At 46.0% G+C, this 72,089-nt stretch overlaps 2 protein-coding genes and 1 pseudogene across 3 annotated transcripts; 2 read left to right on the forward strand and 1 right to left on the reverse strand.

Moving 5' to 3' along the window:
• Positions 1-4,329: 4,329 nt before the first annotated feature.
• Positions 4,330-7,607, forward strand: gdf15 (Growth differentiation factor-15). Its single transcript, XM_072243856.1, has 2 exons — positions 4,330-4,637; positions 6,503-7,607. Exons 1-2 carry the CDS (start codon positions 4,337-4,339, stop codon positions 7,321-7,323), a joined length of 1,122 nt encoding a protein of 373 aa, XP_072099957.1. The 5' UTR covers positions 4,330-4,336; the 3' UTR covers positions 7,324-7,607.
• Positions 7,608-44,672: 37,065 nt separating this feature from the next.
• LOC140188423 (uncharacterized) lies at positions 44,673-56,858 on the reverse strand. Of its 2 annotated transcripts, none has more exons than XM_072244687.1 (3): positions 56,661-56,858; positions 54,170-54,958; positions 44,673-47,824 (listed from the first exon to the last, which is right to left on the reverse strand). In XM_072244687.1, exons 2-3 carry the CDS (start codon positions 54,955-54,957, stop codon positions 47,680-47,682), a joined length of 933 nt encoding a protein of 310 aa, XP_072100788.1. In that variant the 5' UTR covers position 54,958; positions 56,661-56,858; the 3' UTR covers positions 44,673-47,679. The 2 variants fall into 2 exon arrangements, with proteins under 2 accessions (XP_072100788.1, XP_072100787.1); XM_072244686.1 differs by having other exon boundaries at positions 54,170-54,963.
• A 14,296-nt stretch (positions 56,859-71,154) lies between these two features.
• LOC140188245 (sin3 histone deacetylase corepressor complex component SDS3-like) overlaps positions 71,155-72,089 on the forward strand; it is a 2,785-nt pseudogene continuing 1,850 nt past the window's right edge.

Genomic DNA, 72,089 nt, shown 5'->3' on the forward strand with positions numbered 1-72,089 from the left:
CCCATTCCCTTTATACTGCCCCTCCTGCAGCTTGTCCCATGTACTCAGTTCAATACTGAGAACTTCAGCCTGGAGTTTGTGAGCCGGACTGAGATGTGAATCAAAATTCAAATCAGTAACACCGATGGCATCCACTAAACTCCTTCACTGATGTCTGATTCTCCAACCATTTAGAAAATTGAACCAAATTAGAGGATCTAACATTGAACTCCATTTGCCCACCCACTGAATCTATCCATTCCCCTCTGCATCCTGCCATGCATACCAAGCCCCATTCACTCATTTTCCTACTTGTACAATGGTCCGGTGTTTAATATTAACTGAGGTTTGGGCCGGTCAATGGCCTCATTCCCTGCTCCCAGATTTAGTGGCAGGCCGTTCTACCATTTAGCAAACCATGGTGCTCAGGCTTCAAGTCTCAGCTTCTCTCTGTGTGACTTACAATGCCCTGTGGTGAAATACTCTGACCCCTAACCTCCAATGTACTGCATTGGAACACTCTGACCCCTGAACCCCAAAGCCCTGACCTATGACAGTATGACCTCTGGCTTCCAGAGCTTAACCCTTTCAAAACCAGCTGTCGCACCCCCTCAGCTTCCTCCAGCTGCACCCGGACCCCCGACCCACAGAGGCCTGACTCCTGACCTGTAGCTATGATTTATTCCCTGACCTACAGTGACCTTCCCTACGATAGCCCATCCCTGACGTGCAGCTGTGTACCAAATCAGCACGTGTGTTGTCTTTGCCTGCAGTTGCCTGACCCCTGACCTTGGCCCTTCATTGTCCTGTCGGCCAGTAACCTGACATCTGACCCGAAGCTGCACTCTGACCCCCCCCCCGACTATTAACTGTATGGGAACACCTCCATAGATGAACTGGAAGTACAAGTTTCTAAGCATTTATTTTGCTTACATGGAAGCATGCGTTGTGCTTACACCTGGTGATAGCTGATGCCACATCAATACACAATCCAAATCCTTCCTTGCTCACTTTAATCTTGCTCCAATTTGTGGGCCCTCGGAGCCTCTGAGTTTGGGTGACTGAGTGATCCTGAACTGTCCCCAGTTGCAGCAATCTGGACATGCTTTCTTGCTATTGAGTGTTTTGTTTGGGAAGATTAGTCAGGACTGGGTGGATCCATTGCTGGAGGGCTTCCCACCTCCTCCTCATTGGAACCAAGAATGTTTCTCTGAGGGAAACATTCTCGGCTGATGTGAGTTGCAAGTCGATTGCTGAATAATTGTCAGTCCCATAGCAACAAATTCTATATAAGGAAACTGTAGTCAGGAAGAATGATAAAGGAGAGAGGGAGAGAACGATGGAATGAGCAGTGTGATGAAAAGGGTAGTCACACATGTACAGCCACAGACAGACATTCATACCTATGTACCACTGACAGATACTCATTTCACACATTTGAGTCAGAACCAAGGTCAGATTATCACCATCTCATATGACGTGAACTTTGCTGTTCTGCTGCAGCAGCACAGTGTAAAGACCATAAAAATTACTATAAATCACAAAATAGTGCAAATCAAAGGAATAATAAGCCTGTTTAATAGTAAGGATTCACAGTCCCGTTCTGATGTCCATGGTCCTCCTGTGCTGAGATGAGGCCACCCTCAGGGTGGAGGAACAACACCTTGTATTCCATCTCATTAGCCTCCAGCCTGACTGCATGAATATCGATTTCTCCTTCTAGTAAACAAATTTCCCTTCTTCCCGTTCCCTTTATTCCCCACCCTGACCTTTTACTTCTTCTCACCTGCCTAATACTTCCTTCCTGGGTCCCCTCCTACTTCCCTTTCTCCTGTGGTCCACTCCCTTCTCCTATCAGATTCCTTCTTCTGCAGCCCATGACCTTCCCGACCCACACGGTTTCACCTACCGCCTTCCATCTAGCCCCTTTCCCCTCCCCTCAGCTTTTCTATTCTGGCATCTCCCTTCTTCCCTCTCAGTCCAGAAGAAGGTTCTTGACTCGAAAGTCGACCATCTATTCACTTCCATAGGTGCTGTCTGACCTTCTGAGGTCGTCCAACATTTTGTGTGAGTCGCTTTGGATTTCCGGCATCTGCAGTCTTCCTTGTGTCTATAATAAGATAGTTAGTGTCCTTGGACCATTCAGAATCTGATGGTAGAGGGAAGAAGCTGTTCCTGAATCATTGAGTGTGGGCTTTCATAGAAACATAGAAAATAGGTGCAGGAGTAGGCCATTCGGCCCTTCGAGCCTGCACCGCCATTCAGTATGATCATGGCTGATCATCCAACTCAGAACCCTGTACCAGTCTTCCCTCCATACCCCCTGATCCCTTTAGCCACAAGGGCCATATCTAACTCCCTCTTAAATATAGCCAGTGAACTGGCCTCAACTGTTTCCTGTGGCAGAGAATTCCAGATTCAGGCTTCTGCACCTCCTCCCTGATGGAGAAGAAGGCCCTTTCCAGTCCTGGTGAAGGGTCTCGGCCCAAATCTTTGACTGTTTATTCCCCTCCATAGATGCTGCCTGACCTGCACTGCGTGTGTGTCCTGGACGGTGAGGGTCTTTAGTGGTAGACGCCACCTTCCTGAGGGACCGCCTCTGGAAGATGTTCTCAGCAGTGGGGAGGATTGTACCTATGACAGAACTGGCTAAATCTGTGACCCTCCACAGTCTCTCGTGACCCTGTGCACTGGAGATTCCATACCAGGCTGTGAAATAACCAGTCGGAATGGTCTGTACTGTTCTTCTATAGAAATTTTCAAGTGTCTTTGGTGACTTACCAAACCTCCACAAGCTCCGAATCAAGTAGGGCCGCTAGCTTCATGATCGCATCAATGTGTCGAATCCACTAAATCACATCGACTCAACACCCACACTCACAAATACTCTCCTCTTGCATTCACACACAGCCAGTCACACCGACAACTGCATACTCACACACACACACTCATTTGTATTCAGGTACACAATCACAGTTCCACAGGACCCACGTATGTCCCCAGCACACAGAAACATTAATGCACACCTGGCCTTATTTACAGCTACGTGCTTCACCCTTGTGTACACAGATATGTACTACAACAAATGTACATAAATTCATTTCCAAAGACATGGTTTTGCATTGATTAGCATTATGCTGCACAAACTGCAAACATCTATTTATATATGAACAAAAAAAGGGGCAGCATCTGATCCTTCGCCTTGACATCACTCTCATTTTCTGGTTCTACATCACCGTGTCTCGGCATCAATGTATCTGACTCATATCTCTCAGCCTCTGTCTGGCTCTTCCCCCTCCCTTTCTCTGGCTTTTTGTCATAGTCTTTCTAAGCCCAGTCCCCCCTCTCTCTCTCTCTTTCTCTCTCTCTCCCTCTGTCTCTCTCTCTCTGTCTGTCTGCCCCCCTCTCTCTCTTTCTCTCTCCCTCACTCTGTCTCTCTCTCTGTCTGTCTGCCTCTCTCTCGCTTGTTCGGTCTCTCTCTCCCCTCCTCTCTCTCTATCTCCTCTCTCTCCCCCTCACCTTTTCTTTCTCCTCTTTTTCTCTTTACCTCTTCCCTCTCCTTTCCCTCTTCTCTTAATCTCCCCCTTCTTTACCACCTTCTTCTTTTTCTCTCTCCCTTCCCCTCCTTGTTCTCCCCCCCTCTCTCTGTCACTCTGTCTTTGTTCCTTTCTTTCTGTCTCTCTCTTTTTCTGTTTCTGTCTGTCTGTCTCTCTTTCTCTCCCCTCCTCTTGTTTCTTTCTTTTTCTCTCTACCTCTTCTCTCTCTCTTTCCTCTTTTCTCTTAATCTCCCTCTTTTTTTCTCTCCCAGCTCTTTCTCCTCTCTCCCTCCTTCCCCCTTCCTGTTCTCCCTCTCTCTCATTTACTGTTTCTGTCTGTCTGTCTCTTCTCTCCTACCGACCCCCCGCCCCCATCTTTCTGCATCTCAGTAAGGAGACTTCCGGATACAGGTACTATAGGAAGGCAAAGTAACTTTAAAAGAAGCGAGGTCAGAGTTGGAAGTCCAAGAAACAATGAAGAGCAGGAGTATCCCGTCCAAAAACGAGTTGCAGACTGACGATTCGCAGGCAGGCTGGGACCCCAGCCGCTCCCATTGGGCAAAGCCGTGCTAGACTCCACCTGCCCTTTCCTAGATTAAAACCTTCCCCTCCCACAGGTATTGAGAGGGCGAAGCTGTCAGTGTCCTAATCTTTTGTTTAAATCGTAATAATGTGGTAAAATGTGACTGATTGGGGAGGGGGATGGGGGTGGGAAATTGTGCCCTGTACTTCCACCCCACTCTGATCACATAAAGCCCTGCCCGAAACATTCGTCTGTGAGAGTGAGAGCCGATAAACTGGAGCCTTGCTCAGGGAGCAGAATGTTTATGCACACCCCGCACACGCTCAGGTATGCTGCTACCTGCCTCCTCTTATTCTCCACCACATGCGTCGACCTGAGACCTCACGAAAGGCACCGAAAATGGTTGCAGCTTGAAGCTGTGAAGAGAGGGATCCTGGATTACCTGGGACTGGAGCAACCCCCCGTGATCAGCAAGAGTGTGAGTAGGGAGGAGGAGGAGAGGATGTACCAGGTCTTCCTGCGGAACAGCAGCAGCAGCAGCGGCCAACTGGGGCGTTCGACCGAACCTGTCACAACACTTCACGTCGTTCCTGTGCTGGGTGAGTACTCCACCTGCCCCCCGCGCACGGACGCGGGACCACTCCCCGAACCCACAGGGAGCGACTTGGCCAGCGACGGCGGGGAGCCACCACACCAGGAGCGAATGAAATGGGGTGAATTTGGAGAGCGGAGAGTGAGCCTGAGGGAGTAACTCAGAATAAGGCGGGGAGACGGGATGTGACAAACTCACAGAGAGGGAGAAAGACTCCGAGAATGAGGGAATAATGCAAAGAAAGCGACAGAGAAACAAATAGAAAATGCTGGAGGAAGTCGGCAGGCCGGGTAGCATCCATGGAGAGGAACAAACAGTCTTGGCCCGAACCATCGAGTCCTGATGGAGGGCCTCGGCCTGACTCGCCGAGTTCCTCCTGCATTTTGTGTATGTCACTCTGAATGTGCAGTATCACTTGTGTAAACAGGTATCTGAATAGTTGAGCGTGTGCGTGTGATGGATGGGCTGAGAGCGAGCGTAAAAGTGAAGGAGAGCTTGGCTCGGAGAGCGAGTGCGGCGGGACTCACCTCTACCGGCTTTGACAGCGTAACTCATGGAGTGAGAGTCAGAGGTTAACTCGGGAAGAGGGTGAAGGAATAACGCAGGGACGGAGAGTGAGAGAATAAGTTCGGCGATTGGGAGTGGGGGAGTAGAAAGTGATCTTTGCAGGCGAACTCAGAGTGAGAGTAGCCGAGAAGGTGAATGTGTGGAGGGCGAGTGTAAAGATGGCAACTCAGAGAGTGAGAGTGAAAGAACAGGTCAGAGGGTCAGGGTAAATGAGTAACTCAGAGAGTGACACCGGCAGGTAACTCAGAGTGACGAGGAGAAACTAAGTTAAAGGATCACAAAGGGAAAGCCTCAGGAGGGTCAGCGGAAGGTGAGAGGGACTAACAGAACAAGACTGAGACGGTAACTGAGAATGTGTGAGGCAGTGAGAGTGAGAGAGCGGCCTGGGGAGCCTGGGTAAAGTAGTAAGCCAGAAGCCGAGGATGAGGGAATAAATGAGGGCGATTCAGAGCGAGTGTGAAGGTAACGTTGAGACTGAGTTGAGTAACCCTGCTCACATCACTGGTGGAGAATGGGGCCTCATTGGGTGCTTGGGACCGAAAGCCCTCTACCTCACGAGGATGTTCTGGGGGGTGGGGGGGCCACAACTCTGAGGAGGTGGGGTTATCAGTCACTCCCCTGGGATGCCTGTGGTGAAGGGGCTGAAGTGATTGATGGCTGTATCACGCTGTCAGCCATTTAGTGCTGCCCCTCGGCGGTGCTGGCTCCATGGTAGAGAACTATCTGCTGGGCTCTGCCCCTGCTGGTCAGTTACACCAGGATGCTGAAGTTGAGCTGCTCCCCTGTGAAGTTTAGACCATAAGACCACAAGACAGAGGAGCAGAATTAGGCCATTCAGCCCATCTGTTCCGCCATTCTATAATGGCTGACCCCGGATCCCACTCAACCCCATAAACCTGCCTTCTCGCCATAACCTTTGATGCCCTGACTGATCAGGAAACGATCAACTTCTGCCATAAACATGCCCACGGACTTGGCCTCCTCCACAGTCTGCGGCAGAGCGTTCCACAAATTCACTACTCCCTGGTTAAAAAAAATCCTCCTTCTCTCTGTTCTGAAAGGTTTCCCCTCAATTCCGAGGCTTTGCCCTCTAGTTCTGGATACCTCCACCACAGGAAACGTCCTCTCCTCATCAACCTTATCTAGATGTTTAACCCTGAATGTCCCAAGCCAGTGGTCTGCCTAAGACTGGTTGTTAACGTAGCCCAGTGAATGATGATAGTGCAATTGCTTGATAAGACTGGATACTTGTGTAATATTATTCATCCCCCCCCTTCCAAACCCCCCCCAACCCCTCCCCCACAGTTGAAGGAACTGGAGAGAGCGGAGTGGCAGCTTCGAAGGAGGGAGACTTTGATCAGAGACTCACTTTCTGCTTCTCCAACAGTTCGGACATTTATCCAGGTCTGAGGGTTGTCCGGGCTGAATTAAAGCTCTTCAAACGTCTCCTCATCAGCAAGTCCCTCAGGAGGTTAAGTTCCAGCTCCAGGAGATGGGTCAAGGTGTACGAGATATTGGAGCCCACCAGGCCAGGTGGAGAATTTACTTATCAGCTGCTGGATTCCAAGGCCCTGGGCCCTTGGCCCATCGCCAACGTCAGCCTCAATGTCCGGCCACTGATTGAGCGCTGGATGGGCAGTGGTCAGCAACAGGTCCGAGTGCAGCTAGAGTTCCAGCCGCCCCATCCTGATAATCAGGTGCTTGATCCGGGCTCCGACACCAGGGATTACCTCAGCTTGGAGATTGAGACCCAGGAGGTGCCGAGTGTCCCAAGGGAGCGGCGCGCTACTAGCTCTGGGGAGGACTGCCGGAGGAGGCAGAAGAATTGCTGCCGCAAACCTCTAAGGGTGTCGTTTAAGGAGATCGGATGGAGTGACTGGATCAGGGCGCCCGAGTCCTATAACATGTACAACTGCGGAGGCACCTGTCCAGCAAACTACAAGCCAGCCAACATGCACGCCATGATTAAATCTGCCATGCACCAGCTGTCTGGAGGAGCCAGTCCCGCACTCTGCTGCATTCCCGCAGCCTACGAACCCATGACCCTGCTGCATTATAGCAGCGAGGGGACACTCACACTCACTGCATTCGAGGGGATGATCGTCACCAATTGTCACTGCTCTTAATCTCCTGCCGGAGTCTACCAGCTTCCCATCTCTCCAACTCACCCTTCAATGTCTGTCAGATCACCGTTAAGTGGCTGTCAAAGTCCCGCTCACTGCCAAGTTCATGACTGGACAGTTCAATATCCAATGTCCAGCTTACTGCCCAGTTCATCACTGGACAGCTCACAGCCCAACGTCCAGCTCGAAAGTTTATCACTGGACAACTCACTGCCCAGTCCATCACTGGACAGTTCAATATCCAGTGCCCAGCGTACTGCCCAGTGCCTAGCTCACTGCTAGACCACCCCTAAAGGCTCACTGTACAAGGTCCAGAATCCATCAGCTCACTGTTAAGCAACCCACATCAAAGTTGCTGGTGAACGCAGCAGGCCAGGCAGCATCTCTAGGAAGAGGTACAGTCGACATTTTGGGCTGAGACCCTTCGTCAGTTAGTCCTGTCGAAGGGTCTCGGCCCGAAACGTTGACTGTACCTCTTCCTAGAGATGCTGCCTGGCCTGCTGTGTTCACCAGCAACTTTGATGCGTGTCGCTTGAATTTCCAGCATCTGCAGAATTCCTTGTGTTTACGTTTTTAAGCTCACTGTTAAGCTGAGTGTCCACTGTCCTTTCAAAGAGATTAAAGGTTAGCTTTATTTGGCACATGTGTATCGAAACACAGTGAAAAGGATCATTTGTGCCAATGACCAATATATCTGAGGATGTGTTAGGGGCAGCCCACAAGGATCGCCCCTTCGTAACATGCCCACAGTGTGCTAACCCTAACCTGTATGTAACATGCCCACAATGTACTAACCCTAACCTGCACGTAACATGCCCACAGCGTGCTAACCGTAACCTGTATGTATTTGGACTGTGGAAGGATATCAGAACACCTGGATGAAACCCACACGGCCACGGGGAGAGCGTGCAAACGCCTTACAGACAGCAGTGGGATTTGAATCCCGATCGATTTTACAGCTGGCACTGTAAAGCATTGTGCCAGCTGTACATTACCACACCACCTAACGTCCAGTGCCCAACTCACTGTCCTGGACCGTCAGCATCCAGTCCCGAACATTCGACTCCGTCTCAGCTAACTAGCTACCTGCTTAAGGAAAAAGGAGGGCAATGTGGGAGGGAAGGATTGGATTGATCTTGGTGGAGGTTACAAGGTCAGCACAAGACCATGGGCCAAAGAGCCTGTACAGTGCTGTACTGGCGGTGGGAGGTGTCTCGAACATGTATCCAGCTCTAATGACCCCATTGGACTAACATATTTAAAGCACACAGCTGATTTTCTCTGAGTCCAAACTGTGGGCAAAGGGACCGATTGGGGTCAGTCATAGACTCATCGAGCCATATAACTAGTGACAGGCCCTTTGGCCCCCACACCCATGCTAACCCTTTTGCCCATCTATACTGTTTTCCTTTGCCCACTTTAGGGCCTTGTCTTTCTATGCCTTCCCCATAGTGGTGTCTTAAATTCTGTAATTGCATCTAATTCCACTACCTCCTTTGGCAATCCCTTCCCGACATCAGCCACCCTATGTGAAATAAAACCTTCTCCCAGATCCCCTTTAAAACTCCTTCCTCCTGTCTCCTCTTGAGTTTGAAACCAAACTTCAGCCATGGGGGCGAATAATGGCGGCCATCCACGCTATCGGCGTCTTTGTTTGCTACGTGTACATTGAAACATGCAGTGAAATGGCTGGCCTGCGTCAGCGACCAATCAGTCCGAGGGTGTGCTTGGGGCTGCCCGAAAGTGTTGCCACACTTCAAAGATCGAAGCCCAGTTAGTGTCAATGTATACTGTGTACAACCTTGAGATCTGTCTCCCTACCATCAGTCAGAAAAAAAGAGACCCAAAAGAACCCAGAGAAAAAGATGTTTCCGGTGCTGACACAGCACGCCCAAAACTTAGTAACCTGTTGCTGGGTGTGAAGACACTTGAGCATCCACGTGGTCACAGGGAGAAGGTACAAACTTTGGGCCAGCGGTGGGAATTGAACCCAAATGAATCTGCAGATGCTGTAAACCATTATGCTAACCACTATGCTACTGTGTCACCCCTCATTAATTTACATACTGCTAATAGGTCACCCCCCACCCCGCACCCCTACCTTTGCTCCAGCCTATCCAATCTCTCCTGATAACTTCACTAAACCCAGTAATATCTCCTTGGGACACTTAAACCGCCCAATAACAACCCATTTGATTGGTCTTTCAATCATCTTATGGCGAGATGATTGGTTGCAAGGTTTTACCACATAACACATAACACCCTGTTTTATTTGATATTTATTTAAGATGATTATTTATTGTTAATCTTTAATTTATTGAGTGTTTTTCTATCTGATCTGTCAGGCATCTAGTGGTGGGAATTTCTGAAATTACACATATTTAGAAAATATTTTTTACATTTATACAAGAAAATATTTAAATAAATTGGAAAATTGTCTCCATGTTGCTCTTTCTTTATCAAACAGAAGGGAAGAGAAGGAGGTGGGTAAAAGAGGAGGCTGTGGTAGGTGGTGAAGAAAGAGGAGGAAGAGGAGAGAGAGAGGGAGAGAGAGAAGTAAAAGGGGAGGGCCAAGAAGCAAGAACAGCAAGGTGAGGAGATGGAGAGAAAGGGAAGAGAGTGGAGAGAGAGTAAGAGATGATGGGAGAGAAGAGAGGAAGTGAGAGGAAAAAGGGAAGGATGGGGCGCTGGATGACAGGCGAGGGAAAAGGGAAAGGCAGAGGAGAAAGGGAAGAAGAGGGATAGACGGGCTAAAGAGAGAAGAGCAAGGATGAGGGGAAGGGCTTATGAAAGGTTTGCTCCAGACCTCAGTCACTCATCGGAAAGCCATGCAACGTGAGTGTGACCGATAGTGCTCGGAGTAAATGGAAGCAACCAGGTGGGGGATGAGGAAACACACAGTGCAATGCAAATCAACGATCACTGCCAGGCAGACAGGCACCTTCCAGTCTCCACCCTGCTAACTGGAGTCACCTACGACCTGTCTCCAACACATCACCTGCAGCCTATTTAAACCCAGCTCTCATCCGTGGTCCTTGTTCACCCATCGAACCGGCCAGCTTCAACCATTTGCTCCTAGCCTTCAATTACCTTATTGCCTTGTGTTAAGTGTCTGTTCTCTCTTGTTTGGTGGCCCCTTGTGGCTTGTTATTTTGCAGTTTATAATTAAATGGATCACTCACCATGAACTTGCCTCCACTGCTCTGCGTTTGCGTCAAGCCTCCTCTACATTTCCTGACCGGATGGGTGAACCCACAACTGGCCCAGCAGAGCATGCTCGCCCAAAGGAAGTCGTCCATCAACACGAGTACACAATCCAGAAGCAACAGGAAGCCAGTCGCCATCTTCTCACCACTCTCGACTGCTCTCTGTCTCATTACAGCAGCTCCACGCCGGTTAACATCCTCCCTCCGAGCCCCAGATCCCGGCGCCTGAACACTTCGCTGCGACGTCCTGTCCCGGCTGTGGCCACCTCTGCATTCTATGGACCAAGACAAGGTTCACTTCGGCATCCCTCTCCCGACTGGACGAGCTCTGACCTGGGCCGCCACTAACTGGGACAATGAGACCGCCGCTGAGGTGTGCCAGGTTTTCGACCATCCAGGAAGCAGGAGGGAGGCAGCGGATCAGAGACTTCGCCTGCGTCAAGGCTCATGCTTGGCGCTGGATCAACACAGTGGAATTCAAGATCCTCCCCCCCCCCCCCCCCACCGCAGCGAGGAGCAGCTGGAATGCAGAAGTGCTGCTGGCTCGTTGTCTTTGTGGCCTCTTGGAATGCCTGAAGGATGAGCCGCTTGCCCGGGAGATGCCCACCATCCTCAGAAGTCCCAACACTCTGGCCCTCCATCTTGACTAGTGTCTTATGGAATCACCCTCTAGATCACCAGCCAGGACCCCAGTTCCATTCCCAGACTAGCAGGGTCCTCATCAGTAATGTCTCCAGAACCCTTAACCCCTCCAAAGAGTGTGGAGAGTCGGTGGAGAAACAACTTGTGCACTGACTGCGGACCAGTCAATCACTCACACATCCAGTGCCCACTGCGTCCAAAAAATGGCACCACCAGCTGGAGGCAGGGGGCCTTCCGTCCGGTAAGCTTCCCCAGCGCTTCATTCCAGCACCATAGCCCAGCTCAGTCTCTCTATTCTCCCCCACGCACACAGGCAGCTCTGTTGGACTCCAGCAGGCAACGTTCTGGACCGGACTCTGTGTGAGCTGCTTCAAATCCCTCTTGAGCCTAACTCTCACCCCTTCCGCATTGACAGCTGTCCCTTGGAGTCCAGGATGGTCAGAGCACACACACGGCCTGTGCTCATTAACATGGAGAGCAGCACGAGTCCATCCAATTCCTCCTTATCCACTCACCCGTCACTCCTCTCTCCTGGATTACCGCTGGCTCTCCACTCACGCCCCTCACTTCACCCGGTCATCCGGTTCACTGCTGAGCTGGGGACCCAGATAACCTCAGTTTACTTCACTCCGCAGATCCGTGGAGATGGAGGAAACCCTCTCCCCTCCTGAGACCCAAGCCACGAATCGCCGAAGAACTACAGCAAGACTTCATTTGACCATTTCAGTTCCCAGCCGGTGCACAATTCACCTGTGTCAAAAAAAAGAAAGGAGGGGGTACTTTCTCCCTGCATTGACTACCATGAATGAAACAAAGTCACCAGTAAGAACAATTACCCTTTCCCCTTGATGGATAACACATTCAAAACACTCCGTGGGGCCCAGATCTTCACCAAACTGGATGTACAGAGTTTCTACAACCTGATTTGCATCCAAGGAAGGCGAGGGGAGGACAGCTTCACCACAACCCCTGGCCACTGAAAGTACTTGGTACAGTAATGCCTCTTGGAGATTCCAATAGTCTAGCCTTTTTCCAAGCCTTCATGCATGAGATTCTCTGAGACATGCTACACACAGGTTTACCTCGACAACATTCTCATCTTCTCCAAGGACCTCAAGACAACAACTGTAGTGTCCATTCAGTCCTTCAGCGTCTCCTCGAAAACCAACAGTACGGAAAGTTACGGAAATGCCAGATCCACACCTTGGACACTTCCTTCCTGGGTTGTGACTTTTCACCCCAAGGCATAACCACGGACCCAGAGAAAGTACGCACCATCATTGAATGGCTCCGGCCGCGCTCCCTCAAACAGCAACAGCACTTCTTGGGCTTTTCCAACATCTACCACCATCTCCATCATTGTCTAAATCGCTGCTCCTCTCACCTACCTCACAGATAATCTTGTCGGCTACCTTGGACCACATTTTCGAGGAGCTCAAGAGCCACTTCCCCACCACTTCCGTTCTCTGCCATCTGAACCCTTCCAGACCTCTTGTGATAGAGGTGGATGCATCTGATGTGGGCACTAGGGCCATCCCCTCCTAGTGAGGACCGGGCAGGAAGGCACACCCTCGTGCCTTCTTCTCTTGCACAAGTTCAACTGTACACAGCGCCATTATGGAGTAGGAGACAGGGAGCTACTCCCCATTAAATGGGCCTTGGGTGGAGACACGGCTGACGGGGCACACCAAGCCTTTCCTGATCTGGACTGACCAGCGGAACCTCATAGCCACACAACAGACCCACCAACTCAACCCGTGCCATGCTCTCTTCTTTGAGCAATTCAACCTCACCTTCTCCTACCGGCCCCGGCTCAGAGAACACTAAGGTGAACGCCCTGTTGCAACAGTTCAACCCAGCTGAAACGGAGGTTGACCCTTAGCCCATCATTCCATTCTCCCAGCTCCTCGTCCTGATAGTTTGGGCTCTTAAGAATCAGATCTGCCAGGCCCGACAGCACGAGCCTGCTCCGGCTAACTCACCTGACAACGATATGTTCGTGCTACTGGCCGTGCACTCTGAGGCCCCACAGTGTGTCCAAGCCTCACCCCTCTCTGACCAGCCAGGCGCACAACAGACCCTAAATTTTCTGCAACACCAGTTCTGGTGGCCCACCATGATCGCAGATGTACATCAGTTCGTCACAGCCTGCCCTCTATGTGCCCAGTCCAATTCCTCCCACCAGCTGCCCTCTGGGCTCCTGTGGACACAAGCAGTCAGTCCCTCGACGCCCGTGGTCCCACATTGCCATGGATTTCATCACGGGTTTGCCACCTTCTGAGGGGGCCACAGTGATTGCGACAGTGGTGGACCATTTCTCCAAGGTGGCCCTCTTCATCGCGCTCCCCAAACTTCCATCAGCCATTGAGACGGTGGGCCCGGTTCTCCAGCATGTTAGTTGGCCTCCAGGGTTTCCCTCAGGTCACTGAGTTGGACTGCCGTCCACAATTCTTCTTCTGCTTCCAGCAAGCCTACTGTGGCCTCCTCCACACCTCTGTGAGTTTGTCCTCTGGCTATCACCTGCAGATGAACAGTCAATCAGAAACAGCCAATCAGTAAGTAGAGAAGTTTCTACGATGTTTCGCCGCCTCTGACTCTTACATGGAAGAAGTGTCTTCTCTGGGTCAAACTGTCCTACAATCTACACATCTCCTCTGCCTTCATGGCCACCAACCCCTGTTGTTCCCTGCAGAGCAGCCAACGATGGACGGTCCACCAAGGCCCTGGTTTGCTGCTGCCAGCATGCTTGGAAGAGGGCACAGAGGCCAGTCCCAACTACTGCTGCCAGACCAACCGCAGTCGGCACCCAGCCAGAGCTCCCTGGCCCGGGGACCGTGTCTGGCTGTCCACTTGAGATCTGCCTCTGCGCACCGACTCCTGCAAGCTCTCGACCCGGTTCGTCAGCCCCTTCAAGATCACCCATCGCATCAATCCAGCCGCTAACCATCTCCATCTGCCGTTGTCCCTCAGGTGTCCTGCTTCAAGCCCATTGTTTATGAAACACTCAGCCCCGCCTGAGCCTGCACCCCCAGAACCTAGGAAGGTGGAAGGTCACACAGTCTGCCTGTTGATGGATTCATGCTGTCATAGACAGGGTGTGCAGTACTGGTGGACTGGGAAGGGATAGCCCAGAGAAGTGGTCTTGGGTCCCACCCAAATTCATCTTAGATTCATTGTCTATCTGTGCCTTCATGATCTTATATACCTCTGCGGGAGCACCTCCAGCCTCCTATGGTCCAGAAGAAGTCTCCCAGCCTTTCCAGAGGACTCAGCAGGTCAGGCAGCATTTTTAGACATGAATTAACAGTTTACTTTTTGGACTGGAAATCAAGGGGGAAGAAGCCATAATGGGAAGGTGTGGGGGTGGTGGGGGGTGGGGAAGGATTACAAGCTGGCAGGTGATAGGTGAAGTTAGGTGGGGGGAGGAAATGATGTAAGAAGCTGGGAGTGGTCTCTGTGGATCTTTGTTCTTGGGGATAAGTTTGCAGAAGACCTCCATTGTGCAGAATTGAAAAGCCCATTCTCTCATGATAGGGATAACATAAGAGGACCATTTGCTGGCTCTGGGCCTGTACTCGCTGAAGTTTGGAATATGAGGGTGGATCTTATTGAAACCTACCAAATACTGAAAGGCCTATATAGAGTGGACATGGAAAGGATGCTTCCAATAGTGGTAGAATCTAGGACCATAGAGCACAGCCTCAGAATACGAGATCAATTTAGAATTTCTTTAGCTAGAGAGTGGTGAATCTGTGGAAGTTATTGCCACAGAGGCCTGTGAAGGCCAAGTTATTGGATATACATATTTAAGGTGGCGGTCGATAGGCTCTAGCTTAGTAAGAATGTCGAAGGTAATGGGGAGAAGGCAGATGAACGGAATTGAGGGGTATAATAAATCAGCCATGATGGAATGGCAGAGCAGAACCGATGGGCTGAATGGTTAATCTGATTTTATGGTGTTATGTCCTTCGGTGAAAGAGCTCCCAATGACTTAGAACTTGGCCTCCACGTGTGGACAAGTGGAGGTATTGTCCACGTTTGGCAGCTCGACTGTGGAGACCGGAATTCTCGCAGTTCTGGAGGGGACCCATGTCGGTTGAATGTTTTTCATTGCTCCTATAAATCACCACTGCTCCAGGAAGGAGGTTATTGGGGTGAGGTGTAGCAATGAGGCAAGAAAGATTGAGAATAGTGTATGGAAGTTAATGCAGCCGTCTCTATTTCTCTTGAAGTGTTGTGCAGTGATGATCTCTGGACTATTGTGCCTCTAGACCAGGGGCTCTTAACCTTTTTATGCCATTGACCTCTTTGGCAGTCCAGTGACTGCTTCTCAGAATAACGTACTTCAATATACAAATTAAAATACACAGGATTACAAAAGAGATCAATTATATTGAAATAGAGTTACCAAAATATATTTAAAAACTCATTTATGATATAGTAATATATGTGCGTCTTTATTAACACATTTAGTAACGTCTATATATTATGGGCAAATTAACATTAATTTTTTGAAGACATATCAATGTGACAGGAAGGCCGCAATCACGTTCGATCTAGCAGCGGGTCTAATAACTGCTGTAAATTCAAAATAGCACCGTAAACGATATTTGTAAGAACTGTAATGTGAGATGAAAATATCCGTGATTTCTACTGGTGACAATACCACTGTGGTTTGTTGCCCACATTCATCATTGAAGGAAATGCTAAATTTTAGTTAGAAGTTAGCAAAGGTAAAGATGTCAATATTTTTTCCCCATCCAAGTTCACAGACCAGAGGTAAAGAACGCCTGCTGTAGACGGTCGGAATTCACACTGTGCTTCGAGGAGTAGTTCTGTGGCCAGTTGGAGGCACCAGCTGAGGAAGACACTGGTGATAATTCTCCTGTAGCAGACAGCAGGCAGAAGCCTCTGTGGTTACCCTCCGAGACTGAGGTACGTCAGTGGGAGCACAGCACAGCGAGGTGCCATTCAGTTATTTGACAACCAGCCAGCTGAGCCTCGATCATTGGTCTGGACAGGAGGCTGCCAGATCATCACCGTGACTGCTGCCCTCTAGCGAGCTCAGCAAAGCTGCATCAACTCCTTCCCAGTCTGAGCTGCAGATTCAGCTCTCACTGATGCACCCACGCAGAATCATGCATAGCCTGCCACATTGCATTTTTTTTTAAGGTGACATTCTAGAGCAGGGGTTTCCAACCTGGGGTCCACAGACCCCACAGCTAATGGTAGGGGTCCATGGCATTAAAAAAATGTTTGGGAACCCCTGTTCTGGAGTCACTTACAGAAGATGTATCTTAATTCCTTGCAAGGTACGAGAAAGAGAGGGTGGCCTCATGGCAGTGTTTAAAATTATAAGAAGTATAGATAAGGTGGAAGGTAACAATCCTTTCCCCAGGGTGGGGGAGTCCAAATCTGGGGAAGGGTGGGAAACAAAGGTTTATGGTGAGAAGGGAAAGATTTAAAAGGGATCTTAAAGGCAACCTTTTCATGCAGAGTTTGGTAAATTTATGGAATGAGCAGCCAAAGTGGTTGAGGCGTGTGCAATAGTATTTTTAAGGAAGAGCTCCGATAGGTACATGGAGGAGTGGAGCTTAGAAGGATATCAGTCAAATGCAGGAAATTGGGACAAGCTGGGGTGGGCGTATTGGACAGCATGGACTGTTTGGGCTGAATGGCCTGTATCTGTGTCATATTGCTCTATACAGCAGATATGAATAACCACCTCTCCCTCACAAAGATACGGGCCTTGCACACAGCACAGCCCTTTACATTCACACACACACACCTACAACACCCACGTGCACACAGACCTCACGCCACAAACACACCCATGCTATTCACGTGTTCACCCTTTCACACACACACACACACACCTTCAGCATGTGCACACACATCATACACACCCATGCTGTTCATATATTCGCAACACACACACACACACACAAATTTACTTACAAGTTCAAGATCAACTTGGTCATCATCTGACTGCACGTATACAACCAAATGAAACAATGGTCCTCCAGACCAGGGTGCACCCACCCATACAACGTATATCACACATAGCATGTAAACCAAAATATTATACAATAAATGTTAATAAAAGATCATTAAAATGCATGTAGTAAAGCACAGCACAGGTAAACAGTAAACAGTAAACAGCTCGCTGACCTAGTGTCGAGACCTCGGTGGTGGCAGGGTATTCATTCGTCTCACAGCCTGGTGAATGAAACTGTTCTCCTGTCTGGCAGTCCTAGTCCTGATGCTCCTGCACCTCCTTCCTGATGGTATTGGGTCAAAGAGATTGTGGGATGGGTGGTAGGGATTCTCAACAATGCTTTAGTCCCTTCATCTGTAACGATCCCGGTAAATGTCACAAAAAGGAGCAAGACCTCGATGATTCTCTTGTCAGTTTTTAGTGTCCTCTGTAGGATCTTGTGGTCTGATGCCTTGCAGCTTCCGTACCACACAGTGATGGGACCAGACAGGACTCTGTCCTGTAGAAAGATGTTAGAATGGGTTCAGGAGACTCGCACGCCTCAGTCTCCTCAGAAAGTGTGGACGCTGCTGTGTCTTCTTGTCTAGTGAGGAGGTGTTGGGGGCCCAGGTAGATCATCCGTTACCTGCACACCAAGTGCTCTTCACTCTCTCCACGTCAGAGTCATTGATGTGCAATGGCCTTCCTGAAGTCCACAATCATCTCTTTTGTCTTCTCCATGTCGAGACTCGGGTTGTTGTTCTCACACCATCTGACAAGCCTTTCTAGCCCCTTTCTGTATGCTGGCTCATCATTGTTGCAGATGAGGCCAACCACTGTCGTATCATCAGCTAACTTGATGCAATTCAAGCCAAGTCTGGAAGTGCAGTTGAGAGTCAGTGGCACGAACAGCAGCGGGCTGAGCATTCAGCCCTGGGGAGACGCCAGTGCTCAGCGTGATGGAGCTTAGGATGTAGTTGCTGACTTGGATTGACGGGAGGGGTCTTTCCGTCAAGAAGTCACAGAGAGGGGAGTTGAGTCCCAGTGAGGACAGTTTACCCACTTACCTCTGAGGGATAATTGTGTCAAACACTGAGCAGAAGTCAATGAGCAACGTCCTGGCATACGAAGCGTCGTTTTCTAGGTGAGACAGGACGGAGTGAAGGGCTCAAGTTACAGTATCATCGGTGGACCCGTCTGAGCGAAAGAAAATGACAGAGCGGGACCGCGAATCTAACTTCGTTCTTACTTTAAGTGAGGCGCGCACATACCACATGGTGGCGTGATGACGTACAAAAACATGTTTAATCCAGCAATATATTTACAATATTACTGAAATACTAAATATGAAAAACTCCTCCCTGTTTAGCCATAAACTCCAACTCAATATAGAATGCATCTCTACTATATACACAGTGTACTATATTATACAACTACGATAAAAAATGTCCACAGCATAGTCAATTTTAAATTGTCCCATGCGGGCCTGAAGACTTAATCGACGTGAAGGATTTCTTATTCTTGTGGGACAACATCTTTCCTGCCAAGGGAGGTCACTCTGCCAGGCAGGTGAGACTTGTGGCTGTGAAACAACCTCAGGTTCTGGGGCCTCCTCTGTGGTGGTTCTAGGAGCTGACTCTGGGACTGCAGGCAGTGGTTCTGACAGCTCTCGACTGTCTACTTTCTACTCCTTTTCTGAGCTTTTCTTACTAGATTTACTTTCATTCTTGCTTGATTCCCGGTCCCAGCTTCTTTCTCTCTCAGTTCCCTTCTCGGTCGCACTCTTGTTCCTTATCCTTGGTTCTCTCCTGATCTCTATCCCAGTCTCGCTTGTGGTCCCAATCCTGGCTCATACTCTTGTTCCGACTCTTTTCTTTCTCATGTTGCTGCTCTCTTTCATTCCTTTCTCTTTTTTGCTCATGTTCTTTCTCTATATTCCTTCTCTCCTGTTCAACTTCTTGTCTTTCTTTTTCTCACCTTCCATCTTCCTCTAGTTTCTTGTGAGTATTTCTTCCATTTCCACAGCACTTATATCATCCTCCTTCTCGCTTCCCTTTCTTCTAGTTTGTGAATCTTGATCTTGTGAAGGTGCGATTAGTTCACTGGAGTATTCTCTAATTAATCCTTCTATTGCTCCTTTTACGATCTGATCTCTCCCCTTTGGTTTCTGCATCCAGAACATCATCTGACGAATCCTGTTTTCGTAGTTGCATTGACTCCTTCCTTTTGGCCTTCCATTCCTCCAGCTGGGCTTTGGTCTTTGCATTTACTTTTACAAGCAACTTTTTGTCTCCCTCTTGAAGTTCATGCAATAGCCTTAATGCAAACAGTGTAGATTCCTGTTCTTTATTCTCAAAAAACTACGTCTGCAACTTTCCTGAAGCTCTTTGAACTCTCTTCCAGCTTAAAACCAAGCCATATTTCACAAGTAAATTCCTGATTAACATATCGGAGACTTACTCAGATACGTTTCCCATAAAAACTGTTTAGTCAGACCACTGCTTTCACCACGTTCACGCTTCCTCTGAACAGCATGGTCCTTCCTTGGTCCAATATGTTTTTCAACCAAAGGGACTGAGTTTGGCACCAATGCCTGTTTGTCCTCTGTTTGGCAATGGTTTGTGGTGTTCGGCATGGAGACAGTTTGGCATCAGCCAGTACCCTTCTTAATTCACCTTCAATTGACTCTGTTGCAGGGGATTGGCATGCAAATAGTGGATAGATTTCCATCCAAGTTGTAGTTGTCATAAGGGAGGGGGGGTGCTGGGAGCAGATCCAAATGCAAGACACAGACACTGAAGTCCTAGGAACAGGACAGAACTAGAGTTAGGGACATGACTGGATGCAGACTAGGAGCTGGGACAAGAACACAGACTTGGGCTAGGACATTGGCTAGGCAAGCAGAACCAGGACAAGGAACTGGGAACTAGCATCCTGGGCTTGGAATCCGAGCCGGAGACTGGACAAGGACCCAGAACCTGGGTCTTGACTCGGGCTTGGACCCCGGAACTAGGCATGGACATGACGTGGCTACAGGACTGGACATGGCTTGGGTACTTCATGGTGAGGACATGATGAGGCTTGGGTTCAGATTCCGAGCCAGGGACTGGACAAGGACCCAGAACCTGGGTCTTGAATTGGGCTCCGACTCCGGAACTAGACGAAGACATGACGTGGTCTTGGGAGACAGGACTAGGCGGGGCTACAGGACAGAACGTCTTGCCCAGGACAAGAGAACTCCAGTACAGGACGAAGGAACTCCAGCACAGGACAAAGGACATGGACAAGACGAGGTACATGGACAGGACAAGAACACGAAGCCTTGATTTGGTACTCAGAAACAGTCAAGCCTTGGACTTGGGACAACAGGAATGCAGAACACAGAGCCTTGGTCTTGGGGAGGACAGGAACACAGAGCCTTGGTTTAGAGCACGGGAACACAGAGCCTCGGACTTGAGAGACAGGAACACAGGGACATGGAACTCAGAGCCAGGACCCCTCTTTGGGAACAGGACTTGGGGCCGGGGCTCTATACAGAATGCTGAACACGACGAGACGGTTCCCAACACTAGGTAGCAGCAAACAGCCGGACCTACCTAGCAAAGACGTGGACACAGAGACAATTCCCAACACTAGGTAGCGGCAAACAGCCGGACCTACCTAGCAAAGGCATGGACGCAGACAGTTCCAACTCAACGATAGACAGCTCCTTATCTTGACACAGCAAGGCTCCGGTCTCGCTCCGGTGGTTGAACTTGACCAGATTGTGGGGCAAGGCTCCAGAAGGAAGGGGAAGGGAATGGAAGGGAACAGTCCAGCCTCAGGGTAACGGCAAAGACAGCCTGGCTTACCCAGCGAAGGCAAGGACAGGAAGGGACAGATCCAACCACAGGGTAATGGCAAAGACAGCTTGACTTACCCCACAGATGCAAGGACGGGATACTGACGAGACAAACCAGCACCAACACTCGAACCCAGGGCCACTTATATTCCCAGCCCCAAGATGAGCATCAGTGGCCCATCATTAAGCCCAACTGAAACAAAGGACAGCCGGAAGACCTAGAGCCCGGAGTCCACGGACCAGACTGTGAACCGGAACGTGGACTTCACGGACCAGACCATGACAGTAGTGGTCTCAGCCACTCACATCCCCACAATGCTGGCCTTCCTGTTTTTACCACATACAAGTCCAATGTGGCTTGTTAGTTGATTTCACTGTTATAAATGTCCCCGGTATGTTCTTGGCTGGATATCTGCAGGCTTCAGTTTAGTATCTTTGAAATACCGTTCAAACTCATTTTGTGGAATGACTGAAGCAGCCAAGCCAGTGTCTGATTCCATTTTATTTTAATTAATTTACCATTCACTTCTGGTGTACGCCATATTGTTTGCCTATTGTTAGTTTCACATTGTAAATCTCAATTCTACACAGTCCTGTGTCACTCTCATCATTAACAGCAGCATGCAGATCAGTGCTCTTTTTGAAACTTCAACTTGACTTCTTATCTTTTTCTCTTCCCGGTGCAGTCCATTTATTTTTGTCTGCCTGACATGCTCTTTGTATGTATTTTACTTTGTTAAATATGCTGCAAGTTTCACCTTTAATCCTGCATTGATCTGGTGTATGTGAACCCCTACCACACCAGTAACACAATCCGTTCAGCCAGGAAGGTTTCTGTTTGGACGTAACAATTTTGTTCACACTCTCTTTCATTCCTGACTGCAACTCAATTGATACAGCTATTTCAACTGTTCTTTTAAATGTAAGCTGTGCTTCAGTTAGGAGCCATTTCTGAATGCTTTCTTGTAGGATTCCACAAACTGAACAATCTATCAGTGCATCATTATGCCCATCACTAAATTGACAATGCTCAGACAATCTCTTCAATTCAGTCACTTACACTGAAATAGACTCCCCTTCCTTTAGATTCCCTTTAAGTAATCTAATGCATTCTGCAAACAACAGTGATTCTAAACGTTCCTGCATTACTTTCATGACATCAGCAAAGCTCATTTCACCTGGTTTGGAATGAAGAAGTTAAACTTCAAAGCAAAAGGTATGCCTTTAAACCAAATGCACACAGCAAGACTGGTGCTTGCCTCTCATTGGTTATTTCATTTACTTTAGTAAACTGCTCAATTTGGTCAGTATACGTGAGCCGGTTATCTGTTATGCAATACATCTTCCATTTCTACTTTTACTGATTATTATCACCTGATACTTACTGTTTATGAACCCATGAATTCTTCTGTTTTCTGCCTTTTTTTAAAAACTCAATTGTGACATCCCTTCCAACAAACATGGGCTGTGCTACTTCTTTTTCACTTGACCTCACTGTGCTTTTTTAAATCTTGAACACCTCTCTGCATTTCAACAGGTAGGTAGTCGTCTCAGCTTTGCTTAAGTCTTCCTCATCATGACTGTTATATTTTGTTACTACAAAACATAAAAGAGTAATTAAAAGAAGACAGAACTGGGAAATGTAACTGAAATATTAAATATACTACATACACAATCGATTACTAGCTGCTCAAAGCACTCTCTGATTGTTGAGGTCAGTGCCACTGGGTGCTAATGGTTTAGGCCAGTTACCATCGCTCTCTTGGGTCACGGAATGATGGTGGCTGCCTTGAAGCCTGCAGGGAGAGTGGGCTGTTTCAGAGGGATGTTAAAGATGACCGCTGGGTCGTATAGCCCCTCAGTGCATGACTAGGTGTGTGGTCCAGCCCAGCAGCTTTGCATGAGTTTATCCTGTCTAGGGTCTTCCTCACCTCGGCTGTGGCCAGACAGGCTGCCTCTTCCTCAGGAAGACAGGGGACTTTCCTCAATGTCACCCTTTGCCTTCCTGATGGCACAGGAGAGCCCGGCTCTTGTTGACGTCAGAGTCATACTTTATTAGGAATTTGAAGCGATTTGGCATGTCAACAAATACACTCAAAAGCTTCTATAGTTGTACCATGGAGAGCATTCTGACAGGCTACATCACTGCCTGGTATAGAGGGGCTACTGCACAGGACTGAAAGAAGCTGCAGAAGGTTGTAAATCTAGTCAGCTCCATCTTGGGTACTAGCCTACGAAGTACCCAGGACATCTCTAGGGAGCGGTGTCTCAGAAAGACAGCGTCCATTATTAAGGACCTCCAGCACCCAGGGCATGCCCTTTTCTCACTGTTACCATCAGGTAGGAGGTACAGAAGCCTGAAGACACACACACTCAGTGATTCAGGAACAGTTTCTTCTCGTCTGCCATCTGATTCCTAAATGGACTTTGAAGCTTTCGATACTACCTCACTTTTTTTTAATATACAGTATTTCTGTTTTTGCACATTTTTTAATAATCTGTTCAATATGTGTAATTTACTTGTTTATTTATTTTTACTTTTTTTCTCTCTCTGCTAGATTATGTGTTGCATTGAACTGCTGCTGCTAAGTTAACAAATTTCATGTCACATGCCGGTGATAATAAACCTGATTCTGATTCTGATTCCTCTGATCTGAAGGAAGTGTCCCGATCCCTAAGCAGTGCACAAACCTCTTCAGTCAGCCATGGCTTCTGGTTTGCCTTGGAAGAGTAGTGTCTAGTCACGGTAACGTTCTTAATGCACTTTCATACGTAGCCAGTCAGGGAGCCTGCGTATTTATCCACGTTGATGTGATTTTCATAGGTAGCTGCCTCCTCGAAGGGCCACGACTGACAGCGGCTGCCTTGAAGTCTGCAGGGAGAGTGGGCTGTTTCAGGGAAATAGTAAAGATGTCCTTTAAGGCCTGTGTTAGCTGCGTCACCCAGTCCTTCAGCACCTGACCAGGTATGGTAGCGCTGAGGGGGCACCTTCTGGCCATGTCCTGAGAGCTCTCTGAACTGGTTTGACTCGTTTAATCGGCGGTCTGTACGCAAAATGGATATGTGGCCTGAGTATCTGAGGTGAGGACGGGGGCCTTGTAGACTCCATGAATCCTGGTATAAACTAGATGTAATATATTACAGAATATAATATATACTCTCTCCTCTGGTTGTGAAGTTTACATGCTGGTGGAACCTGGGCAGGGCCATTTTTAAATTGGCACTATTGAAGTCTCCAGCAACAATGAAGACAGCATGGGGGTTGCTGGATGCACCATACTAGCATGCCAGCACTAGCATGGGGTGGGGGGTGTAAATATCAATAATCACAATGGCAGTGAACTCCTTCTGTAAGTAGAAGGGCCTGCACTTCGCCATTAGAAACTCTACCTGCAGTGAGCAGTGGGCCATTTCTGCCGAGGTGTCACACACCAGTTCTTACCAATGTAGACACACAGAGCTCCTCCGCGGGTCTCGCCAGGGGGTGACAGCATTTCCGTTCTCCTGAAAGGAGATTAGGCCTTCCAGTCTGGGATGGTGTCTCGAACCCTAGCACACCCGGCCGGCAGCTCCCCTCTCCCTGACAAGGATCCCTGCTGTTTCAGCTCGGCAAGATGTGGGTTTGCTTACATGACAATGTTCCTCAGTCCAGTGATGTGGTTCATCTCACACAAAAAACGTGCACGCGCGCGCGCGCGCGCACACACACACACACACACACACACACACACACTTTTTAAAGCCTCCCTCCTCTGCCTGGCTGTAGAGCAGAGTCTTTAATCTTCACGCTCTTGGGAGTGATGGGGAGGGAAGGGCACATGAGGAGAAGGTGGGAGGAGAGGTTGGGGAAGCATAGTGGGAAGAGGAACTCTGGAGAGGGGAATATAGTGGGAAAAGTTAGAGAGGAATGGGAAGGTGTGGTTGGTAAGGGGAGGTAGGAGGGCAGGGAGAATAGGGAGAGTCAGATCAGAGGAGGTTATAGATTGAGGGAATGGGGAGATTACAGGAAGAAAGGGTTGAAGGGTTAAGTTAAGGAGGAGAGCGTGGGAGGAAGATGGAGACACAAGACTGCAGATACTGGAATCTGGAGCAACAGGTAATCTGCTGGAGGAACTCAGCAGGCCGAGCAGCTCCGGGGGTGGGGAGGGAGAGAGGGAATGAATGCTGATGTTTCAGGTTGAGACCCTGCAACAGGATATCAGGGTGGGAGGTAATTTAGGGTGAGGAGGGGATGGTGAGGGGAGCAATGTGCAGGGAAGGTAGGTAAGGAGCTCCAGAGGAGAATGGAAGAGAGGATTGGTGGGGATAGCACAGGGAATTTACAGTGGTAGGGGGCGGACATAGGATTAGGATGGGAGGGGGTTATGGGAGAATATTTTAACAATTAACAATTTAACAATTGTTATTCAATCAATATCAGTACGTTATGATAAAGTTTCGGAAGGGAGCGCATGGAATGAGTAAAAACCTGGGTCAATGGAGGTTGTTGCAGGGCTAAGGGAGAGTGCAGGGGAAGGGGCTGAGAGCTGTGGAGGGGGTTAGGGGCCGGGTACTGAAGGTGGAAGATGGGAACCGAGGGAGAGGGGTTGTGAATGTCTGGGTTCTGGGAACTGGGAAGAGGCAGGCGGAAATGGGTAAAAATTTGGGGATCTGAGGCTCTCGAGAGCTTGCAGAAATGGGTCAATATCAAAAGCTGACAGCAGCAACTTCGCTTCCTCATGCAAATGACTCCACAACACGCCGACCGCAGCTTCCTCTTTCTCTGCAGCTTCGGTCTCCTGCCAGGAATTGCACAATCACAAGATGGCTCAAACTTGGCAGAGATGACCCAGTCATCCAGAACAAACTGGGTTCACAGCCACCACTGCCCAGCCAGGGAGGGTATGTAGAAAGGGCAAATGAGAAAAGGGTCAGGCTACGAGGTCTTCCACAGCCCAGTACCAGGACCAGAAACAGGTTGAGGGACGGGGATTTTCAACAAGACACCATTCTTCCTTCAATTTTAAAATGACCCTGTTGGTTTCTATTCAGAGATACATTTTGTAATTTTAACTTTTGGTTCAGTTTGGAATTGTTCCAATATTTAATTTGAGTGCAACATTGGGTATTCCTCAGTTACTTAAATCGAGCCGCTCAAAGTTCAAAGATCAAAGTTTAAAGTAAGTTTATTATCAAAGTACAGATACGTCACCATATACAACCTGAGATTCATTTTCTTGTAGGCATATTCAATAAATCCCTAACAGAATAATAACCATAATAGAATCAATGAAAGACCGCATCAACTTGCAAAAACCAACAAATAAAAATAGAAAGAAAGAATAATCATAAATAAATAGGCAATAAGTATTGAGAACCTGAGATGAAGGGTCCTTGAAAGTGAGTCCATAGGTTGTGGGAACATTTCAATGATGGGGCAAATGAAGTTATCCCCTTTGGTTTAAGGGCCTGATGGTTGAGGGGTAATAACTATTCTTGAACCTGGTGTGGGTCCTGAGGCTCGTAGCGGAGCAGTGAGAAGTGAGCATGTCCTGCGTGGTAGGGGTCCCTGCTGATGGATGCTGCTTTCCTGTGACAACGCTGCTATACCCAGATTTTCCGTTCGAGGGCATTGGTGTTTCCATTCCAGGCTGTGATGCAGCCAGTCAATGCACTCTTCACTACACATCTCCAAAAGTTTGTCGAAGTTTTAAATGTCATGCCAAATCTTTGCAAACTCCTAAGGAAGTAGAGGCACTGCTATGCTCTCGTCATAATTGCACTTACGTGCTGGTCCCAGGACAGATCCTCCGAAATAATAACAGTGGAATTTAAAGTTGCTACCCCTCTCCGGGGCTATTCTTTTGATGAGGACCATCTCATAGACCTCGGGTTTCCTTCTCCTGAAGTTTTTTCAACTTTCAAGCCCTTTAAAGGAAAATGGGAAAGAAATTGGCTACTTCAATGTTTGCCTTATTTATTTTAACAGAATTGTTTTCTTCACATATTCACAATATCCTTCTCCTTTTTTTTAATCCTTTCCACTCTTGTCACCTCCGAACAGTGTCTATGGGAACCTTGTGAGAACCTCTTGTGGAGTCCTTAAAGAAAAATGAAGGAACTACCTGTGATAGTTATTCAGAAAAGATGAAATGAAGATCCTCATATTTTACTTTCTTACTACAGTGAAAGAGGCCATTCAGCCCATTGTCATCGCCAGCCCTCAGGGCAACCCCATTAGTCGCTTTCCCCCACTTACTTCCCTGCATCCTGTTTCGCACGGCCTCCAATTCTTTCTGCCACCATAAGGAATGATCCCTTTGCCCTGTCGAGTCTGCATGAGTCACAATTCAATCACAGCTGATTCATTTTTCCTCTGAACCCTATACTAGTGCCTTCTTCCCATAACCTTTGATGCCCTTAAGAAATCAAGAACCTATCAACCTCCGCCCTAAATATACTCAATAACTTGACCTCCACAGCTGTCTAAGGCAACGAATTCCACAGAACCATCACTCTCTGGCTAACAACAGGAATTCTGCAGATGCTGGAAATTCAAGCAACACACACAAAAGTTGCTGGTGAACGCAGCAGGCCAGGCAGCATCTCTAGGAAGAGGTGCAGTCGACGTTTCAGGCCGAGACCCTTCCTCAGGACTAACTGAAGGAAGAGTGAGTAAGGGATTTGAAAGTGGGAGGGGGAGGGGGAGATCCAAAATGACAGGAGGAGACAGGAGGGGGAGGGATGGAGCCAAGAGCTGGACAGGTGATTGGCAAAAGGGGATACGAGAGGATCATGGGACAGGAGGCCCAGGGAGGAAGACAAGGGGGGGAACCCAGAGGATGGGCAAGGGGAATAGTCAGAGGGACAGAGGGAGAAAAAGGAGAGTGAGAGAAAGAATGTGTGTATAAAAATAAATAACGGATGGGGTACGAGGGGGGGGTGGGGCATTAGCGGAAGTTAGAGAAGTCGATGTTCATGCCATCAGGTTGGAGGCTACCCAGACGGAATATAAGGTGTTGTTCCTCCAACCTGAGTGTGGTTTCATCTTTACAGTAGAGGAGGCCGTGGATAGACATGTCAGAATGGGAATGGGATGTGGAATTCAAATCTGTGGCCACTGGGAGATCCTGCTTTCTCTGGCGGACAGAGCGCAGGTGTTCAGCAAAGCGGTCTCCCAGTCTGCGTCGGGTCTTGCCAATATATGGAAGGCCACATCGGGAGCACCGGACGCAGTATATCACCCCAGCCGACTCACAGGTGAAGTGTCGCCTCACCTGAAAGGACTGTCTGGGGCCCTGAATGGTGGTGAGGGAGGAAGTGTAAAGGCATGTGTAGCACTTGTTCCGCTTACACGGATAAGTGCCAGGAGGGAGATCAGTGGGGAGGAATGGAGGGGACGAATGACAAGGGAGTCGCATAGGGAGCGATCCCTGCGGAAAGCAGAGGGGTGGGGGAGGGAAAGATGTGCTTAGTGGTGGGATCCCGTTGGAGGTGGCGGAAGTTACGGAGAATAATATGTTGGACCTGGAGGCTGGTGGGGTGGTAGGTGAGGACCAGGGGAACCCTATTCCTAGTGGGGTGGCGGGAGGATGGAGTGAGAGCAGATGTGCATGAAATGGGGGAGATGTGTTTGAGAGCAGAGTTGATAGTAGAGGAAGGGAAGCCCCTTTCTTTAAAAAAGGAGGACATCTCCCTCGTCCTGGAATGAAAAGCCTCATCCTGAGAGCAGATGTGGCGGAGACGGAGGAATTGCAAGAAGGGGATGGCATTTTTGCAAGAGACAGGGTGAGAAGAGGAATAGTCCAGATAGCTGTGAGAGTCAGTAGGCTTATAGTCGACATCAGTGGATAAGCTGTCTCCAGAGACAGAGACAGAAAGATCTAGAAAGGGGAGGGAGGTGTCAGAAATGGACCAGGTAAACTTGAGGGCAGAGTGAAAGTTGGAGGCAAAGTTAATAAAGTCAATGAGCTCAGCATGCGTGCAGGAAGCAGCGCCAATGCAGTCGTTGATGTAGCGAAGGAAAAGTGGAGGACAGATACCAGCATAGGAAAGTAGCTCCTCCCACTTCCTCCAAACTAAAGGTGTAGCTATGGGCACCCGTATGGGTCCTAGCTATGCCTGCCTTTTTGTTGGCTTTGTGGAACAATCTATGTTCCATGTCTATTTATTTTTATACACACATTCTTTCTCTCACCCTCCTTTTTCTCCCTCTGTCCCTCTGACTATACCCCTTGCCCATCCTCTGGGTTCCCCCCCCCACTTGTCTTTCTCCCCGGACCTCCTGTCCCATGATCCTCTCCTATCCCCTTTGCCAATCACCTGTCCAGCTCTTGGCTCCATCCCTCCCCCTCCTGTCTTCTCCTATCATTTTGGATCTCCCCCTCCCCCTCCCACTTTCAAATCTCTTACTAGCTCTTCCTTCAGTTAGTCCTGACGAAGGGTCTCGGCCCGAAAAGTCGACTGCACCTCTTCCTAGAGATGCTGCCTGGCCTGCTGCATTCACCAGCAACTTTGTTGTGTGTTACTCTCTAGCTAAAGAAATTCCTCCTCACCTCTGTTCTAAACGGACATCCTTCTATTCTGAGGCTGGGCCTTCTGGGCCTAGGATCCCCCACTATTAGGAACATCCTCTCCATGTCCGCTCTGTTCAGGCCTTTCAATATTCAGTAGGTTTTCATGAGATCATTCCTTATTCTTCTGAACTCCAGTAAGTACAGGCTCAGAGCCATCAAACACTCCTCGTGTATTAACCCTTTCATTTTGGGGATCGTTCCTGTAGGCCTCCGCCGGACCCTCTCCAATGCCGTCACATCCTTCCTTGGATAGAATTGCTCAGGATACTCCAAATGTGGCCTAATCAAGCCTCAGGATTATATCCTTGCTTTTATATTCTAGTCCTCGCCAACCTACACCAGAGGAAATTTCGAACCAAAAGGAACTAACCTTCCAAGCAGCCCGTCAGTGGGATGTGGGAGGAAATTGGGGGAGAGCACAAGCAACTGTACAGCAGCAGCTCCACCTGCCGTGCTACCCCACCCCTCCGGTGGCAACGGGGAAGTGAGGGGTTTCAGGATTACCAGTTAAAACGGAAAAAAAGAGAGACTATTTAACTTGCTCCTCCCAACCAAAACGTCCGCACTTTGCACTTTTTCCCATGTAAACTGCGTCCATTTCACTGATTTTTTTACTCCCTGAAACCTGTGGCCACCCTCACTCTTTGCCATCCTCCCTGATAAGTGCAAACCTCATTACAGTGCCAGACACCACCGTTTCTTTCTTGGGGAACCTAAGGACGCAGGTTTAAGACTAGGGGGCAGATACCTATAAGAGATTTGAGGGTGGTGGTTATCTAGAATGAGCTGCAAGAGGAAGTGATAGTGGCAGGTGTTGGAAAGACGTTAGGGAGATCGTCATTGTCACCCTGTGCTATGTCATATGACATGGATGAGCATAGTCTAAGGTCATGACTGCTCTTGTCAAATTCTTCAGAAGTAGTTTGTCATTGTCTTCTTCTGGGCAGTGTCTTTACAAGATGGGTGACCCCAGCCATTATCAATCCTCTTCAGAGATTGTCTGCCTGGCGTCAGTGGTTGCATAACCAGGACTTGTGATATGCACCAGCTGCTCATACGACCATCCACTACCTGCTCCCATGGTTTCACGTTGCCCTGATCGGGAGGGTTAATCAGGTGCTACACCTTGCCCAAGGGTGACCCACAGGCTAGCGGAGGGAAGGAGCGCCTTACACCTCCTTTGGTAGAGACGTATCTCCACCCCACCACCCAGAGATCGGAAGGGCGCAGAGGAACATGAACCTAAAGGAGGCAAATAGGATTAGTACAGATTGGCATCAGAGTCCACATGGGCAAGGTGGGTTAAAGGGCTTCCTTTTGCGCTGTGTGATTCTGAATTATTAATAAATAACAAAAATGGAAGTGGTATTAACAGACAGTTGGAAAACTCCAGTGCACACTTCCCTCTAGCTCATTTGTTGCTAACCTCTGATTCTGTCAGATTGTTTTGTATTCACTTGAACACTGTCCTTTTACTTTGAGAATTTTCCAAATAAAGTCATGATATTTTCCTTGAAAGTCTGAACACACCTTAAAGACATCCCTTCATCAGTCGTTTTTGTTACTTTAAAAATAAACTTAATTAATTCTGCTTGCCTTTAGCATATAGATGTTGTCTTTATTTAAATGGTTCAAATGGTTCCATTTATTATCAGGGAATGTATACATCATACAACCTGAAAGTCTTACTCTTCATAGACACCTACAAAAAAACAGAGGAACTCCAAAAGAATGAACAGCAGGAAAAATGTTAGAATGCGAAAGCCTCCTCTCCACCTCCCCTGCACAAGCACCAGCAAAACATCAGCCTCCCCCCCCACCCGTTTTTACCAATGTTTTTCCAAGGGCCACATAATTTAGCCCCCGATTAAAGACTGCAAGAGTGCACCCGGCAATGGTGTTAGACTGACTGGCTTATAATCACTGGGGTTACCCCTCTCTTCCCTCCGTGAACAAGGGGGTAACACACCGCTGGGTACCATGTCCATTTCTAAGGAGGACACGCCACCCAATCACCTGTAACGGTGGGGTCATCGAATGCGTTTGGGGCTGAGGTAGGTAGACTTTAGGGAAACAAGTTTAACGGAGACTGTGCAGGAAATTGGAGCTAAGGTCAAGTTCAGATCAACTGTAACATTTTTTAAGAAATGAACACTCCTGAGAGCCTGAATGGCTCACTAGTTCTCCTATTTTAAGTTTTCATGACAGATTGCGGATAGAACTGTTATAGTTTCCTCCCCAACCCTCACCATTTCCATCTGGAGCAGCATAGTGACTACCTGCCCCTTTTAGCTTTCTAATCTTGAGTAACACACACAAAGTGCTGGAGGAACTCGACAAGTCTAGGGAGGGGAATGAACAGCCAACTTTTCTGTCTACTGCCTATCTTTTGCTGTGGAGTTGGCAACATCCCCCTCAGCAAAGGCTAGACTGAATTCCTCAGCTTGCAAAAGAACTCGCACTGGTTCCTTAGTCAGCTATAGCTCTCCTTCAATCAGCAGATAACAAGCTTCCTGTCATCACGCAACTGCAGCAATTGTCATAAGACAAAGTAGAAATACTCCACATTCTGGGAAACAGAACAGAAGTATAAAATACTGAAAATACTCAGCTGGTGGGGAGAGAAATGGAGTTAATGTGGAGAGGTTAACTGAACAAAAGAGGTTCTGCAGATGCTGGAGAGGTTAGCTCTGTTTCTTTCACACAGATCCTGCCTGACTGACAGAACATTCCATTTTCTGGCTTAATGTGAGACTCCCACGACTGGGAGTCTGTCAGGAAACACTCAGAGAACAGTTGGTGTGTGTTGAGAGTACAAAGGGGTCACGTACAGAGAACACAGTGAGGCTCTTGGAGGGCTATGGGCTGTGTAGGAGGAAGGGTTAGATTGATTGGGGAGTAGGTTGGTATACGTCGGCAACCTCTGGGCATTAACCCCATGAGTTCCAGGTCAGAAATCTGTACAGGCAGGAGCCATGAGAGCCGGTGACCCCGTGCGAGTCTGTAAGTTGAAGCCCAAAGATCGAATCAGTGATTGGCGAGTCCCGGGGTCGAGGTCTGAAGGTCAAAGACCTGTGATGGGTGAGTCCTGGGGACGATATCAGAAGCTGGTAAGTCCAGAGAGCAAAACTGAAGTCACAGTCCAATGGGTGATGAGCCCAGATGTAGAAAGCCTGAAGGTCAAGGTTCCTGGATCAGCTTATCTGGAGGTCAGAGGCCCGATATCTGCGAGTCTGGGCTTGGGACTGGAAGTTGTAGGTCAAGTGTCTGTGAGTCTGGACCAGGCATTGGAGGTCAGAGGTCTGATGTCTGTGAGTCTGGGTCAAGGTTTGGAGGTCAGAAGTCCGATGTCTGTGAGCCTGGGCCAGGGACCTGATGTCTGTGAGTCTGGGCCAGGAACCTGGGGGTCAGAGGCCCGACGTCTGTGAGTCTGGACCAGGGACCTGATGTCTGTGAGCCCGGGCCAGGGACCCGATGTCTGTGAGTCTGGGCCAGGGACCTGGGGGTTGGAAGTCGATTTTCTATGAGTTTCAGAGCCCCGGTATAAGGACTGGAGGCCCGGAGGTGGCCTGTGCTGGGGGTGAAGGTCTGTCTGTGTGTGTGAGTGGGGGGTTTTGCTACTGTCTTCTTGTTGCTGTTTCTGCTTGTGTTGTTCTGCTGAACGTTGTGGTCATACTACATAGATGCTGGAACATGTGGCAACTCTTGCAGGCTGCCCCCAGCACATCTAACACAAGTGTTGACTGCCAACACAAGTGACGCTTTTCACTGTTGTTTCGATATACATGTGATACGTAAATCTGAATCTGTACAATGGGCTGTACTGTTCTATGTTCCATATTCTCAGGAGTACAGTGGGAACACGGTGGGATTCACATAGTGTGTGTACTGTAAAGACATGAGAAGGACAGGGAATAGGCTGGAATACACTGAGATGCCAGTGGGACTCACATAATGTCTACCCTGGGAATACACTGGAAGCAGAGTAGGGCTCAAACAGATGTAAGGAGCATAAGAGAACAGTGCAAACAGGATGTATACTGAAAGCACACTTGGAGTTCCATGTGAGTACAGTGATGAACTTGTGAAATGTTACAGAAAGGTATTTTTAAAGCTGAGGAGCCAGCTGGAGAATAACCTATCCTGCAATGCCTATTATGCATTGAAACCCAGTTACTTACTAATCTTGTTGTGCGGGATCCTTTGGGGAAGAGTAATCATAATATCATTATGGTGGAAAACGGTGTGCTTCAATCCAAGACCAGTGTCCTATATTTAACCAAAGGAAATCACTACAGCGCCCGTGGTCCAGACTCACTTCCCGCTACTGTCTGTGTAGGGTTTATACGTGCTCCGTGCGGGTTTACTCCAGGTGCTCTGACGTCATCCCACATTGCAGAGGTGTACGGATCAGTAGGTTGTGGCCATGCTATGTTGGTGCCAGTAGCACGACATCACTTGGGGCTGCTCCCAGCACATCCTTACACTTTGAGTCTCTGTCTCAAAAGGGCTCAGTTCACTGTATGTCCCGACATTCTGATGCACATGTGACAAACAAAGCGAATCTGATCGTCTTCAATAACATGTCAGGTCCGTGTTGGCTTTCTCAGGTAAGAGACTCCATTGGAAGAGAACGTGATGAACCCAGTGCAAGAACTGCAACGGTTGCACTCCTCTCTGAAGCAAAAGCAAAGAAAAAGTGACCCAACCATAGTGACAAAAGGAGTCGATTGTACCATTAGACCCAAAGAGGAGCATAAACTTACTTACTTTCTGCCCGTTACGCTGCTGGCATTTAGAGAAGCAATGACGGTCCTCCATCTCTACCTGTCCTTGGCCACTCAGATGTAGGAGGATCCTTTGCTGTTTCCGTAACAGTTCTGTTTTACCAGTCAGGGTTGTTAGCCCTGAGCAGAACCCCCGAACTGAGAGGACCGATGGACCACTCCTAATCTGGCCTCTGCCCTTTGACCTGTTTGGCATGGGTGACCCTACCAAGAGCCAAAACGTAAAGCCTTGACTCCAACCAACAACGCTCTCTGGGTGATTGAGACACGCAAGCCTCCAAACCCAACGATAAAATTGTGGTCCTCCTGGAAGGAGATGTAGAAAGCTGCATTAAAATTGACAGGCCGGAGAATTCAGCATAGAATTCATTTAAAAAGAACCACAAACGGAAAAATAAAGTAGGAGAGCATTCTTGCAGGGAATATAAAATTGATTACAAAATCTCTCGGTATGTGAAAGGTAATGGGGACAAATAGAAGTTTCTTATAGTCAGAAATAGAATTTATAACAGAACAAAGAATTTGGAAAGCAACTGAACAAATACTTCAGAGAGACAAGAGACAAAAAAAAACAAGCTACTGGAGAGTCTCAGTGGCTGAGTGGAGACAAAGAGATGGTCAATGTTTTGGGTTGAGACCCTGCAATAGGACTGAGAATGGGGAGGAAGACAGCCAGTGAGGTGCAAGGGCCAGGCAAGGGCTGGCACTTGGTAATTGGAACCAGGTAGATGGTGGGCAGGTGGACACAGGATAGGAGAGGTAGGGTGGACAGACAGTGGCTGTTGGATAACAGGTGGAAATGGAAAAGGAAAACTTAAAGCAAAGGGAGCAAATTGAACCAGGTGGGGAGGGGGAGGTGGAGACAGAGGCTGGAAGGTGGTATGTGTAATGTGAAGGATTGTTTTACTTGTCGGTCAATAGGTGCTTCCGCCGTGCCGGCCATCGACTGGCCCATTTGAAGGAAGCGGCAGCTCTTTCCCATTGGTTGCCTTGTGTGCCATGGTGCCCATGTCCGGTTTCAGGTGCTTCGGGGGTTTTTCCTTTGTGTCCAGGTGCAACCAGCACTGAAGGGCCATTGGGAAAGTGTGCTGCAGATATAGAAGTGTCCATGTGCACTCTTAGCTAAGTATCTGTTGAATGCTTAGTTTTGTAGTTGTGTAATGTGGGGACACGTAATGAGGTACCTGTTGAGTTTGAAGTGTTACTGAATGTTCAGTACCATAGTCTGTGTAACTTAGGGTGGCTTAGATGCTTGGGTGAATGTTTTGCTGTTTGTCTGTAAATAAATGGTTAATATGCTTACTCGTAATCAGTGTCTTCTGTCTCACCCACCCAAGCCCGTAAACCTGCTTCCTCATAACAGTAAGAGGCTGCAGATAAGAAAGGTGATAGGTGGACTCAGGTATGGATGGGTGATGGAACCAGTTCAAAGTTCAAAGTAAATTTATTATCAAAGTACATATTTGACACTATATACAACCCTGAGGTTCATTTTCTTGTGGGCATACTCAGTAAGTCTACAATAGAAAATAACCATAACAGAATCAATGAAAGACCACACCAACTTGGATTTTCAACCAACATGCAAAAAGCAACAAACTGTGCAAATACAAAACCAAAGAAATACTAATAATAATAATAATAAATAAGTAATAATTATCAAGAAGTTGAGATGAAGAGTCTTTGAAAGTGAATCCATAGGTTGTGGGAGCATTTCAATGATGGAGCAAGCAAATTTGAGTGAAGTTATTAACTTTAGTTCAAGAGCCTGATGATTGAGGGATGATAACTGTTCCTGAACCTGGTGGTGTGAGTCCGGAGGCTCCTGTATCTTCTTCCTGTGGCAGCAGTGAGAAGAGAGCATGAACTGGGTAGTGAGGGTCCTTGATAATGGAGGCTGCTTGCCTGTGACAACGCTTAGCGTAGATGTGCTCAATGGTGGCGAGGGCTTTGCCCATGATGGGCTGGGCCATTTCCACTATGTTTTGAAGGATTTCCAGTTCAAGGGCATTGATGTTTCCATGCCAGGCTGTGATGCAACCAGTCAATATACTCTCCACTAGATACCTATAGAAGTTTGTCAAAGTTTTAGATGTTATGTTGAATCTTAGCAAACTCCTAAGGAAGCAGAGGTGCTGCCTGCTTCCTTCATAATTGCACTTTCGTGCTGGTCCCAGGATAGTTCCTCAGAAATGATCACACTGAGCAATTTCAAGTTGCTGATCCTCTCCACCTCTGACCCTCTGATGAGGACTGGCTCAAGGACCTCTGGTTTTCTCCTCCTGAAGTCAATAATAATTTCCTTGGTCTTGCTGACATTGAGGTTGTTGCTGTGGCACCAGTCAGCCAAATTTTCAATCTCCCTCCTATATGCTGATTCATCACCACCTTTGATTTGGCCAATGACAGTGGTGTCACCAGCAAACTTGAATTGGAGCTGTGCTCAGCCACACAGTCGTAAGTGTAAAGGAAGTTGAGCAGGGGACTAAGCTCACAGCCTTGTGGTACACCTGTGCTGATGGAGATTTTGGAGGAGATGGTGTTCCCAACCTGAACTGACTGGGGTCTGCAAGTGAGGACACCTAGGATCCAATAGCACAAGGTAGTATTGAGGCCAACCAAGGTCTTGAAGCTTATTGATTAGTTTTGAGGGGATGATAGTATTGAATGCCAAACTGTCATCAATAAAAAACATTGGGATGTATGCATCTTTGCTCTCCAGATGTAGAGCCAGTGAGATGACATCCGTTGTGGACCTGTTGCGTTGTTAGGCAAATTGGAGCAGATCCAAGTCACTTCTCAGGCAGGAGTTGACATATTTTTGCATAGTAGTGGAATTAAGGGTTATGGGGAAAAGGCAGGTAGGTGGAGATGAGTCCATGGCTAAATCAGCCACGATCTTATTGAATGGTAGAGCAGAGTTGGTGGGCCAGATGGCCCAATCCAGCTCCTACTTCTTAGGTTCTTATTTTCTTATGTAACATCACCAACCTCTTAAAGCACTTCATCACTGTGGATGTGTGCTATTAGCTGATTGTCATTGAGGAAGGTTACTTCACTCCCCTTAGGCACCGGTATAAGTGAAGCCTGCTTGAAGCCGGTGGGTACCTCACACCGCTGAAGCGGGGGGTTAAGGATCTCAGTGAACACACCAGCCAGTTGATCAGCACAGGTCCTTAGCACATGGTCATGTTATCCCAACTGGGCCGGATGCTTTCTGTGGGTTCACCCTCCTGAAGGCAGCTTGCACATCAGCATCAGAGACTGAAATCACAGGACCATCAGGGGCTGCGGGAGTTTATGATGGTTCCTCCACGTTTTGATGGTTACAACGAGCTCTTATGAAAGCAAAGTCCTGTTGTCACCTATGTCACTGATTTTACTTTTTAAGAGGTGATAATCAAACATCCTTGGTTGATTAAAGTTTAGTTCAGAATTGCCACTTCACCCACGAGATGGCTTTTCAGAGATTGTACCTGGACCTCTTGCAACTTTCTTGGTGTCCGGATTTGGATGCCTCTAACTGGCCCTCAGCAGATTGCGGATCCCGTGGTTCATCCAGGCTTTCTGGTTGGGGAAGACTCTGACTGATTTTGCAGGGACACACTCATCTGCAACTGTTGTAATAAAGTCCATGATAACCATGATGTATTCATTTAGATCCACAGATGTGTCCTTGAACGCAGCCCAGTCCATTGACTTGAAGCAATCCCGTAGCTTTCTGCGGTGATCTCTTTATTGTCCTAATCTCTGGAGCTTTGCTCTTTAGCTTCTGACTGTATGCAGATTGGAGAAGAACAGAAAGTGATCAGATTTACCAAAATGAGGTCCGGGCATTGAACAATGGGCATACCTTATCGTAATATAACAATGGTCTAGTGTGTGGGGATCTCTGGTGCTACAGGTTATTTGCTGATGGTAATTGGGCAGGATTTTCTTCAAACACGTGGCCAAGTGGTTAAGGTGTTCGTCTAGTGATTTGAAGGTCACTAGTTTGAGCCTCAGCTGTGGTAACATGTTTGTGTCCTTGAGCAAGGCACTTAATCACACATTGCTCTAGTCTGTGCGAGGAGTGGCGCCCCACACAGGCTTCCAATCTGTGCCTTGTAAGGCATGAAAATGCCAGACACAGGCCTCTCATGGTCCGAGTCGATGTTCCCCCCCCCTCCACTTCTTCAAACAAGCCTGATTGAAGCCCATCAGTTTGAAGTGCATCAGGATGGACTGCTTCATCATGCAGTATCTCAAGGGCTTGATTATAGTTGGCCACCAGTGATGTGAAACCTGTGGTCAGGATTATGGAGGAGAAATCTCTTGTCAAGTAGAACAGATGGCATTTGACCAAGGTCGAGGGAACATGAGTTCACCAAAACCGCCGAGAGTTGATCATGAAACACGCACCTCCATCTTTTGCTTTCTTCGAACCAGCAATTCGATCAGCCCTGGGAATTAAAAGGCCTTCAGGTCTGATCGCCATATCTGGTGTGCTGGGGGTAAGCTGTGCCTCAATTATACATACAACAGAACATTTCCCTACAATACAGCAATCTTGCGCGCCAGTCCTCAATGTTCTCCAGCGACTGTACACTTGCTACCAAGATGCTGAGTAGAGGGGGTCTCATTCCTCTCTGTTTCAGCCTGGCCTGGAGTGCTTTGCTTCTGGCCATGGCGATGAACCTTCTTCCGCTTAAAACTGTTGTTCCTGCTTGCTCGAGAGTTAGTCCACCAAGCCTTTCTGAAGATTGTGAAATCTATAGTTCATCAAGCTGATTTAAAACTACATTGCTCAAAGGGAAGTCACGTACTGCAGATTGCAGTGAGAGTATTTTTAAAGAGGTATAGTTAGGAGTATTGTACGTAACCTGCAGAATGTCACCATGAGTCACTGGTGCCATTTGGGGAAGGGGATAGAAGCTGGATGATGAGGAAGTGTACAGGAAACAGAAAGGGAGAGAAAGGAGCTCAGGGACTGGGAGTCACCTCAAACAAATGGAAGAAGGCTCCTGCTTTACAAAAATAGGGGAGCTAGAATCTAGTGAAAAGGAGGCATTCACAAGAATTAGAACTAATAAAACTCTTGTGGTGGAGAAATCAGTGGCACTAAAAGATGATAAATCCCCAGGTGTTAATAATCTGCAGCTCAGAGTACTAAAAGAGGTAGCCATGGAAACTACAGCTGCATTGGTTGTTATCTTCCAAAACTCTATGGATTATAGAACCTGTAGACTGAAGGGTGGCCAATATAACCCCAATATGTACAAGTAGTGGAAGAAGGGAGAGATAAATGGCAGATTGGTTAGTCTAACATCAGGAATGGGGAAAGTACCAGCATCTGTTATTAAAGGATGTCATGTCAGGGCACTTAGAAAACATCATTGGGAGTGGGGGTCGTACAAAGTCAACATGGAATTATGGAAGGGAACTCATGTTTGGAAAACCTACCAGATTTTTTGAGGATGAGAGGATAAGTGAGAACTAATGAGTGTGGTGTATTTGGATTTTATGGCCTTAGATAACGTCCTGCTGAAGAACCCAAGGTGCAATGTCAGACTGGTGTTAACATGCTGGCATGGACCGAAAATTGGTTGACAGGCACAAATCAGACATGAGCAATAAGTGGGGCTTTCTCAAGGTGGCTGGCAGTGACCAATGGGGTGGATCAGGGATCAGATTAAAGGCTCCAACCATTCACAACCTACATCCTTATGCAGCGCCCTGACCCAAAGGATTGACAGTTCCTTTTCCCTCACTGATGCTGCTTAACCTGCTCAGTTACTCCATCAACACACACAAGATGCTGGTGGAACACTGCAGGCCAGGCAGCATCTCTAGGAAGAAGTACAGTTGATATTTCAGGCCGAGACCCTTCGTCAGGACTAACTGAAGGAAGAGCTAGTAAGAGGTTTGAAAGTGGGAGGGGGAGGGGGAGATCCGAAATGATAGAGTGGGAGGGATGAAGCTAAGAGCTGGAAAGTTGATTGGCAAAAGGGATACAGAGTTGGAGAAGGGGGAGGATCATGGTACGGGAGGCCTAAGGAGAAAGAAAGGAGGAGGGGAGCTCAGAGGAAGATGGAGAGCAGACAAGGAGTGATTGTGAGAGGGACAGAGAGAGAGAAAAAAAGGGGGAAAATAAAAATAAATAAGGGATGGGGTAAGAAGGGGAGGAGGGGCATTAATGGAAGTTAGAGAAATCAATGTTCATGCCATCAGTTTTGGAGGCTACCCAGACAGAACATGAGGTGTTGTTTCTTCAACCTGAGTGTGGCTTCATCTTGACAGTAGAGGAGGCCATGGATTGACATATCAGAATGGGAATGGGACGTGGAATTAAAATGTGTGGCCACTGGGAGATCCTGCTTTCTCTGGCGGACAGAGCATAGATGTTCAGTGAAATGGTCTCCCAGTCTGTACTGTATGTGGACTGTACTTCTTCCTATAGATGCTGCCTGGTCTGCTGCGTTCCACCAGCATTTTGTGTGTGTTGCTTGAATTTCCAGCATCTGCAGATTTTTCTCGTGTTTGTGGTTACTCCATCAGTATGTTTTTGCCCAATATACATCTATAATCTGGACGAAGGTGTTAGGGAGTATTCCAGAGTTATGGAATATAACAAATATCAGTTTCAACAGCAACCAGCCTTCAGATCTAAATGTGGACTGTAGATTGAGTTAAAGTGCATCTCAGAACAATGCTGTTCCTGGAGCTATAGGCTGGGGGTCAATTGCAAACCAGGAAACACCCCATTGATCTGAGATGTCTGCATATGCATGAATGCATCTCAGAGACAGCAGTAATTAACATTCAATCTAGGGTATCTGGAGTGTCGATGTGAAGATTTAGGTGTTTGAAAATTGTATGTAACTCAAAGGAAGTATTGTGGATACATTGTAAGTATGGAATTGTAAGTACATTGGAATCAAAGGTTATGGGGATAAGGCAGGAACTGGATACTGATAGTGGATGATCAGCCATGGTCACGGTGAATGGTGGTGCTGGCTCGAAGGGCCGAATGGCCTACTCCTGCACCTATTGTCTATTGTCTAATTGTCCTGCAATTACCTTTGATCTTCATCATATTGGCTCAGGAGATCTCTTCTTCCAATAGTGTCTCCAGTATGATGCCTGCTTGTTTTGCTGAATAAATACTTCTATACCAGCAGCTTTAGTGTCTCCTGGTGACTTCGTTCACAGTCGCAGCTCAGACAACAGAATGCAGTATTTCTAAATTTGTCAATGGCATAAATCTGAGTGGGTTGTGAGTGGTGAGAAGGAGGCAAAGAGGCCTCAGGGCAATTAGGACAAATTGAATGAGTGGGCAAGTATGTGGCAGTTGTAATACAAAGAGAATAAGTTGTGAAGCTATTCACAGCAAGTCAGAGAATCATTTACATTGTGATAGCTAACAAAATGTTGATGCACAAAGGTATGTACAAAGACTGGCCTTGTGCACCAGTCACAAAAAGCAAACAGGTAAGTGTTGCAAGCTGCTGAGAGGCAAATGGTATTTTGCCTTCATGTAAGAGATTTTGAGTACAGGGCAGCAGTGCTATACTACAATTATCCAGGACCTATATGAGACCATATCTGATGTATTGTGTGTAATTTTGATCTGTTTATCTGAGAATGGTTACACTTACCATAAAGAGCACTATGAAAGCTCACCAGACCAATTCCTGGTGTGCTAGGAGCATCATCTGAGGAGAAATTTGGTCAAGGAGATCAGTAATGAAAGTATTAACTTCTGCCAGGTCTAGGCTGACTGGTTGTGGGGGAATTGTTTCCTCTGGCTGGAGGGGACATTTCCCTTCTCATGGGTGTTTAGAATGAGGGGTCACAGTCTCAGGATACAGACTAGGACTGGTAAAATATTTCCATAAGACCCATAAAACATAGGAACAAAATTTGGCCATTTGGCCCATCAAGTCTGCTCATGGCTCATCCTTTTTTCCCCTCCTCAACCCCACTCCCCTGCCTTCTCCCCGTAATGATTGATGCCATGTCCAATCAAGAACCTATCAATCTCTGCCTTAAATACACCCAACGACCTGGCCTCCACAGCTGACTGTGGTAACAAGTTCCACAAAGTCACCACCCTCTGGCTAAGGAAATTTCTCTGCATCTCTGTTTTAAATGGATGCTCCTCTACCCTGAGGCTGTGCCCTCTTGTCCTAGACTCCCCCACCATCCTTTCCACATCTACTCTGTCCAGACCTTTCAACATTTGAAAGGTTTCAGTGAGGTCCCCCTCCCCCATCCTTCATCAAACATTCCTCATATGATAACCCTTTCATTCCCAGAATCATCCTTGTGAACCTCCTCTGGACCCTCTCCAATGCCAGCACATCTCTTCTAAGATGAGGAGCCCAAAACTGTACACAATACTCAACATAAGGTTTCAGTTCCGATGAATGATTTCCAATTGGAATTGTTAATGGATAAGTCCTGACCTGCAGAGGGGTTCCAGCATTCTCTGTGTGCAATGGGAATTCAGTGGCACACACGGGAAATGCACTTCATTCCAGGTTTCAAGGATCTGTGTTTTGTTTTGTATTTTAAGAGATGCCTCATACTAATTAAAGAACCCGCTTCTTCTGTGCCTGTGATACTGTTCCTAACACAGCTTACACTGCGTTATCAAGTTTGTGCGGGTTCCCAAGCTTTATATAATGTATCTGTAAATGTGCTCTGCTATCTGTTTCTCATTGTTTGGGAGTACCCAGGGTAGTACTGAGCAACATAACTCACAGATCTCCCAGTGATATCCAAGCGTATTTGTAGCGTACACCCAGTTTTCCAGTGTATCCCAGCATGCTCCTGGTGCGCTCTAGGTGTTGTCCCATTGCACACTGGGACTGTGGATGACGAGCGATGTTGCAAATTTAAAGATAAGATTAGCTTTATTTGTCACGTACCTCGAAAGAAATGCGTTGCTTGTGTCAAATCAAATCAGTGAGGGATTGTGCTGGGCAGCCCACGGGTAAACTTGCCAACACCTCGTTAACCCAAACCAACATATATCGAAGCATCCATGGGAAACCCACACGGTCACAGGGAGAATGTATGAGCTCCTTACAAACAACAGCAGGAATTGAACCTCAATCTTAAAGCAAGTGCTATAAAGAATTAATGTCAACTTCTACACTACTGTGGCATCCCAAAATTTAGTCATAAAGTGAAAAGGAAGCAAATGTGTGATTTAGAAAGTAGACTTTGAGGATATAAAGAAAGCAAAAGAGAACTTTAACAGGAAATCCAGAGGGCTAAAAGGGGCTGTGAAATGTCTTTGTTGAGTGGGATGAAAGAAAACTCCAAGAGCATTTTATACATATTTTAATAACAGGAAGCTGGGTAGGGAGAAGATAGGACAACTCAAGGACCAAGGAGGGGATTCATGCCTGGAGCCAGAGAAAACGGGGAAGATACAAAATGATTACTTTGTTGGAGTATTCACCAAGGAGAAGGGTGAGGACAGTGAGACCAGGGAGGGGTGCACTGAGCATGTTGATATTAAGGAGGAGAAGATGCTGGGGCTTGCTCTTGAAGAACTCTACCATGGATAAGGCCCCAGGGCCTGAAGGGATCTAGCCCAGCTTATTGTGAGAGAGACACAAGAGGGGAAATTTCCAGGACCTTGACAAAGAATAGGCAGGGACCACGTGCAGACATATAGGATTAGTTTTAATTGGCATCATGGTCAGTGCAGAATTCATGGGCAGAAGGACCTGTTCCTGTACTGTATTCTTCTGTGTTCTATTGTCAGCTTCACTTCTCTGCTTTGCCTACTGGTCCACACACCATTGCCTGCCCTTGATCTCTATGATGTACTTTAGCAGAACGCAAGAACATCCAAGACATGGATGAACCATGTGGCCAACCAGGGATGGGAATTGAGTCTCTGCACTCAGCAGTGATAACGGTCTTTCTTTTCTCCTCCCCTCATAGGCCCTCAGTATCTTCAAACAGCCTACGTTCCGATGGGCACAGCGCTGTACACACAGCGATGGGGGCGGGGGTGGAATCTTGCAGTTTCCAGTCAGACGCTGCACAGCTCAAACAACACCTTCGTCATGGAGTCTGTCGGGCCAAGGAGTTATCCCCAACAAACTCCACATGGATAAGAACCAGGTTCATTTCTCCAGGTTCTCATTGCCGCGGAAGCCTGAGATTGGAATCTCTCCCCATCGTGTAAATGCAGCACTCAACCAGGGCAGAGGACATTCTCTCCCTGCTGGACATCAGGTTAATGGTCACTGATGGTGTATCATAGGCAATGTGTGTCCAAGGAGAAAATCATTCACTACAGAGCTATATACTCACAGTTGATTCAAAGTTGCAGCACTTGGCTTTGTAACAGTAGTTTATTCAATCCTTTATGGCATTTAGGTCAATCATGAAGGTATTTTACAAGAGTCACACATACGATTACATCAATTATATTTTACACACGTGTCTAGAAACTACATTTCACTTTTTTATGATGTGCTAAACTTGTGCTGTGAATAATACAATCATATCCCCCCTGCAAAATATTGTAAAATTGGTCAAAAAGCATTTCAAAAATATTAGATAATTACACTCAGCAACTAGCCTCAGATCAGCATTCTGAAGGCATCACAATTAGCTAAATACAACTTCTGAAAATTCGCAAACACTGACCCAAGAAAGGTGGTGGTTGTTAAAGGCACACTCCGTGACGTCCAGACTGCATCACACATTAGGGCTGCGGAGCGGAGACAGAAACTGCAAGGAGAGGGAGAGAATCCCCAGATTGACTCAAGGAGACATAGAAGTTCTCGTCCACAAGATACAGCAGGTTGGGTCAATTCACTAGGGCTGGGACGAATGAGGGAAGATTTAGTTAAAACATACAAAGATATGACAAGACTCAACAGACTGGATATAGGGAAGATGTTTCTCCGCTAGTGGAGTAGTTTAATCAGGGGTTAGGACATGGAATTAGATATTTAGAACTTAGATGATGAATTTCTCCTCAGAGGATGATGAATCTGTGGAATTCTCTACCTCAGAAGTCTGTGGAAACCAAATATATTTAAGAAGTTATTTAAACATACAGTATATCATGAAGTATTTACTTATGAATATATTTATGAGTTTATTTAAACATAAAAAATATTAAAGGATATGGGAGAAAGCAGGAATATAGTACAGAATTATAGGATTAGTATTGATTGTAAAGGGTTCCGGAGAAAGCTGAAAGGATCTACTTCTGTTCCTGTTTCACTCTACATGGCAGGAGGAAGGTGCTCTGCACTGGTAAGCTAGGAGACCCACAATGACCATCATAGAGTCCAGTCAGAGGAGGTGCCAGCTCTCTCCTGTGTGTGTGAGAATCGTCACTCATTTGGTCAACACAGTGGTAAATTTCATGTCCTCACAATGTACATCAGGAAGATACACGACAACAGTGGTAGCATGATATTTCGGCAACTGGACCAGCAATTCATCTGCTGGTGTATTCTGATCAGAGCAGGAGGATGCGCAAAAGAGGTTGTAAGCCATTCTGATCCCCTCCTAGTTAACTACAGATGAACCCGTTGATATCAAAGTCTGGAATGCGGAGATGATGGTTGTCTGCATTGAGCACAATGATTCAGGAGGCTCCTTTGAAAAGTGTTTCTCAGTCAGGAAGTCCCAATAACTCATGCAGTCAATGTCTCCTTCCTCTGCTCTGCCTCTGTCTTCCCCGCAGCAGCCTTTCCCTTCCTGCTGCACTTCTTGTCTTAGAGTCTTTAGCCTGTCCCTCAGGATTTGAGTTCACAGTTGATATTCTACCCACAGCTCCAGGTTGTGCTGCATTCTGAACACATCCCGTGTCTGCTGACGTGTTCACTGCCGGCTGCCCGCAGACTGATGCAGGCAACGGGATTTCCACAGTAATTCTGACACGTGGCTCCCACGTTATGGCGTCCAGCTGCTGCGGAAGGAGGAGTTGGGCTAGTATAGGGTCACCCTTGCCCCCAGCTGAGCAGTACCATCCGCGGAAAAATGTCCCAAAAGCTCGGCATCCCTGTATACTTCCCGGAAACGTGACACTCACTGTCAGGAGCTTTCTCTGATGAACTGCCAGCAGCTGAATAGCGAGGGAGGGGAAATGGTCTCAGATATATGGTTGCATGTGAGTTTATGTCACGGCTCTTAACACATGTAGGAAGCCAGAAATGCTGGCAACTTCCGATATCCAACATGCTGCTTCTCACTGAAATCAAAGTGGATAAAATCATTTGCTCATGGATGCAATTATGTCACAAAAGCCTTGGGCTCGGTCTAATCCATGATAAGCAGCAAACTAAGATATTGCTGTGTGGACCCTGCAATATCTGCTCAACCTGGGTCTGATAGGACCCAGATATATGTGGCAGATTTAGTTCAAACCATCCTTGATTGTTGATTCATTCAGGTAAGTTCGATTTGCTACAAATGTCCATGTATACCCTCTGTATGCTATCCGTGTCATCCCAGTATGTTCCCTCTGTGATGTCAGATTGTCTCTGCTCTGTCCGGGATACTTCAATTATACTCCGAGTGTGCTTCCAGTGTAGACCCAGTGCACAGATAGTGTACTCCTGGCATAGTGTCAAATCTGCCAGAACCCACTGAACAAATAACGAACATTCTGACTAATTATTCCTTTCATTAGTCAGCTTCTCTTAGTTCCTCTGACTAGTTCCTTCTTTCCTCAATATCTTGGATTTTAATACCTAAACATTTACTGACTGGCAGTTCCTGCTCCTGTAAACTAGTTCTTGATGTCTTTGCTGATTCCTGCAGTTCTCTGACTCCCCAATCTCCTCTCCATTCCAATCTTAAATCTCAGTCGTTCTGATTGTATCAAACTGCAGACACAAAGCCACGTAAGGAAAAGGCACATCAGCTCAGCGTTCTGCTCCTAACCACAACCACCTCTTGAAGAACTTACCATGAGAAAAAAAAATTATCAACAATATGATGAACACTTAGCTAATTGGTTTCAACATAATCCTGGAAGGGTCCTAATGCTTGCTCGAGTTCTTAATCTTCTGATGGATATCGGGTGGGTTCCTGCTGTTTTATGAGTTTCCCGATTTCCCTTTGTAGTCCACATATGTTGAGGTCGAATGTTGCCTAGAAAAGCAGAGTTTGGGTTGTGATGCTGATGGTTTTGTTGAGTTACAGTTGTTTGGGTTAAGCTGCGGATTTTGATACTGAGTTCCATGTGTTCTAGTAGAGTGGTTCCTGCTCTCTGTCCAGGATCTTGAAAGTGAGAAGTTTTGAAGACCATTATAAGAGGGAAATGGGTTAAAATGTCTACTTGGTAGTCTTTTTACACATTTGGGGATTCCCAGCACTGTACTTAATTGTCAGGTACTATGTATATGTCATCCTCCACTTTATCTGCCGGCCCGGTGTAGTTACAGTAGACAGGCTGCTCGTTTTGGTAAATTTCACAGCCTGCATCACTCTCCAAATAGTACGTATTATCAGGATTCTGATGTCTCCTGGAAGATAAAAATGCCATTATGAAGAGAACAAACAGCTCAACATAATACATACACTTAATTAGATACTGGAGTGCAACTTGGTGTGGAGTTCCGCGTCAAAGCTCAGTGTGTGTTGTGCATTCAGAGTTGCTCTTCTGCACACCACTGTTGTAACGCCTGGCTATTTGAGTTGCTGTCACCTTCCTGTCAGCTGGAACCAGTGTGGCCATTCTCCTCTGACCTCTCTCATTAACAAGGCATTTTTGCCCACAGAACTGCCACTCACTGGATGCTTCTGTTTTTCACACCATTCTCTGTAAACTTTAGTGCCTGCTGTGCATGAAAATCCCAGATCAGCAGTTTCTAAGATAATCAAACCAAACCATCTGGGACCAACAATCATTCCACGGTCAAAGTCAATTAGGTCACATTTCTTCCCCATTCTGATGTTTGGTCTGAACAGGAACTGAACCTCTTGACCATGCCTGCATGCTTCTTATGCACTGAGTTGCTGCCACATGATTGTCATTAATGAGCAGGTGTACCTATTAAAGTGGCTGCTGGGTGTAAACACAGAAACATAGGAAATAGGTGCAGGAGTAGGCCATTCAGCCCTTCGAACCTGCACCGCCATTCAGTACAATCATGGCTGATCATCCAACTCAGAACCCTGTACCTGCCTTCTCTCCATGCCCCCTGATCCCTTTAGCCACTTTAATCCCTTTAATGCCATCCCCAACCTCACTATTACTGTTAGGTGGCCTGTACACAACTCCCACCAGTGTTTTCTGCCCCTTAGTGTTATGCAGCTCTACCCCTATCGATTCTACATATTCCCGGCTAATGTCCTTCCTTTCTATTGTGTTAATCTCCTCTCTAACCAGCAATGCCACCCCACCTCCTTTTCTTTCATGCCCATCCCTCCTGAATATTGAATATCCCTGAATGTGTATTTCTACCTTATTCACACATTCCTTAAAAGAACAACATCACTAGCTTTCTCAAGGCTCCATGGATGAGATCAATGTTCCTCTCCCTGTTTATCCGTGTGTTACATGGAGTTGGAGGTATCAGTGGAAATTCGGCCCACACTATGCATTCTTGACTTATCAATGCCCTGGGTGCACTAGGAGAGAAGTGTTTTTGTAGTGGCTCTACTTTCTTTGGGACTTGGCTGAAACAATCCCATTCATCATTTCTTCAGAACAGCACGCTGAAAATCTCATTGACAAAACACATAGTCTGTAGCATCACCCAGTGGTACAGCCTCTGAAAATCCATCTGGTACACTCAGTCATCATTGGAATTAAAGGGTTAACGTATGAGGAGTGTTTGATGGCTCTGGGCCTGTACTCACTGGAGTTTAGAAGAATGAGGGGGAAATCTCACTGAAACCTATCAAATATTGAAAGACCGTGATAGAGAGGACCTGGAGAGGATGCCTTCCTACAGTGGGGGAGTCTAGGATCAGGGGGCGTCCCCCTAGAACAGAGATGAGGAGGTATTTCTTTAGCCAGAGGAGGATGGTTTCTGTGGAATTCATTGCCACAGACGGCTATGGAGGCCAAATCATTGGGTATATTTAAAGCAAAAGTTGATAGGTTTTTGATTAGTGAGGGCATGAAAGGTTACAAGGATAAGACAGAGGAATGAGGTCCAGAGGGATGATAATCAGTCATGATGGAATGGGGCAGTAGACTCGACTGGCCAAATGGCCTATTCTGGTCCTATACTTTATAGTCTTATGGTCTTCAGCCACACCCTATGGAATCTCATTACCACCATAAGACCTGAAACTTGTATTAGATGCCTTATCAAGCATTCACGGGTACTATTTAAACTAAATGTTTACTTGGACTGGTTAGTAGTTGCTTCCTCGGGTCAATTTTGTTCCCCAAGTCTATAAGTTTGGATGCTACTGTAATGAAATACTGAGGTATCTTTGAAGTTCCAGAACACATGCACATTCCTTTAGCCCATTTCCTGTGGTCCTTAGTCCAATAGTATTCAAAGAGGGTAATTACTATTACTTACTAGAGAAAATCTACAGATGCTGGAAATCCAAGCAACACACACAAAATGCTGGTAGAACTCAGCAGGCCAGGCAGCATCTATGGAAAAAAAGTACAGTTGATGTTTAGGGTTTCAGCCCAAAATGTCGACTGTACTTTTTTCCATAGATGCTGCCTGGCCTGCTGAATTACTATTACTTATTGGATTTAATAAGTAGTGGGGAGTTTCTAACATTTTGGGAAAAATTACTCAGCCTCCTTCTTTCTATTCATTTATTGTGCTTTGTAAAACTGGCAAGAGTTCCTCCAATAACTTTTTAAGCACAGTTTGTAATGTTACTCTCTCCTCTTACAGATTCAGGATTTATTGAGTAGAAATTAATCTAAAAAAACTTTTAGAGACACAGCAAGAGACTAAGGGTGAGAGGCAGAAAGAGAGTCGTACCTACAGGAGGAGGGGGAGGGAGGAGGGGTGTGGAGTGGACAGAGGGGAGATGTTCAAAAATAAATTGAAAATGAAGTAGGTTCAAAGTGAAGAGCTGATTTCATTTAATCCAATTCAGTTAATTAACTATTCATCCATACTCATTTAACTTGATGTCACAGTGTAATCAACAGCTCTGAAGAAGTCTGGGTTTACTTCTCCTGCTGCCGCTTTTGTCAATCCCATTTATTGTCTCCGTTCATTTTGGGAAAACTAACTGCCTTGATTTTGAAAAGCCTAGCCTAGCATTTCACTCTCACTTACTGTGTTAAAAAGGCTGGTTTTAATTAAGTAATGAACTAATCGGGCTCAATTCAGATTGGTATTTATTTCTAAAAGATTTTAAACACGAGTCTTTTATAGACATTAAAATATCAGTGACCTTACCAATCAGTTTACCTGTTGAATCATTTGTACTATCACAGCCGTGCATACTTATACACTTGGTTGATAGCCAAGATTACAGGAGTGCGGAAGGAGGCTATTCAGCCCATTGAGTCCATGCTTGCTTTCTGTAAAGCGATTCAGTCAGTCCCATTGCCATGTTCTGTCTGAGTAACCCTGCACAACTGTTTTTTTTTCCCCAATTACCTTGATTTCTTTTGAAATCATTAATTGTCCCTACTTGCACCACACTCATGGGCGGTTAGTTCTGGGTCAATAGCACATGGAGTGTTAAAAATCCAAGCAACACACAAAATGCTGGAGGAACTCAAGTTCTTCCTTGCTCAAAACATTCAATCTTTGATTCTTTATCCTTCTAGAATCAAATAATGAAAGCAACTTTTCTTTGTCAGACTTAGATAAACCCTATCATCTTCTTCTACACCTCAGTCAAATCTTCCTCAACCTCCTTTTTACAAGAACAATCACAGCTCCCCTAACCTAACCTTGTAACCAAAACCCCTAATTCATAAGTCATTCTGGTTGGTAGTGTCCTCTGTACCAACAGAGGACCTTCCTGAAGAGCTGTGACCAAAGTCGATGCAGTACTCTATTTGTGGCCTAACCAAATGTCTTCCGGGAATCAGCATGCCATAATTCCTGCTTTTGAACTCAGTTCCTCCATTTATAATACCTAGGTCTGCATATTTTTTGCCTACTACTGTCTCAACATGACCTACTATCTCCAAAGTGGGCACTTGAACTCCCAGGTCCTTCTCTTTCCGCACGTTCTTTAGAGCGCTATCACAAAGTCTACATCGTCTCTCCCCATCCCGCGTGCAGAAAGCCAACAGCTCTCATTTCTCTTTCTTCAATTCAATCTGCCACTCATCTGTTCCTTCCATATGAATGTTTATCTATTTATCTTAACACGGATTGTTCATATCCAGTCCACTTCTTGCCAGACCATATTTGGTATCATTAGCAAAAGTAAAATGTTACTCCATCCTTTATTAACATCATTTATCTATGCAAAAGTAAGGATGTCAACATAGCTCAGCAACAAAACAACCAAGAAATCTGAAATGTTGCAGCTGGGTTAAGCTTAACTGCACTCTTGGCTTTTCTAAAATCCCTAAAGGAGGCCGACTTTTCATTCCCCCTTTAAAAATTGGTGAGGTTTTTTTGAGAATCTAGGGCAAGATAAACAGAAATGAACAGTGGCACGGTCTAAATTATTTTATAAGTTATGGGGTCTCAAAACTACTGAATTTTTCCTTCGAAAATGAATAAGAAACCAGTTAAAATTCTGGCCAATTAGCTAACGGGAGCAGCACAGTAGCATAGCGGATAGTACAATGCTTTACAGTACCACGTCCTGCCACTGCCTGTGTGTTCTCCCGTGACCATGTGGGTTTCCTCTGTGTGCTCTGATTTCCTCGCACAGTCCAAAGACTGGTTGGTAGGTTAGTTGGTCATTGTAAGTTGTCCCGTGACTAGGCTAGGATTAAATTGAGGGATTGATGGGCGGCGCGGCCCCAATTAGATTATGACGAGTCCTTGTGCAACTATTCCCATTTTCCAGAGCAACCTGGGATGCAAGTCATCTGGGGTGTGGGCCCTCAGTTTAAGAATAGTCAGCCTTTCCAGTACATACTGCCTATCATGTTTCATCCTGTTTGTTACATCTACAAATGTTTTATCAGCATTCTTCCCTCAGCAAAATCATTAAATATTTCAGCCTTGTTCTGTATTTTTAAGTCCATATCACCTTCTTTGACTCTGAAAGGTCTCACCCTACCTCCTTTTACCTGCTCAGTATAAGATTTTGGGGGGTTCCTGTTATGATTAGCTAACATTTTATTCTCACATTTTCCCTTGCCAGTGTTATTTCCCTCTTCACTTCCTCTTTCAAACCATTTAATTTAGACTGGTTCTCACCTGATATACCTCAATGTGGTGACCTGCCTCAATGACTATTGTCCAGAGGCATTTACATCCACTGTGATGAAGTGCTTTGAGAGGTTGGTGATGGAACATATCAACTCCTGCCTGAGAAGTGACTTGGATCCACTCCGATTTGCCTACTGGCACAACAGGTCCACAGAAGATGACATTTCATTGGCTCTTCACTCAACCTTGGAACATTTAGACTGAATATCCATACATACATCAGGATGCTTTTCATCATCTACAGTTCAGCATTCAATACCATCATCCCCTCAAAACTAATCAATAAGCTTCAAGACCGTGGCCTCAATACCTCCTTGTACAACTGGATCCTCAATTTCCTGACTTGCAGACCCCAATCAGTTCAGACTGGCAGCAACATCTCCACAATTTCCATCAATCCAAGTGCACCACCAGGCTGTGAGCTTAGCCCCCTGCTCTACTTGCTTTACACTTATGACTTTGAGGCCAAGCACAGGTTCAATGCCATATTTAAGCTTGCTGATGACACCTAAGCAAACTGTAGTTTCTTCAGTCTAATGAACTTAATTCGTAGACTGAATCAAAGGTGGTGATGAATCAGGATACAGGAGGGAGATTGACAATCTGGCTGAGTGGTGCCACAACAACAACCTCTCACTCAATATCAGCAACACCAAGGAGCTGATTATTGACTTCAGGAGGAGGCTCTGTCATGGGTTCAGAACGTAAATAGCTTTAAAAGAAAACACAGTAATGCCTCTACTTTCTTAGAATTTTGTGAAGGTTTGGCATGACCTCTAAAACTTTGAAAAACTTCCGTAGATGTGTGGTAGAGCGTATATTGACTGCTTGCATCGTGGCCTAGTATGGAAACACCAATGCCCTTGAATGGAAAATCCTACAAAAGGTAATGGATATGGTCCAGACTATCACAGATAAAGCCTTCCCTACCACTGAGTACATGTACAAGAAGTGCTGTCACAGGAAAGCAGCATCCATCGAGGACCCTGCCACCATCCCGGCCATGCTCTTTTCTCACTGCTGCCATCAGGAGGGAGGTACAGGAGCCTCAGGAACCACACCACCAGGTTCAGGAACAGTTATTACTCCTCAACCACCATGCTCTTGAAGTGGAGGAGATAACTTCACTCTCCCCCATCTGTGAACTGTTCCCACAACCACACGAGATGAAGGACTCTTCATTTCATGTACTTGATACTTATTGCTTGTTTATTTATTTTTTAAAAATTTCTTTTGGGTTGTGTTTTGCACATCGGTTGTTTGTCTATTCTGTTGAGTGCGGTCTTTAATTGATTCTATTATGTTTCTTAGTCTATATTATATACGCAGATCTGTAAACTACTGTTGTGAATTTATAGTCACATAACCACTGTTATTATGGATATGTAGCATATACTGTTGTGAAGATCTATTTACCGTTGCCATATGTTGCTTTGAGGTGTTGGATGTATAGAAGCAGCTTACAATTCATGTTGTGTAACTGTGTTGCACGTTTGTAGTGAACGTTAGGCTTTCACTTATCTGCCTTACCTTGCCTCGTTCGAGTCCCCCATGAAGACGTTCTCATAGTTCTTGTGAGGGGCCCCAGAGGCAGCTCCACACGAGTCGGCTGCTGTGCCTTTCCAGTTGGCTGTGCTTGCGTACCGCTGCTGCCCCTGGTCCGCCGAGAACACCGACTGCCGTTTGCTTGGAGGTGGCGAGAAGTGAGAGCTGATTCGCGAGCGATATTTCACCAGCACCACAACAACGGTCGCAATGACGACAACAACAATCAAGATCGGAACAAGGGTGTAGACAAGGATTAAACCTGCGCACTCATTTTCGTAGTATTTGCCCAAATAGTCCGATTCAAATTTGTCTGGTCTAACGCAGGTAAAGTTGTTTAGAGAACTCGTGCAGTTCTTGGACCCATTGCAACTGCCGTATATACCTTCCAAGACATGACAAGAACAACTAAAGCTGACGTTCATTCTCCTGATAAAACTGAGCGGGATGTTTTCTAGAGGGTTGTCAATTAGAATCAGATCCCTTAACTTTGGTAACCTCTCAAGAAACTCTTGTGGAATTTTCCGCAGTTTGTTTTTCCTGAGATTCAGTTTCTCCAACTCTTTGGTGTCGGTAATGTTAACAATATGTGATATTCCACAGTCTTCTAGTGACAGATGTGACTGAGAATTAATCTTTAACTTAGACCAGTCCAGGTTGGGGCATGAACAATTGATAGCTTTTCCACTGGCCAATATTTTGACTTCCCCACATTCTGACCCCAGACTCCACTCGATGTGAAGTAGGAACACAGCCACAGTGAAAGTCTTCATCCTGCGCTGGTAAGAGAGAGAAGCTTCTGTTAGGCGCCTAAAAAGCTGACGCTCCCCCCCCCCCCCCCAGCACGGCATCTCCTCGCATAGTGGCCCCACCCTCAACTATCACTCAGCATTTGGTTGGCGAGTTTGGTCCCCACCTGCCCCACTAACCAGGGCTGAGGACTGCCTTCACTGGCCCTCTGCACCTCATGGACGGGCAGCATGGCACAGAGTGAAGCCAATGCCCCCTCTGCCAAAGGCATATGAGGCAATTTTATAACTTTAAAATATCCTTAAATATGCTTGAGCTAAGTGGTGTGTTTAATTGACAGAATTACTTTTTTTTAAAAAAAACTTGATTGATACGCATTTGTGCACTAATGCACGAGCACATCAATTACTGTAGGTGTGTAAAAAGGGCCTGAAGGATTGTTGGGGACCCAAGTCACCCCAACCACAAACTGTTCCAGCTGCGACCATCCGGGAAGCGGTACCTAACGCAGCATAAGAGCCAGGACCAACAGGCTCCTGGACAGCTTCTTCCACCAGGCCATCAGACTGATTAACTCACACTGATAGAATTGTATTTCTATGTTATATTGACTGTCCTGTTGTGCATACCATTCATTACAAATTGCTATAAATTGCACAGTACACATATAGACAGAGACGTAACGTAAAGATTTTTACTCCTCATGCATGTGAAGGATGTAAGAAATATTGTCAATTCAATATAGGTATCAAAGCTGAGGTAAAATATGAAAGAGAAGTAAATAGACTTCACCTTCCATGTTCAGCAGATATGAATCCGCATTCAAATGAAAGGCTTCTCACAAGACTGTCTACCGAATGTGCTAGGAATTGGGAAAATAGGCAACGTCTTTGGAAAGAGAAATGAGTCCAAGACAAAGAAAAAGAACAATAAGAATTCTGCCATCCTCATTTCTGATCAACCCACAACAATAACCCTGCTACTCTTTCCACAGATGCTGCTCTGCCTGCCAAAGCCTTTTTTTATTTCAGTCGCCTCTCTGCTCTGTCCCCAGAACAGTCACTATGTAATGCTGTTAGTTCTGCACCACCATAGTGCAATGCCCCTCAGCAGTCCCTTCAACAGCACACTGCTCCATCAGCACTGCCCCTCTGACAGTGCAGCGCTCCCTCAGTGCTGCCATTGGGGAACATGGCTCAGATTTTACACTGTCACTTCCAGGGGCTGCTCGACATTCCAGTTAGACGTTACCAACTGAGCCACAGCACAATAGAACAGCAAATGTTTTAAGGGCAGCAGATTGCCAACCCAAGGAAAGATTACTACTGAGCACTGAGAGGGCTGGTCTATGTCAGACCCAGCAAGGTTAATTAACTGACTTTCAAAGTTCAAGGTAAATTTTTATGACTTTTTTTTAAACCAAGATACGCATGTATTACCAATACCACTTTGAGATCCATTTTCTTGCAGGCATTCCCAATATAACAAAGAAATACAATAGAACAATGAAAAAGTAAGCACAAAGACTGATAAACAGCCCAGGAGCAAAAGAAGAAACAGTCAATACACTGTCGGTCAGCTGAATGGGTAAAACACAACAAATGAGCAAGCATCAACACTGGACACCTTAGAAAGAACAGAGATGAGATGGCTGGCAAATGTTTAAATTATAATATAACAAACAAAGACCAGCTTCTAAGAAATGATTGTACTATAGTCTCCTTACCTGGTTCCAGATGAATTCCGTTTCTGACTGCCGCAGTTAGCGTGATTGTGAATAGGTCCTTTATTGTTGATTCAGTTTGGGGAATTGGCAGAAGGAAATGGAGCACTGGGGAAGCTGTGGTTGGTGTTGCAAATTTTAGATCTTTGCCATCAATTTCAGGAACCTTTTTTTTTATAAATAATCTAACAACAAAAACCTGTTCTCAGTAAAAAATGAAATGGTTACAAATGCGGCAGTTGGCCAATACCAGGGTGCAGCTTTGCAGAACCATTATTGTGACAGAATTAAATGTGACAATCAGGAAATTACACATGGGGCTGAGTTGGTAAAATGCATTCCAGTGACCAGTTTAATAAGCACATTTGAAGACAGAGTTTAATATTAATGGTAAGATTCTTGGCAGTGTGGAGGATCTGAGAGATCTTGGGGTCTACGTCCATAGGACACTCAAAGCTGCCGCGCAGGTTGACAGTTTTGTTAAGAAGGTGTATGGTGTGTTGGCCTTCATACTTTATTGTCGCCAAACAATTGATACTAGAGCGTACAATCATCACAGCGATATTTGATTCTGCGCTTCCCTCTCCCTGGATTACAAATACTAAATATTAAAATATTAAAAATTAGTAAATATTAAAGATTTAAATGATAAATCATAAATAGAAAATAGAAAAATGGAAAGTAAGGTAGTGCAAAAAAACCGAGAGGCAGGTCCGGATATTTGGAGGGTACGGCCCAGATCCGGGTCAGGATCCGTTCAGCAGTCTTATCACAGTTGGAAAGAAGCTGTTCCCAAATCTGGCCATACGAGTCTTCAAGCTCCTGAGCCTTCTCCTGGAGGGAAGAGGGATGAAAAGTATGTTGGCTGGGTGGATTGTATCCTTGATTATCCTGGCAGCACTGCTCCGACAGCATGCGGTGTAAAGTGAGTCCACGGACGGGAGATTAGTTTGTGTGACGTGCTACGCCGTGTTCACTATCGTTCATCAACCATGGGATTGAGTTCAAGAGCCGAGAGGTAATGTTACAGCTATATAAGACCTTGGTCAGACCCCACTTGGAGTACTGTGTTCAGTTCTGGTCACCTCACTACAGGAAGGATGTGGATACTATAGAGAGAGTGCGGAGGAGATTTACAAGGATGTTGCCTGGATTGGAGGGGATACCACATGAGAATAGGTTGAGTGTACTCGGCTTTTTCTCCTTGAAGCAACGCAGGATGAGAGGTGACCTGATAGAGGTGTATAAGATGATGAGGGACATTGATCGTGTGGATAGCCAAAGGCTTTTTTCCAAGCCTGAAATTGCTAACATGAGGGGGCATAGTTTTAAGGTGCTTGGAAATGGGTACCAAGGGGATGTCAGGGGTAAGTTTTTCCACACAGAGAGTGTTGAGTGCGTGAAATGGGCTGCCGGCAGCGGTGGTGGAAGTGGATACAACAGAGTCTTTTAAGAGCCTCTTAGATAGGTACGTGGAGCTTGGAAAAATAGAGGGCTATGTGCTAGGGAAATTCTAGGCAGTTTCTAGAGTAGGTTACATGGTCGGCACAACATTGTGGGCTGAAGGGCCTGTACTGTGCTGTAGATTTCTATGTTCTATTACAGGCCCAGCAACATGGACCAAACATGTGCAAATGAGATTAGCTCAGAGAGGCATCTTGGTCAGATTGGACAAGTCGGACTGAAGGACCAGCATCTGCGTGTGTCACTCCATGACTCTACCGTAGTAAGAAATGAGTCACTTGGGCCATTTTTTGGACCTAAGAGTCAATGGTTCAATTTAACATCAGAGAATGTATAAAGTATACAACCTGAAATTCTTATTCTCCGCAGACAGCCACAAAACAGAGGGAAAAATAACCTACAGAATGAATGACAGAAAAAAGTTAGAACCCCAAAGCCCCCTCCCCGCTTCCAAGCATGTTTAGAAGCAAAAGCATCAACCATCCACCCTACCCTCACTCCAGCAAAATATCAGCACCCACCCTGCAATGGCAAGGCCCCAGAGACCGCGATCTAGGGTCCATCCCAACACTTCAACGTCTCAACAGGCTCTCGCTCACTAACGGGGGAGAGCGAGGTATCACTCCTGCCGCTGAGAGAGGGGATGTCAGCAGCTCGCTGCTTCCAGTCATGCAGGATGGAAACAGGCTTTTCAGCTCAACTGGACCATGCTGAAACTAGTCCCATTTGCCCCCCTGTATGTCCCTTTAAACCTTTTCTCTCATGTAACTGACCAGGTATTGTTAATGTAGCTGCCTCAACCACTTCTGGCAAATCCTTCCATATATACTGGCCATCCTCTAGGTGAAAAAGCTTTCTCTCAGGCTCCTATCAAATCTCTCCCCTCTCATTTTAAACCAGAGCCCTCGACTTGAGCCCTCTACACTGAAAGTGTTAATATTTTCAGATTTTTTTCTAACTGCAGTGAAATATGTTTTCTGTTGGAACATCTTGTTGATTTTCTTTTCTGTAGGACGTTATAAAGGCAAGTGCCTTGATTTTGTTACACTTACATTTCTTCAAGAACCATATCTTTATTGTAAATAAGAAACATCTTGTAAATTGAAAAAAATTAAAGAAAGTTTGGCACAACTCTGTGGGCCGAAGGGCCTGTATTGTGCTGTAGGTTTTCTATGTTTCTACTTTTTGATTCCCTAATGCTGGGAAAAAGACTGAGAATATTGACCCTATCCATACCTTCACAATGTTATACATTTCTATAAGATCATCTCCCATAAGAACATAATAAGAACATAAAAAATAGAAGTAAAAGCAGGCCATTCAGCCTTTGGTACCATGCCTACCATGTAATTGTCACAAAGGAGGTGCTGGGAACAGACCCAAATACAAGACATAGACACTGAAGTACAAGGAACAGGACTTGACTAGAGTAGGGACGTGACAGGATTCAGGCGAGGAGCAGGGACAAGTACGCAGACTTGGGCTAGGGAAAGCGGGACCAGGACTAGGAACCATGGACTAGGATGCAAGGCTTGGATTCCGAGCCCGAGACTGGACAAGGACCCAGAACATGGGTCTTGCCTCGGGCTCAGACCCCAGAACCAGGCAAAGACATGACATGGCTTGAGGCTGGGGACTTGGGTCTTGAGGCTTGGCTTGAGACTGGGGTCCTGAGGCTTGGGGTCTGGGGGGCTTGGGTCGAGGCTTGGCTTGAGGCTTGGGTTCTTGGGTCTTGAGGCTTGGCTTGGGATCCTCGAGGCCTGGGTTCTAGGGTCTTGAGGCTTGGCTTGGGATCCTCGAGGCTTGGGGTCTTGGGTCTTGAGCTTGGCTGCAGGCTGGGGTCTTGGGACTTGAGCTTGGCTTGGGATCCTCAAGGCTTGGGTTCTTGGAGCTTGGCTTGGGATCCTCGAGGCTTGGGTTCTTCATCTTGAAATGCAGAGGCTGATAACTCAGAGACTGGAGTTGAAAGACAGACTGGCAACTGAACATCAACATAGAGCCAGGACTTATCCTTCGACAAGCCAGGACGCATCTTTAACACAACACAAACATGAGACAGGACAGATCATAGACATAGAGCCAGGACTTATCCTACGAGAAGCCAGGACTCAACTTCATCTCCACACCAAGGTGGAACAGGTCTGTCTGTCAGGTAACAGCAGAATGGCCAGACTTACCCAACAGAGGCAAGGACCAGACAAGACAGATCACCCCACAGGGCAACGGCTAAACAGCCTGGCTTACCCCATAGAGGCAAGGACAAGAAGAGACAAACACCAAAGAACGACAGACAGTTCCATCTCTGCCTGGGGAAGCTCCAAGTCTCAGTGTGGCCAGCAACCTCAGCTGGCTACAGAAGCAGCCAGATCCCTACCTAGCTTGGAGTGGCTGGCAACCACTCAGCAGGCCTGGGAAACAGCTGAATTCATACTGCAAAGACCACTCCAACGAGTGGCAACAAGGCTCCATGAAGTAGTGGACCTCCAACCAGGCCTAGAGATCACAAATGGTTTCACTAGCCTTCCAACAGCAGGTTGCTCCAAGGGGGATAGACAAGACAAACCAGCAGCCCACACTCAATCCCAAGGCTACTTATATTGCAAGCCCAAAGATGGGAATCAGGTGCCTATGATTAATTCAAACAAGGGACGGCTGGAAGACCCGGAGTCCTGAGTCCACGGACCGGACCGTGAACTGAAATGCGAACTTCACGGACCTGACCATGACAGTAATAACATTGTGATTAACCTTTTGCTCCATTGCCCTTTTCCTGAAGTAACCTCACAATCTCTTGATATATATCTGCTGATCTTGTCTTGGATATACTCAAAGACTTGAACTTCTGTACCCTTCTTGTGTTGTGCATTCTTAGAATTCTCTACTGTCTGGGTGAAGAAATTTATGGGCAAGACACACAAAATGCTGGAGAAACACAACAAGTCAGGCAACAGCTTTGGAAAGTCAACATTTCGTGCCGACCCCTCATCAGGACTGGAAATAAAGGGGACGGAAGCCTGAATAAGTAGGTGGGAAGGGGAAGGATTACAAACTGGCAGGTGATAAGTGAAACCAGGTGAGGAGGAAGGTGGGGAAGGGGGATAAAATAAGAAGCTGGGAAGTGATGGGTGGAAGAGGTAAGGGTTAACTAAAAAATGACAAGGAGCAAAAAGAACGTGAAGGTAATGTAGCCAATAACATAAAAGAATACCAATTTTTTTTCAGATATATAAAATGTAAAAGAGGAGTGAGAGAGGATATCTCAATGTTCCCTCTAAGTGGTGTGCGTGCACACATCTTTTGCTACTAACACACAAAGGAATTTAAACTTCGCACAAAAGGTTGTCACCCTCGACCTCGTTGGCATGTTAAATATATTTCATGATCATAATCACATTTCCTTTTCTGGATTCTGTTGCAGACAGAGTTGACAACATGGGGTTTGCGATGATCTGTTTGCAGATTTTAGAACTGACTTATTTATACTGTTTTTATTAGTGATCCACCATGTCGAATTCCAAAGAAGCAAAGGGCATGAAGCGCATTCATTTAAAGCGGAATGGCTTACTATCCTTAGAATAGCTTCAGGTTTACCTCTTTTTTGTTTGGCGTGTGCCTGTGTGCGTCTGCACATCTGTGCATGCATCCGTGATGATGTCTTTTTCATGGCTTTTCCAAGGCTTGGAGTGAGAGAGGGAGAGACTGTGTGGCGCGCCACTCCTCACACAGACATTTTGGCAGTATTTTTCCCTTTATTTTACGAGGTGGAGTTGCGATCTCGACACTCAACCCGGCACGGATGGAAAGCATACTCGGGAGTGGACCCGACTGGTTTCGAACCCAGGAACCTCCGCTCCTGGGTCCGGCGCCGATGTCATTGCGCCACCAGCCGACCCGCTTCAGGTTTACTTCTACTTGAAAATTCATTGCGCCCATGTCGTCACTGGGCAAAAAAATTGCACAGCACACTAGTCATTACAAATTAGAGGGAACGTTGGATATCAGGTATATTTATTCGGGTATATAGTTATTGGGTAAATTTAAAGCACAGGTTGATAGGTTCTTGGTGAGTAAGAGTAGCAAAGGTTACGGGGAGAAGGCAGGAGAATGGGATTGAGGGGGATAATAACTTAGCCATGATGGAATGGTGGAGTAGACTCGATGGGCTGAATGACCTAATTCTGCTCCTATGTTGTACGGCTGAAGAAGAAAGAATCTGATAGGAGAGGACAGAGGACCATGGAGAAAAGAGAAGGGGGAGGAGTGCCTGAAAGGGGTGATGGACAACTGAGGAGAAGTGAAGGGGTGAGAGAGGAACTAGAATGGGGAGTGGAAAAAGAGAAGAGGAAGAAATTACAGGAAGTTAGAAAAACACATCGATGTTCATGCCATCAGCACAAACAATGTATTCTCATCTTAGTCTTCTATGGCTGACTGCTCATTCTGAGATTATGATGCTTGGATCAAGACACTACAGCCAAGGAAAACACTGTAGTACCCCACATCCACCACCTCTCAAAGGAGGCCCACCACTGCCTGGAAGGAGCTTCTACTTTCCAGCCCGTGACCATGTCGGTTTCCCACGGGTGCTCCAGTTTCCTCCCACAGTCCAAAAACGTTCCGGTTGTCAGGCTAATTGGTCATTGTAAATTGTCCCGTGATTAGGCTCGGGTTAAATCAAGGGCTGAGCTCCAAGGGCCAGAAGGGCCTATTCTGCACTGTACCTTAGTGGATAAAGTAGGCATTCCAAAGGTGTATAGGTTAGTAGGTTAGTAGGTCAGTTGGTCACATTGGTGTAAGTGGGTAGCGTAACCTCGTTGGGTCGGAAAGGCCTGTTACTAGAATCAGAATCAGAATCATACCATGCTGTATTTCTAAATAAACAAAAATAATAAATAATTATTATTTACAGCTCTCCTACGGAAAGATGTAAATATGGTTGAAAGAGTACAAAGAAAAGCCATTAGGATGTTGCCAGGTCTGGAGGACCTGAGTTCTAAGGAAAGATTGAATAGTTTAGGACTTTATTTCTTGTAACATAGAAGATTGACAGGAGATTTGATAAAGGTATATAAAATTATGAAGGGGTGTAGATAAAGTAAATTCATGTGAGTTTTTTCCACAGAGGTTGAGTGGGACTACAACTAGAGGTCATGGGTTAAGGGTGAAAGGTGAAAGGTTTGTGGGTAGATTGAGGAGAAACTTCTTCACTCAGAGGGTTATGAGAGTGTGGAATGAGCTGCCAGCACAAATGGTACGTGCAAACTCAGTTTGAATGTTTAAGAGAAGTTTGGATAAGTACATAGATGGTAGAAGTATGGAGGGCTATGGTCCCAGAACAGGTCAATGGGAGTAGGCAGTTTAAGTGGTTCAGCACAGACTAGATGGGCTGAAGGGCCTGTTTCCATGCCATACTTTTCTATGACTCTATAAAAGTAATTGTGTAGACTATACTGCACAATGGCATTGCATGTCTAAAATAAAGTTTTAGATGGGTTATTGATCCAGTTATTAGTTAGAATATGAAACTCACCCTAGGAGCTGAGGTGAATAGCATGGGGGTAAACCAACTTTTAGGGAGAACCTGAGTAAATGCAAGAGGGAAAGGATTGGAGGATTGGCCAAGATGGTAAAGTGATCTGTTGGAACAGTTAGGTGAAAAGCCTAGAGAGAGATAGAGAGAGAGAGAGAGAGAGAGAGAATTTATCCCCCTCCATAAATGCTGCCTGACTTTTTGAGTTCCCCCAGCAAATCCTTTTCAGGATCTATGGAATTTTAGAAGATGACCACCAGTGCACTCACTATCCCTCAGCTTTATGAAGTGACAGGGAGAGAAGATATCAATGGGGAAGTATTTTGGCAGTGGTGATCATAAGTGAATTAGATTTAGCCAGTACTGAAAAGATAACCCAGAAAAACAGAGTTTAGATTAGGATAAGATGGCCCAACTGTGCATGTCAGGTGTGTTTGGTCTTGAACTATAGAAGTTTGAACTGGGTCTGACGCTGCAGGCAGAGGTTTATGAGAAAGAAAGAGAGGCAGAGGGGAAGGAGGGGGATGTGGAAAGGGAAAGGGAGAAAATGGTGTGTGTGAGTGCTTGGGTGAGGGAGAGGTCCATTTGTGTTTAAAAGAGTGACAGGTAGAGAATGAGTAAATAAAGGTCAGTCATCCTAGTTTGGTGTGCATGGTATTGAAGGAAAATAGAATAATAGAAATCCACACTTCTTAAAGAAAGCAAGTTATAGCTCAGAAACAGCAGAAAGTTTTTTGAGAATGTAACAAGGTGGATCAATGACAAGGTGCTTTTCACGTACAGAACGACTTGGGAAACATTTGACAAAAACCCTCACGGCAGTTTGAGCATTAAAGTCAAAGCCCAAAGGATCTACAGAAAGGAGGTAAACTGGATCAAAAATTGGCTCAATGGGAAAATATTCAACAATTTCCAATTCTTGTTTCATATTTCTAGTATCCGAACTATCTTTTTCTTTGAGTATCATCTTACCAACAAATCCCAATCCGCTATCCACTCTCTGGTATTAGAAACCATAGAAACCATAGAAAAACTACAGCACAGAAACAGTCCTTTTGGCCCTTCTTGGCTGTGCCGAACCATTTTCTGCCTAGTCCCACTGACCTGCACACGGACCATATCCCTCCATATACTTCTCATTTATGTACCTGTCCAATTTATTCTTAATTGTTAAAAAAGAACCCGCATTTACCACCTCGTCTGGCAGCTCATTAGTCCCACTAGGAGCAACGATTCTGATTGACAAATAACCCAAGACACTGAGAAATCTCAAATAGTTCCAAAAATGAAGCACAGTGAAACGCCAGCGGAGGATAAAGGCCGATCATGGGAAAGAAAGGATGACAGGAGTGAAGGTGGGACTGATTAGAGATAAAGCTGGGAAGATGTGCCTGGAGGCTGTGGAAGTGAGTGAGGTCCTCAATGAATATTTCTCTTCGGTATTCACCAATGAGAGGGAACTTGATGATGGTGAGGACAATATGAGCAAGGTTGATGTTCTGGAGCATGTTGATATTAAGGGAGAGGGGGTGTTGGAGTTGTTAAAATACATTAGGACAGATAAGTCCCCGGGGCCTGACGGAATATTCCCCAGGCTGCTCCACGAGGCGAGAGAAGAGATTGCTGAGCCTCTGGCTAGGATCTTTATGTCCTCGTTGTCCACGGGAATGGTACCAGAGGATTGGAGGGAGGAGAATGTTGTCCCCTTATTCAAAAAAGGTAGTAGGGATAGGTTGGGTAATTATAGACCAGTGAGCCTTACGTCTGTGGTGGGAAAGCTGCTGGAAAAGATTCTTAGAGATAGGATCTATAGGCATTTAGAGAATCATGGTCTGATCAGGGACAGCCAGCATGGCTTTGTGAAGGGCAGGTCGTGTCTAACAAGCCTGATAGAGTTCTTTGAGGAAGTGACCAGGCATATGGATGAGGGTAGAGCAGTGGATGTGATCTATATGGATTTTAGTAAGGCATTTGACAAGGTTCCACACGGTAGGCTTATTCAGAAAGTCAGAAGCAACAGGATCCAGGGAAGTTTGGCCAGGTGGATTCAGAATTGGCTTGCCTGCCGAAGGCAGAGGGTCATGGTGGAGGGAGTACATTCAGATTGGAGGATCATGACTAGTGGTGTCCCACAAGGATCTGTTCTGGGACCTCTACTTTTTGTGATTTTTATTAATGACCTGGATGTGGGGGTAGAAGGGTGGGTTGGCAAGTTTGCAGACGACACAAAAGTTGGTGGTGTTGTAGATAGTATAGAGGATTGTCAAAGATTGCAGAGAGACATTGATAGGATGCAAAAGTGGGCTGAGAAGTGGCAGATGGAGTTCAACCCGGAGGAGTGTGAGGTGGTACACTTCGGAAGGACAAACTCCAAGGCAGAGTACAAAGTAAATGGCAGAATACTTGGTAGTGTGGAGGAGCAGAGGGATATCGGGGTACATGTCCATAGATCCCTGAAAGTTGCCTCACAGGTGGATAGGGTAGTTAAGAAAGCTTATGGGGTGTTAGCTTTCATAAGTCGAGGGATAGAGTTTAAGAGCCGCAATGTAATGATGCAGCTCTATAAAACTCTGGTTAGGCCACACTTGGAGTACTGTGTCCAGTTCTGGTCACCTCACTATAGGAAGGATGTGGAAGCATTGGGAAGGGTACAGAGGAGATCTACCAGGATGCTGCCTGGTTAAAAAAGTATGGATTATGATCAGAGATTAAGGGAGCTAGAGCTTTACTCTTTGGAGAGAAGGAGGATGAGAGGAGACATGATAGAGGTGTACAAGACAATAAGAGGAATAGAGTGGATAGCCAGCGCCTCTTCCCCAGGGCACCACTGCTCAATACAAGAGGACATGGCTTTAAGGTAAGGGGTGGGAAGTTCAAGGGGGATATTAGAGGAAGGTTTTTTACACAGAGAGTGGTTGGTGCGTGGAATGCACTGCCTGAGTCAGTGGTGGAGGCAGATACACTAGTGAAGTTTAAGAGACTACTAGACAGGTATATGGAGGAATTTAAGGTAGGGGCTTATATGGGAGGCAGGGTTTGAGGGTCGGCACAACATTGTGGGCCGAAGGGCCTGTACTGTACTGTACTATTCTATGTTCTATCCAACTATGATGGATTGACTTTAATGGTAAAGTACAGACTGTGTACCCGAAAAAGAATGGATTCCCACTGTATAACAAAGTCTTATTTTATAATTAAAACAAAATATGTGGTTTCAGATGGAGATCACGTTATGCAGTCTTTCAATTGATTGTAGTAAAGAAATATACCTGTATCTGGAAGGTCCAGCTGCTGATGAGTCAATATTTTGGCTAAAGCTACACCATGAAGACTCCAAGCAACTCTGTGAGAAGGTGAAAATGTTATTGAAAAGCACAAATCAGGAGATGGATACAAGAACATTTTCAAATCACCAAATATCCCTTGGAGTTCAGTACTGTTAGAGCAGGCTGTCCTCAAAAACTGAGTGACTGTGTAAGAAGGGAATGGGTGAGGGAGGCCACCAAGAGACCTTTGGCAACTCTGGAAGAGTTACAAGCTTCATTGGCTGAGATGGGAGAGTGGCAAAGAGAAAGCTACTGTTGGAAAAAACTCACATGAAATCGCAGCTAGAGTTTGCCAAAATGCATGTGGGAGACTCTGAATTCAGCTGGAAGATGACTCTATGGTCTGGTGAAACCAAAATTGAGCTTTTTGGCCATCAGACTAACACTATGTTTGGGAAGCCAAACACCGCACATCAAAAGCACACCATCCCTACCATGAAGTATGGTGGTGGCTGCATTATGCTATGGGGATGCTTCACTGCAGCACACAAGGTAGAGGGTAAAATGAATGCAGCAAAATACATGGAAATCCTGGAGGAAAACCTGACGTAGTCTGCAAGAGATCTGCGACTTAGGAGAAGTATTGTTTTCTAGCAAGACAATGACCTCAAGCAAAAAGCCAAAGCTACACAGGAATGGCTTAAAAATAACACAGTTAATGTCCTGGAGTGGTCAAGTCAAAGTCCAGACCTCAATCCAATTAAGAATTTGTGGTTGAACAAGAAAAGGGCTGGTCACTCATGGATCCCCATTCAATCTGACAGAGCTTGAGCAGTTTAGTAAAGAAGAATGGGGAAAAATTGCAGTGTCCAGATGTGCAAAGCTGATAGAGACCTATCCACACAGACTCAAAGCTGCAATTGCTGCCAAAGGTGCATCTACTAAATACTAACTTGAAGGGAGTGAATACTTATGCAATCAATCATTTCGTGTTTTATAATTGTAACTAATTTAGATCATTTTGTAGAGATCTTTTTTGACTTTTGCATGAAAGAGTATTTTCCGGTGATCAGTGTTAAAAAAAAGGCCAAATTAAATCCACCGTCATTTAATGTTGTAAAACCATAAAACATATAAACTTTCAGGGTGAATACTTTTTATAAGCACTGTATATATGTGTGCATGTGTATATATGCGTGTGCGTGCATAATAATAATAGGCATCCGTTATCCTCATGAGACCATGGATTTGCTCCTTGGAAGGTTTCCAGGAGCAAGGTTGTATGGAAGACCAGCAGTTGCCCATGCTGCAAGTCTCCCCTCTCCATGTCACCGATGTTGTCCAAGGGAAGGGCACTAGGACCCATACAGCTTGGCACTGGTGTCGTCACAGAGCAATGTGTGGTTAAGTGCCTTGCTCAAGGACACACACACTGCCTCAGCCAAGGCTCAAACTAGCGACCTTCAAATCACTAGACGAACGCCTTAACCACTTGGTCACGTGCCAACACTATATACATGTGCGTGCATATCTAATATATAAGGTGTGTGTGTATATGTATGTATATATATGAGAGAGATAGAGAGAGAGAGAGAGAGAGAGAGAGAGGGAGAGAGAAAGATTATGAACCCATGAATTCATCCATTCTCTGCCTTTTTAAAAATCTCAAATGACTCACTGTTCTTTTTTTTAACCCAAACATCTTGCTGCACTTCAACAGATGAGTAGACACGCAACACCCACAAAATGCTGGAGGGACCCTCAGCCCGAAACGTCGACTGTACTTTTTTCCATAGTTGCTGCCTGGCCTGCTGAATTCTTCCAGCATTTTCTGACTTTTTTCCCATAGATGCTGCCAGATTTCCAGCATCTGCAGATTTTTTCTTGCTGGTGGGTACTCACATAAAACTTCTTCGTTGCCACTTCTTATGTTGTTAAACTCCAAAACATAAAACTAATTGGAATAAAAACACGGAGCTGGGAGATTCGTGTGCTCAGTGTTGTTTTACTACTGCCGAGGTTTTATGGCTGCTTGCCAACAGCTTTAAGGTGCATTACTGCCACCTTCTGAACTGGAGTGTGGGTCAGGATATCTAAACCTTACATATTTGGATCAAATTCTATATTTAAAAAAGAAGTCCTGTATTTTTAGAAACTACACTATACATTTAAAGCACTAATCCTGTGATCCCTCTGCAAACCAATATTAGTGTTAAATTCCATGATAACTTTAAATCACCCATCCACTCTCTTCATTATATCTTGAACACCTCACCGGTACATGCTTGACTGTTTCTGGCTGATTACAGCATTCACACCTCTCATTATTGTGTTTCTTCATTAAAAACAATGTACTATTTAATCCTGGGTGCCCAAACTTCAATCTTGATTTTATAACCTCATTCCTGCGTTCCTCGACTATCCGACTTTCTGGATACTCTAAAGATGTCTTCTTGTTCTCTCACCATCCCATTATTTTCTCCATGTTTTTGATTTTACCTTTAATAATGTTTTTTCATTTCTCCTTTACTCTATTTAAATGTCCACTTCTGTTTATCTCGTTGCCTCCTTTGCTAATTTGCCTGCTCGCTCTTTCCCTCTAATACCAATACGTAATGGAATCCGTATAAAACATAAACAGAGCTGTATCATTTTGAGTCTAAATAAGGTTTGTATTATCTCACACATCAGAATGTAAATCTTTTAGACTCCCGATCGCTGTGCATGAATCAGACAATATTACAACTTTTATAAGTTTCACACCCTCTACCCACTGCAAAGTGAACAGTCCAGCTGTCATTTCACCTGTATACACTGAGAAATCATCATGCGTTCTCACCTGCTTTTTAATGTTAAAATCAAGCACTAGCTGAAGCATTTGTAAATATCTATAATTATTATTCATATAAAATTCAACTATATCTTGATTTTAAGTCACTTCTCTAGTTTTCTGTCTCCTTTCGAATAATTTAAGATCCACCTCTGGTGCTTCACACAGCAATGGAGGCAGCTCAGGAAAAAGCAGCGGATCAATCACTGCCTTATTATGAATTCCTGTCCTTTCTGCTTTTCCTTCAACAGTTCATACAAAACTTCTGATTTTCTTTCTTTCCTTTTCCCAGCATGGATCTAAAGCTGTTTACTTGGATGATTTTCTCCAGACCCTTGTAGGTTTACCCAATATGTTAACGCAAGCTGTGATCTTCTCAGTTCCAGAGGTGTTTCTCCCAACTCCACCTGCATTGTCACCACTGGTGTTCTTATTGCTCCACTGATTAACCTTCATCCACGACTTTGAATTGTATCCAGTTTCCTGAACATAAAGTGTGATGCTGATCAATATACCATACTTCCATAGTCCAGTATTGATCTTATTAATCCTATATATATTACCTTCAAGGATTTCCTATCAGCTCCCCATACCTTTCCTATTAAATACCTTAGAACATTTAGCACATTTTACTTTTGGTTATTATTTGCTTAATATTTGTTGACCACATGAGTCATTTATCAAACCAAATTCCTAAAAAATTTAAAGGTATCCACACTTTTTAAGCCTATGCTATAAAGTTTTAGTTTTTAAGTGTTGCTCTCTCCTCTTCTTAGTGAAAAACATTATTTTGGATTTCAATGCTGCAAGTCTGAATCCCCTTTTCATTGCCTCATCTTCCACTTTAACTATTGCCTCTTGAAGTTTCAGTATGATACTGTAAATTCCACATTCCCAACCCTTTTCCACATGGCTCTATCATCTGCAAATAATGAAACTCCGATACTTCTCTCTCTCTCTCTCTCTCTCTCCCTCTCTCTCTCTCTCTCTCAATTTATCATTATAGCAAATAATAATGGACTAACAGCACTTCCCTGAGGGGTTCCATCTTCCACAATTTGTTTACTTGACCAAGTTTTCCCTACTTGCACCATGATAGATCAACCAACTAAAAAATCTTTTATCCAATTTAGCAGTTGACCTCTAATTCTCAATTTATGTAATTTGATGATCAGACCTTCCTTCCACATCATGTCGTTTGCTTTCTCTACATCCGAAAAGACTGCTACTATGCTTTCTTTCTTCAATTGAGCCCTCCTCACCTCATGTTCTAGACGTCAGACCTCCTCTCCTAAATACAATCTGATGTTTAAAAATACTTCATCTTGTTTCAACGTAATATGTCAATCTCTTATTAATCACCTTTTCCATGGCTTTCTATAAATGTGAGGTTAATGCTATTGGTCTATGTACCGTATAGCCTACAGTATAATAAGGGATTACTTTATGTTTTAGTAACACGTCATTGCGCTATTAGGCACGTATTGATCTTTACGTGTGTGTGCTGAGTTCGGATTCTGCCAGTAAAGAACCATGAAACTTAGCTCCCGTCTCCAGCGTTTTTATTAATAGCATTGTTGTGTAAACAGGACACATACACAACAAATTGGTGACGAGGTTAATGAACCTACATCTTATCGGAACACCGGGTTTTAGCTGATAATGACACTTGGAGGAAGAGCGCAAGGAACGAGCCAAGGAGCTGGAGAAGGAGGCAGAGCGAGGCCGCGAGTCCGAAAGGAAGCAGGAGCACAGCCGGGGTTGGGAATGTCGGGAGACCAAGAGACACAATAGGAGCCGCAGCACATCCAGGCAAGACCACCCCGGCGCTGACCCCCAGGGGTTGAGGGTCTGCCTGCGGAGCGGCAAACACACACCTAGACAGAGTGCATTCGTTGCGCTAGCAAAAAGGACACGTGAGTCAAAAAGAAAACAAGGGGAAAACAGGGCTAAATTAACATAACAAAGATAGCGATGATTGGAACCATTACAGCATTTGATAGTGGCATTGAAGACTGGGCAATTTACATTGAGAGAGTGAAGTTATATTGTGAGGCTAACGGTGTCAATGATGAAAAGAAAGCCAGCATCTTATGTATTATGGGAGCAAAAACATACGGGCTGCTACGGAGCTTGTTAACCCCTGAAAAGCCAGCTGACAAAATGTTCAAGCAAATAGTAGACACTCTCCAACGTCATTTAAACCCCAGACCATTAGTCATTGATTTAAATTTCACAAACAGGATCAGAGCAAAAATGAAAGTATTTCTGAATATTGTGCTGAATTGCGCAAATTATCAGAACATTGTCAATTTGGAGCTGGTCTATCGGACGCATTGAGA

Source organism: Mobula birostris, chromosome 26, assembly GCF_030028105.1.
Source record: "Mobula birostris isolate sMobBir1 chromosome 26, sMobBir1.hap1, whole genome shotgun sequence".
NCBI classification, from domain to species: domain Eukaryota; kingdom Metazoa; phylum Chordata; class Chondrichthyes; order Myliobatiformes; family Myliobatidae; genus Mobula; species Mobula birostris.

Excerpts from the sequence above, each read along its gene's own strand:
- LOC140188423 (XM_072244687.1), bottom strand. The coding sequence starts at position 54,957 with ATGAAGACTTTCACTGTGGCTGTGTTCCTACTTCACATCGAGTGGAGT. Across the intron at positions 47,825-54,169 it reads GGGGACTCGAACGAGGCAAG|GAGACATCAGAATCCTGATA; the intron begins GTAAGGCAGATA and ends TTTATCTTCCAG.
- gdf15 (XM_072243856.1), top strand. The coding sequence starts at position 4,337 with ATGTTTATGCACACCCCGCACACGCTCAGGTATGCTGCTACCTGCCTC. Across the intron at positions 4,638-6,502 it reads TCACGTCGTTCCTGTGCTGG|TTGAAGGAACTGGAGAGAGC; the intron begins GTGAGTACTCCA and ends CCTCCCCCACAG.